At 32.3% G+C, this 72,089-nt stretch overlaps 5 protein-coding genes, 1 long non-coding RNA gene and 3 pseudogenes across 7 annotated transcripts; 4 read left to right on the plus strand and 5 right to left on the minus strand.

Annotated features, from left to right (window-relative positions):
- Window positions 1-4,163: 4,163 nt before the first annotated feature.
- On the minus strand, window positions 4,164-5,533 carry LOC110700496 (defensin D2-like). Its single transcript, XM_021878045.1, has 2 exons — window positions 5,390-5,533; window positions 4,164-4,682 (listed from the first exon to the last, which is right to left on the minus strand). Exons 1-2 carry the CDS (start codon window positions 5,451-5,453, stop codon window positions 4,495-4,497), a joined length of 252 nt encoding a protein of 83 aa, XP_021733737.1. The 5' UTR covers window positions 5,454-5,533; the 3' UTR covers window positions 4,164-4,494.
- A 5,716-nt stretch (window positions 5,534-11,249) lies between these two features.
- LOC110700497 lies at window positions 11,250-13,100 on the minus strand. Its single transcript, XR_002507222.1, has 2 exons — window positions 12,792-13,100; window positions 11,250-11,714 (listed from the first exon to the last, which is right to left on the minus strand). It is a non-coding gene; the product is annotated as an uncharacterized LOC110700497 (long non-coding RNA).
- Window positions 13,101-17,149: 4,049 nt separating this feature from the next.
- On the plus strand, window positions 17,150-21,750 carry LOC110700499 (annotated as a pseudogene).
- Window positions 21,751-22,241: 491 nt separating this feature from the next.
- On the minus strand, window positions 22,242-24,342 carry LOC110700793 (transcription factor MYB35-like). Its single transcript, XM_021878387.1, has 3 exons — window positions 24,002-24,342; window positions 23,707-23,842; window positions 22,242-23,232 (listed from the first exon to the last, which is right to left on the minus strand). The coding sequence occupies exons 1-3, from the start codon at window positions 24,135-24,137 to the stop codon at window positions 22,419-22,421; spliced, it is 1,086 nt and encodes a 361-aa protein (XP_021734079.1). The 5' UTR covers window positions 24,138-24,342; the 3' UTR covers window positions 22,242-22,418.
- Window positions 24,343-37,623: 13,281 nt separating this feature from the next.
- Window positions 37,624-42,538, plus strand: LOC110700500 (hydroxyproline O-galactosyltransferase GALT6-like). Its single transcript, XM_021878046.1, has 7 exons — window positions 37,624-39,008; window positions 39,519-39,751; window positions 39,830-40,120; window positions 40,219-40,347; window positions 40,430-40,603; window positions 41,646-41,753; window positions 41,879-42,538. The coding sequence occupies exons 1-7, from the start codon at window positions 38,144-38,146 to the stop codon at window positions 42,086-42,088; spliced, it is 2,010 nt and encodes a 669-aa protein (XP_021733738.1). The 5' UTR covers window positions 37,624-38,143; the 3' UTR covers window positions 42,089-42,538.
- A 4,328-nt stretch (window positions 42,539-46,866) lies between these two features.
- On the plus strand, window positions 46,867-54,072 carry LOC110700501. Of its 2 annotated transcripts, none has more exons than XM_021878047.1 (8): window positions 46,867-47,398; window positions 49,244-49,467; window positions 49,621-49,682; window positions 50,975-51,202; window positions 51,452-51,584; window positions 52,738-53,060; window positions 53,152-53,296; window positions 53,605-54,072. In XM_021878047.1, exons 1-8 carry the CDS (start codon window positions 47,314-47,316, stop codon window positions 53,842-53,844), a joined length of 1,440 nt encoding a protein of 479 aa, XP_021733739.1. In that variant the 5' UTR covers window positions 46,867-47,313; the 3' UTR covers window positions 53,845-54,072. The 2 variants fall into 2 exon arrangements, with proteins under 2 accessions (XP_021733739.1, XP_021733741.1); XM_021878049.1 differs by having other exon boundaries at window positions 46,870-47,398; window positions 51,455-51,584; window positions 53,605-54,071.
- A 287-nt stretch (window positions 54,073-54,359) lies between these two features.
- On the minus strand, window positions 54,360-55,850 carry LOC110700502 (histone H1.1-like). The gene is made up of 2 exons (XM_021878050.1): window positions 55,637-55,850; window positions 54,360-55,179 (listed from the first exon to the last, which is right to left on the minus strand). The coding sequence occupies exons 1-2, from the start codon at window positions 55,733-55,735 to the stop codon at window positions 54,643-54,645; spliced, it is 636 nt and encodes a 211-aa protein (XP_021733742.1). The 5' UTR covers window positions 55,736-55,850; the 3' UTR covers window positions 54,360-54,642.
- A 6,584-nt stretch (window positions 55,851-62,434) lies between these two features.
- Window positions 62,435-67,452, minus strand: LOC110700892 (annotated as a pseudogene).
- A 1,023-nt stretch (window positions 67,453-68,475) lies between these two features.
- Window positions 68,476-71,486, plus strand: LOC110700503 (annotated as a pseudogene).
- The last annotated feature ends 603 nt before the right edge of the window (window positions 71,487-72,089 follow it).

Genomic DNA, 72,089 nt, shown 5'->3' on the forward strand with positions numbered 1-72,089 from the left:
CCCGTCACTTAATCAGCCTATAAATAATCTGGGTTTACCTCATAAATAAGGTAGCATTTATTACACTCTCTCTCTCTCACTACTTTCTCTCTCTAAATAATCTCTTTCTTCTTTCTATAAACACTTGCTGACTTAATATTTGGAGTGGTTATCCCCGGATTCACCCCGAGGCTAGCTAATCTCTTCTCTGTGTGTAGGTTCTTGTTTGGCCGATAGAAGCTGAACGGGTTATATACTCGAGCTTCGGATCTTGGAGTTGGGTCATTGGAGTCCTACAGAAACAATTATGATGTCTGGTATGGTATTTGCATCACACCATGGCGAGGGCACCTACAAAAATGCAAGTGCTACCACCACGATGAGGTGCAAACAGTAACTAGACTTTGTAACTAGCAAAGGCACCTAGCGTTTATTGCACTCTAATTATCCAACCATGGTGGTGGCATATGCATTGGATGTCGCCTCTATGGCAAAGACGCGTATCTAAGCCACCATGATGATGGGCCATAAAAATTAGACTCATCGTAATGGAAAGTGGTGAATTTAATTTTGATGGGACGAAGAGAGTAAAGAATATAAAGAGCAATAGGCTTATAGATGTTCAATAATATATTTAAATTTTAAATGACATAACACTATGTAGAATAATACAAACAAACTAATGTATATGCATTAATATGTTCCATTTCACTTTTGAATGTTTGGATAGGAATTATCCACCAAACTTCCCAATCAATCATAGAAGAATTATTGTCATTGGAGCACCTAAATTTAGACAATTATTCTTCGTATTATACTAATTCGTGCTATAGCACATTATAATGGATATGGAGTGCACAAGTGTAAAAAGCTAACACCACTTACCCAATTAAGTAGGCCATATATTTTGATTGGTTCGGTCATTCACTCATTCTCTACGCCAAAACCGTCGGTGGTTTGCTTTAGTGTTTGCTTCAAAATTCAAATTACGATAATGACATAAATAGACAAGATAGACTTCGTATCTCTATTCTTATTTATTGGTAAAGAGTAGAATAGACCCGGTCTACAATAACTTATTGTAGACCCAACCTTCTATTATACCATACGAATGTGATTATATCATACGAAATGTGATTATATTACTACAAAAGTGATTATACCATTTTGAAACTGTTATGTAAATGTATCACTCAAAAAGTAAAATTATCATTATAAAAAGTATGAAATGGTAAATTACATCATTCAAAAGATGATTTTTAAATTTTATCATCCTAAAGATAATTATATAATCTCATTAAATGGTTTAATATGAGATTATATAATTCAAAATATGACTCACAAAAAGATAATTATATTGTCTAAAAAAAGTGATTATATCATCCAGAATATGATTATATTATTTGAAAGTGTCAAATTTTGGGTCTACAATAATTTATTGTAGACCGGGTCCATACAAGACCAATTGTATTTACTTTACCAAAAGTTTGATAAAAGATTTTCTTAAAAATTAATTGTATTTATTTATTTAAAGATATCAGAATTGTATGTATGAAATTGTCTCATAGTGCAGTTAATTAATAAGAGTAAAGCAATAAGACATACGTAGTATATAGATATCAATCAAGAATTCAATATTGTTACACCTTACACGGTACGTGTTAACGTGGCTATTTAAACAAGTTGACATCATCATTTTGAGTCTTAAGCCTTATGATTAATATTTTTTCCCTTAAATCTCAAGCAAGTCTTAAGACTTAAGATTATGACCCACGTCACTTTTATTTTTATTATCTTTTTTTTTTTTTACACTTTTCTACATATAATATGTCATATATTTGAGTCTTAAGACTAAAGTGATAAATTTGTGCAAGTCTTAATGATTCTTAACAAATAACAATAACTTAATTGACATCATTTTCAATGGGGACCACCAAAAATGATGTCACATCCAAGTCTTAAGACTTGGGGGCTAAACTTGCTCAAATTAGTAACCCAACTACCAAAGTAATAAATCCTCTAGGCCCCGTTCTTTAGAATTACTCTGCTCTACTGAGCCCTACTCTGCTCTGCTCTGCTCAAAAGAAATATACTCTGCTCTGCTTAATTTTCAAATAATAATTAATAATAACAATAATAATAATTAATATTCAATAATAATAATTAATATTTTATTGATGATAATAATTTATTATTTTGAATAATTATAATAATTATTAATATTAAAAATAATTTTGATAATAAATAATAATAATAATTTTAATAATTAATTAATAATAATAATATTAATAATAATAATTTTAATAATTAATAATAATAATAATTAATAATAATAATTATTATTAATTAATAATAATAATAATTAATAATAATAATAATAATTTTAATAATTATTAATGATAATAATAATTAATAATAATAATAATTTTAATAATTAATAATAATAATTATTATTATTAATTATAATAATTATTATTAATAATAATTAATAATAATGATAATAATAATAACAACATTAATAATAATAACATTAATAATAGTTTAAATAATAATGTTAAAATCTGCTCTGCTCGGCTATCCTGAAATCTGCTTTGCTGAAATTTAATCTGCTCTGCTCGGCTATCCTGAAATCTGCTTTGCTGAAATTTAATCTGCTCTGCTCTGCCCAGAATCTCAAAAAAAACTGGGTCTGAGTCCCTTATTTTTTTGTGCTATACTCATTATTTTTTTTCCCATTTTTTTTTAGATATATAGAATCACATATTTACTCTCGTCATTTTTTTCCAATCAAAAATTAATAAAGTGTCATTAGTCTTATGGAGCAAAAAATAAGGAATGAACGGAGTACAATATAAAAACTCTTTAGTCTATACCCATAACCAAAAGCACTACAATTAATTTTTGTAACTCTAAACAATTATTTGGCAAGCACGTACCAGTCATCATAAAAGGCTACTCGGTCAGTTTTATGGGTTACTTGGGGCCTGTTCTCTTCCGTTGAAATTCAGTTCAGTTCAGTTCAATTCAGCTCCTAATTTCCTTCTCTTATAAAATATTCAGTTCAGTTCAGTTCAATTCAGCTCAGCTCAGTTCAATTCGGTTCAGTTCAATTCAGTTCGGTTCAGTTCAATTCAGCTGAATTCAATCAATGAGAACAGGTCCTTAGTCAGTATTACATACGGGATCGATTATTACACGGTCAATATATATTACAAGGGATCTAGGTTGCACGAGAACAGATACGGATACAAAACGAATACATACAAAAAACGTCAATCTCAATATAGGAGACAATGATACAATATGTTAAAATTTATATAACATGCTTTGTTTTTTTTTTTTAATCAATATTATTTAAATATCATATTACTATCATATTTTAATGCCAATAAAAAATTATCAGTTTAATCGGTATATTTGCCAAGACGTAACTTTGATCATTTATATCTTTAATTGTTAATTAGTAAAAATTATAACAAAATTATATTATGAAACTAGACACTATGACAAATCTAACAATATAATATAATATCATTTATTTATTTTATAAAGGTGAAAAAATTAAGTCTACCATGATATGTGAATAGTGCAAAAATTAAAAAAAAAAAAAAAAAAAAAAAAAAAAAAAAAAAGAGAGAGAAGAAAGTCAATAGTTTGGATTATTTTTGTTAATTTTTCCTTTAATATAACAAGGAATTACGAAGGCATCCATACTATTAACTTTTACCTTATATATTTCTCTTACTTTCCTTAAATTTTCTAAAAACAAGTGTTAAAAAAATGAGATAGCGAGACAAAAGGCAAAAAGGTTGTATCATATATAGTAGGACACGGTGTCAAAATTTCTGAATATATACATAATAAACTTGGATACAGTTTTTAGGTGTACATGTTCGAGATGTGTTGTCACGTGTCAAATTAGTATCAATGTTACAATACAGACACGATGGTTACATAAAGTGTCCACGTATTTTAACTAGAGATTATTCAGTCAGTGTTATAATAATAACTTTATTCTTTTATAAGAGGCCAATTGCATACAAAATGTGCGGGAATAATGACCAAAGTTTTCATTGTGGAGCGAAGGTGACATGCTCGTAACAAGATAGCATGTAATATTTTTGGATTTTAACAATAACAGTCACGTTAATACGTTATGGATAAAAATTCATAAAAGACTGGGCTCAACTGCTCAAAGCTTGCATGCATGGCTCCATTCATGCAAACAATTTTATTATTCAACAATAACCTCCCTCTTTTTTCACGAGGACAACACTACTTATACATTACATATTAGTAGCTTTAATTTCACCACATTACCATTTCAACAACACAACGACAACACAACAACATAAAGCAACAACAATTGCAAGATGCTACTACATGGAGCTAGCAACATAATCGTACACGTACCCTAGCATCGTCTAGGCTTAATACTTAATAGTTCAAACAAGGAAACTATTAATTAATTCCAGACGAAGAGAGTATGTACATCATGGTAACGATGGAGCATTATTAAGCATGGGTGCAACAAATGCATCTTCGGCGAAGACCATGGCAATTTCCAGCGGGATATCCTTCATACCTGCAAACGGTGTCACAGTTGGAGTCCCTTGAGCAAGGTCCCCTGAATGTTTTACTTGGAGATTTGCATTTCTTCCTGCTAAATATTCCAGCTTCTGCCTTTCTTGGACCCGCGTCTTCTGCTCGCCACATAATCAACAACAAAATTGTTTAAATTTACTGCTTTGTATAGCTTTAATTTTTTCAATCTACTACTTGTAATTTCGTAAATATTATCCCAAACAACATTGCTTGCTCGAATAATGAAATCTTCGTAGTCATACTAAATCAACATGTAAATGTAACGTAACTAGGAAAATGAAGATATTATCAATTTCGTGTTATTTGTGGCCTTATTAAACATATCAAATTGTATTTTAATCATAAACAATATTATAATAACGATTAACCGATTATATTGTTTATCATTACAACATTATAATAGTTATATTTCAAACGACCACTGTAATATAGGCTCACTTTAATTTGTAAATCAAAGCTTAGCTTGATACTTTGCATGCATGCATGAGATTGAACTATTGAAGTAATGCTACGGATTACTGTATAATGACTCCCTTTCTATTCGATATGTCTAAAATCTAATAATATAGCATAAACTATTTCGGTTTTTTAAAAAAAAAAAAATTGGTAATTTTATCCATATATTACTATATGTACGTATGTACTTCTACACTAATTAAATTGAAATGAACCTACAATTGAACTTCAACACATTAACGTATAGTTTGATACTATCATATATAAATCATAGCTCGATAAATAATAAACCAAGTGTGGTGCTCAAAATAAAATTTGAAGGAAAATAAAGATAGGATGGATTAAGAACCTGTTGACAAGACAAGTAAGCACACAAGGAAAAGCACAGCAATTTGCCTCATTGACATCTTCATAATTATCTTTATAGAATTATAGAGTATGATATAAATGTATAAGATGATAACTAACACAAACTAACGATTATTTATAGTAGAAAAAAAATACACTATTGAAAAGGTTTAAAGGTATAATGCCGAAATAATATGGGACACTATTATTATGTCTTGGTGCTAAAAAGCTTCTGACGAGGCAAGTGTTAAGTCTGTTTAGGCCCAAAGCCCAATGTGCATCTACCGACATATTTTGTGTGTGGTATTTAGATGACCCGATTGATGAAATATCTAGACTAAACGCTTGGTCTACGTGGTTCGAGTATTTAGACCTATCAATAATGATAATTGACCATACTCGAGAGCATCTAAATTGACTAAAATTGAGATGAAAAATTCAGATCTTATGAAGTCATTTTGAAATTGAACTTTACACTTGTAAAACAAACATTATACGAAGTATAGATCAAGTATATGTGTCATGAATATGACCTCTTGACAAGTATCGTCTGATCTGATTTATAATTTTTTAGAACCAAAGAGCTCGTTCTAGCCTAGCATGGATTAAATTCAACTTTTACGAGTACTTACAGGTTACAACACATCAATCCCACAATGATTGATTAGTTTGAAAGGTTTACTTTCATATGTAGGTGATTTAATTAATAGGGTATTTATGTCATATTTGATGACAAATTGTTGTCGAGGTCATGCCAATACATACATGTATTTAAAATGTGACTACTTAGGGCCTGTTCTCATACGTTTATTTTTAGTTCTGTTCAGTTCAGTCCAGTTCGGTTCAGCTCAGTTCAGTTTGGTTCAGTTCAGTTCAGTTTTGTTCAGTTTAGTTCAGCTGAGTTCAGTCAATGAGAACAATCCCTGGCTTACTTCTACTTTGTTAGAGCTCGATGTCTCTTCCTAAAATTTGAATAAGAGTTATAAGACGGGTGATGAGAATCGATCTCATGATTCCTTAAAATCGAAAGAAAAGTTCTATCTAGCTGAATCCCTCACTTTTCCCTAACATTTGTGAGATTTATCAATAGCTCTTATAATTCTACCTTACCTCAAACCATATTAAATTTGAGCTGCATACTATTAATTGCATTCAACTGTAATTAACACTTATGAGAATAAATGAGAAAAACAATACGAAACATAACAAGTACGAGTATATGTTTTTTCCCGTGTACTCCGTATAAATTAAATATATAGCAACAAAAGATACGGAGTAGTCAAAGAAATGTGTATACTATAAATAGTGAAATAATACATAGTTACAATTAGAACGTTAAATCTCATATCAATATATCTTCTTCATTATCATCAATTGAACGTTTAAAGTGTGACCACATAAAGTTTTTTTTTTTTTTTTTTTTTTTTTTTTTTTTTTTTTTGGCAATTAAAGACGAGTGTTTGATGGTGCATTATTTACTGTTATGAGTACGTAAATTTTTGAAATGTGCATGTCGGCAATGAATATTTAGTGGTCCTCCGTCCTACTTCCCCAACTTTATATCTTGGATATTTTCTAATTTTCTTCTACCTTTTGTCTTCTATATCAATATGACAATATCAATGGATGCTTTCTCCTTTAAACACTAATAATCATACCCTACTTTAAATTTTCCTTTTTCTTTAATACTCGACTAATTACTAAATTAATTTTCCCCTCAAAAAAATTTTTAAAAGGTAGTGAATTATTTGATTATTATAATATTATTTCCAATAGCTTACAATATCGTCTAGATATTTCTTCTTACAACTCATTTAATGGTATGAATGATTGTCCTCCACCAACAGTTCACCCCAGATAATAAATTAAATTAATGGGACTATTACTATACGTAGTACAACACCTCGTTAAGTCGTTTTCAAAAGTTATTTACGTTCAAATTTTGTACGAGTACTTCGTATCAATGTTTTCACCAAAAAAAAATATACGTAGTACAAAGTACATACTACGTATTTCCGTATATATATATGTTTAACATAAATAAATAAATAAAATTTACATAGATGTCAAATTTTAACAATTTATAATCATTAATATATTCAGTGGTGTATGAGAAAAAATTGCGGTTATTATGATAATTTGCTAATTACTCCGTAATAAAATATGCAACAAGAGAAAATTTTCAAGATCTATGAATATATGCTTCAAACGTAAATTCAGCTCAAATCCAATTAGAAATAGAACAAGTATACAGTACAGATCCTTTGAACTATCCTTATTTATACGGAGTATCATCAAATAGACAAATACATGATGAATACATCATATTACTCATTAGTCATTACTACTACTTCCGTTAATTATTATGTGCCATAAAGAGATATTATTTTTGAAACATAAAATATTTCGTTGTTGCACATAATACTTAACGGAGGTTATAGTTGCAAATATTACAGATATTGACTACTTAGTATTATGGAATACTTGTTTAGTTAACTTATCAACCATGAGAATATTGTGGTATAGTATTATTTTTATAAACAACTAAACTATAAAAGCTTAAAAATATTGTAATGGTCAACTGAAATATGGATACCATAATGTATTAATGATTATTTAGATCATTATTGACTTAATTTAATTTTCTTCAAGTAATATACGAAGTATAAAGTACTGCGTATATATTTCTTTATTTTTGGTATAAAATATATAGTGATAGAGTATAAAAGGTATTCCTAGATTAAATTAAATTTTCAAAAATTATTTTACATTAAAGATGTTAAAATATTAATTGTGTTCCCCGTCAAATATATACTTCCCCCGTTCTTTTTTTATTGCACCATGCATGAGGGATTTCACGCTTGCCAATAAAATTTTTTTAACTATTAATGTCTTCAATTATACTTTTGTAAAAATTATAAAAATTTGATATTTAAAAAGAATATTTCGAGACGTATCTAACTAGATCCCACATGACTATATTTTTCCGAATGAGTAAATCACAAATGATGGTCAAAGAAGATTAAGTGAATAGTGTAAAAGTCCTAATGGTGCAATAAAATAAAAACGGAGGAAGTATATATATTAGTTGTACTGTGTTCAGATTATAATGTGAAAAAATAAACCAATTATATTATTTTATTATTAAAATACTATAATAATCATATTTCAAACGTCCGCTATAAAAAGAGGGATACCCAGTCAATTCCTCAAATAAATCAAATTTGTTTATATGGGAGTATAATTGTCTTTTCAAGTAGCAGTGGAAGGGTATATGCGTCTTTTCATAAACTAGTTGAGGGGCACATGTGTAATTTCCTCACCAAACGATAAAAGGAAAAAACAAACAGTAATTGGACAGCTCACCAAAAATACTACTACCTCCGTTACATATTATTTGCAACGATTTGACATAAAGTAGAGAGGAAAAATGCCTAATCGTTGCACATAATATGTAACGGAGGTAGTATATAAATGACCTTGCCTTTTCAATATATTTACAAAATATCATCAGATTAACAAAAATTCGTTTATCTAACAGATTAACTAGTGACAAGTTTGTTGCATGCTTTCCCTTCTTGTTACTTTCGCACGAGATACACAAAGTCGCAAAGTAGACATGGACATTCCCTCAAAAAAAAAAAAAGTAGACATCCATTGACTTTAAGCCGCGCAAGCTGCGCAACATGCCAACATACCTTATCTTAACGCCATCCACGCATAGCGGCATAGGTAGATCTAATAAGGGGCCTCTGAGTACGACTGTGTCCCACCATTTTGGCAAATTTTATACAATAAATTGATACTTGTTATAGATAGAGTATGTAGTCAATTCTAACTTCAATTCACAAGTATTCAAACTCCATCCTTTAAATTCTAATCTTTTTTATTTTATTTTTAAAAAAACATAAAAAAAAAGTGTGTTAAAAAATAATGACTCATGCCGGAAAGAGTGATACATTCTCTTTTATTTCATGCACTATATGATTTAACACGGGCATATTCTAGTTTATTTACAATAAGAAAACAAAAGATAACAAGAAACATGCATTGAATTTACAATTAGTTAATTTATACTCTGTAATTTAATAATTTAGATTCGCCTCTTACACGGACGAAAAAAAAAAGAATGTTAATAATGTAGACTTGCTAAGTTGCTATTGTTAATGTTTATGCAGATGCATACAAATATAAATTTTTGTATACATCAATAATGAACTCACAAATTACATCCATCACACATAATATCTAAGTTATGTTAATGTTTTCATATAATCATACATATTAATGTTATGATAAGATGATTTTAACTTAACCACCTCGGGGATTTTTAACTAGCTCCCAAAATCAAATTGTTTATGCTACAAAAATAAGTTCAAACCAATGTACCCCAAGTTTTGGGGCATTGCCCTACAACTCTAGAACTAGAGTTAGTTGCCCTTAACCCCGCACAAACGAGACCCTCGTGCCAAATCGTCCTCAAAAAACATATAGGTTCAAGATATGTTCTATCACTTAAGACCTTTTGAGTTATTGTAGTCCTTCCATAGTTCCATCGTTTTCATCTAATCACTTTCAATTGGTTCAATTTTAAACTTTTATATTTTCACTTTGAAAAACCTATTGTTCTTTGAAGTTGTACCAATTTGCATGTAATCTCCCCCTCTTGGGTAATTTCCTTTATAATTTTATACACTAATTTTATTTAACTTTCACCATATACACTCTCATTCTACAATATTTCCCTTTTAAAGTAAAAACAAGTACCATAATATAATTTAAATGCAACATGTAGGGATCCAAACCTTTTATCGTATAAATATGACAATCGATATAATAATCCATTATTTATAATACTCTGTATTATATAAAAGTTGATAAGTTGAAAGTATTTCGTATTATATATGTAATAAATATAATACTGCCGGACAGTTTTACAATGACTACAATAAAATTGTAGCCACTACAATAACAAAACCTACACCCTTGATTATCATTATGTAAATTAGAACCGTTGATTTAAGTTGACCATAAAAAATACCAAAAAAAAAGAAATTTAACTATTTTTTCCTTAATCCTCTACACAATAAACTACTCCATTCCCTCAAAAAAAAAATGAAACTACTCCATTGATAAATTTTACTTCGTATAAAGTACGAAAAACAAAATAATGCACTTGACTTGGTTTCAAAAAAAAAAAAAAAAAAAAAATGCTCTTAACTGCTTAATATGAAATCCATCAATTAGTACAAGAATTATGGAGAGCAATAATTCAATCATTATGAACTGTATAATTATTCTACGGAGTATATATGTATCAAATTAGCCATGTAACTGGAATAAAACTATCCAATGTATAAAAATCATATTCCTTTTTTCTAGGTTAGTTGGTAGTTTTCCATTGATTGTTTTTTGGTTATACTTTGATCCATCCATCCTCCATACCTATCTAATGGAGATTTATGTTGAAGGTGAATACTTTGAAGAGTTGAAACTGCATCAATGGCAGTGACAAAGAAGTTATTTTTTTTTTATTTTTTTCTTTTTTTTTTGTAAAAAATAAAGTAGTTTTTATAATTAATTATAATTTGGAAGTCAAATATATGAATGGACAAGATTAATCATTAATATTTAAACGGTTGAGATTGAAAATAGTTATAATGGCTACATTTTTAATGTAGCCGTTGAAAAGTCTTCCAATACTGCCTCTGTTTATAAAAAAAATATAGCAATCAAAGGGTGGAGAACGAAGTGTAATAAAATTCTCACCCTCAATGTCCCCCTAATTAAGATTTATCTCACAATGATCTCAGTTGTAAGATACAATCTTTATCAATAATAGATCAAGTATTATTTATATAAATACGTAAATAAAAGAGATGACATGATATTAAAAGTACAAATACAAAGATACAAAACCGTCCATATTATTACACACAATAAGCCGGCTAGTAGCCTTCAAGCAGTATATCTTTTACGAGTATCAAGCCTTAATTTTTTTTTTTTACATCAACGTACTTTTTCTTGTAAACATAAGGAGCAAGAAAAGAAAAGGAAACATTAATAGACTATCCTCACGAGGAAAACTCTTAATGCAACGACAACAACTGCAACGTACGTAGATGAATGGACGATAACATGACTTGTGAATTATTATTCACAAGGCCTGCTGCACATGCATCTTCTACGAAAGCCTTGACAACTTCCACTAGGAAATCTCTCAGAATTGCAATTTGATTCACAATTCCTGCTGCTAACGCATATTCCTTTGAATGTGTGACTAGGAGTAGTACATGTCCTTGCTTCTGCTATTTTTGGCGCAACCTCTATTTTTTCCCCCAATTATAAAGGAGAAATTGAACAAAAATAAGTCAGATTAGAGTAGTGATAGACAGAAATTAAATTCTTTTTTATTATAAATTAACTAATTAAAACAATTAAAAATTATACATATTCTCAATTAATGATTGTATCATACTATTATCATTATCATAGCTTTTATGTTATTACCACATAATTTTAACCATTAAATTGAATTTCTATGACATGGTTGTACCATTATAAAAAGTTGACATTCAAAACAAGACATCAAAACAAACCCTTTTTTTTCTTTTCTTTTTTTTCATTATTTGTGTTTGTGTTTGTGTGTGGTATGTGACTTTCTAGAGATGGATAGAGATAATGTTTTAGATAAGATAATAGAAGTTGCTTTTTGAGGTATGATAGTCTTTGAAAGTTTGAAGTAGACAACTATATTTAATATAGAGACTTAATATTCTAATACTCTTTATAATTCATTGGAGATGAATGAGAATATAAAGAAGGGGTTAGAATTAAACTACAAATCAAACTTTTTTTTGAAAATTTAATAGTTTTAACTAGTACTTGTATATTCTAAAGAACGGCTATAAAAAAAATTTATAGTTTACTCTAAAGAATAACTTCCTCTATTATAGTCACAATAAAGTTTAATAAGGGTTAAAAAAAAGTTTAATATGCAATGAATTAGTCCACGTTATCAAATACTCTTTGTAATTTTTTTGTCTTCGTTTTTATTTGTGAGTTTGTGACCTTTAATAACATAGTACGTCAGTATAGTGAGGTACATATACTATTGTTATGCAAACAAGGATAGTATAAAGCGCATGGTATTTTCAGAAAATATACCATGAGAGACTGAGAGTTACGTTTATACTAATAACAATAATAAAAATAAAATTGTTACGTAGTAGTATGAGAAATTAAAGCACTATTGTTTCCTCTTTGATTCAAAATATCATAGCCCTTAATTTTGTATTGCATAATAATTAAATCTATTTTTTCAAAGGAAAAATATATATTGTGGAGCTAGAATATACGAGTACTAGGTAAAACTATTAAATTTTCAAGGGAGGAGAAAGAACCTGCTGCCAAAACAAGCAAGAGCACCAGAAAAATTGCCTGCTTCATATTGATGATATATATTTTGTAAAAGAGCTATAACCTTTAAGATTAGGATAGTGTATGTTTGGTGATGCTAATCAACACAAACCAAAACCTATTTATAGAAGAAAAAAGTTGAAAATAAAATAAAAATAAAAATCTATGCCAAATAATATTTGTACATTTAATAATACTCATTTGTCTTGACGTGCAGTGGCGGATTTTGGCCGAATACATAATTAGAAAGACTGAAATTTAATATTTAATCTCTTGCTCAGATCTAATCACTATGTTCCAATATTTTATAAATAAATATAAGTTATTTTATTTCATTTATTAATTAATTAAAATAATTTATGGAGGGCCAGGCCCCGAATGACTCTGGTGGAAGGTCCTTTGTTGACGTGGAACATCATTATTATCTCAACCAAAATGCAATGTTACCGACACATGAGTTATCCTAGGATCCTAGCAAATGATAAGAAGGTGACTTATGTTGTTGTGACAAATGTAAGATCGAAATATTAGCGGAAAAAACAATTTAAAACACATGTAGAATTATTTTTTTTTCGTCTTACGACTTTTAGCTACCACAATTTTTTAAAATGGATGGTTGAGATTATTATTTTTGATTTATTTTAATTAGTAATTTTAATTAAAAATATTAAAGAATAATTTTTGGAAGATAAAAATATATTTAAACAATTAAAAAATATTTTTAATTAAAATTACAAATTAAAAAAAAAAATAAATAAATAAATAATCTCAACCTTCCATTTTAAAAAATTGTGGTAGTCAAAAGTCATAAGACTACCTTAGAATCATCAGTGTTTGAAAATTCTAATGTAAGTAGGTAAAATGACAGTTTTTAACATTAATCTCGGATCCTAGAATTTAAGAAATATTGATTATAGGGTTTGTTGGGATGAATTATAGTTAGTACATAAGATTTTACACTCTCAAGTTGAATCACTCATGAATGTCATGATGAAATATCGATTCAAATCATATTTTGACATAGACTCTTCTTTTCACCTTGGTCTAATCTAACTTCCTCTATCAGTTTTGAAACATCGGTTACAGTTGACCTAACAATGACCATTAATATCTCTAATCAAGGGTGGAGCCAAGGGAGGTCTGTTTGCCCCATTCTCAAAGCTTGTATTTTGAGATAAAAACTACTAGTAAATGTAATGGTAATAGATATACTTGAGTTGATTTTATAACTCTATAATGAAGACATTCTCACTCGTGGTTGGCGGGCCTTGAGTTCAATTCCCCTAACTTGAAGGTATTTAAAATTCGTTTTTGGGCCATTTATACCTCTCTCTTTCTTATTTATCTAAATGGCTTGATAATTATGACCCAGTCCATGAAATGAAAAAAAAAAAAAACAATAAAGTTACAATAATTATAATATAGCCTATGAGCCTGTTTTCTTACGTTGAAATTCAGTTCAGTTCAGTTCAGTTCAATTCATTTCAGTTCAGTTCAGTTCAATTCAGCCGAGTTCAGTCAATGAGAACAGGTGCTAAATCTCATACACACATGCTTTTAAAGATCAGAGTGCGTCTACAACTTTAAAGAATTACATAAAAATCTGTAAAGATGGAGTTGTCCATTGAACTTATATGGTACAAATTCTCTAATTCTCCTTAGCTTTAAAACCGAGTAGTTCACTTTTAGCTTATTTAATATGCTACATATATAATTTTTTTATTGATTTCAAGTTGATTGTTATTAATAATGAAAATCGAGTTTCAAAAGGTGTAAAATGAGTTCATGTAAGTTTACGCCCCAAAGGATCACTCATTATATCTTAAAAAATTAGTTCTTTTCTCTCTTAAAATTCTCCCAGAACACCCGGCCCTTAAGATTAACAAACCTTTTTTTTTTTTTTAAAGGTTAGATATCCTTAGAATCGAGAAATACTTTAATAACTCCATTATATGTACAAGATATAGGACTTTATTTTCCACTTTTAGCAAAGTGACTAGCAAATTAAACGACTTTATAATTTCCACTGTTAGCAAAGGGACAACAAAAAGATTATCCTCCACTTTGATTATTAGTGAATGTGGTCATTTATTGAATAAAAAATAATCATAACAACAACTAATAGTAATAATTTTCAGAAAAGATCTAGTTCCATTAGAATTGAAGCACTGATACATAAGCCTTTATTAAACTTGCGCATGTCGTTAATCAATACTATGCTCCTCAGTCCTCATACAGTAGTACTTAATTACCGACTAATGAAGCTATAATGATTAACTTCGATAATTAGTGCACACTAATTCATCTTGTTTATCTAGATGCAAAGGAGGATCTTTCACTGGGGCCATTCGGGCCCGGTCCAGTAAATTATTGTAATTGATTAGTAAATGTACTTAAATAACCTGTATTATCTTATAAATTATTGAGGCATATTGATTATTTTTTATCGAGAGGTAAAAGATTCAAATTCCGGAGCCTCTAATATTTTCGACCAAGATCTGCCATTGTCTAGATGAATCTTTCTTTAGATGCCGACAATGAGGCCTTGTCATCTTTTGGGAAAATTGTGTTATTCCTTTTCATATTTAAGGTTTTTTTTTTTTTTTTTTTTTTCATGTTGAACATGGTTTTTTATGCTCTAGCTGTGTACTTTGCACGTAAAGTGCTCGACGAAATGCCGCAGAGAAAAACTGATGAATTGGAATTGTATGATTTCTGGGTTTGGCAGGAATAACATGATAATATTGATTTCTCGGTTTGTTTAATGAATTGTATGCCTGCTAAGAATATTGAGGTAAAAGATTCAAATTTCGGGGCTAAGAATGTTAAGTGAGTATATTAAATTAGGGTTATGTTTCAGAATTCAGATGTGATGTGTTGGATACAAATCAACCCTAAATTGAATCGAATGACTCATCACCTCGAATAATGAGCAGTCCCAATCTGAACAAGCCATTTGCCATCTTGAGTAATGCATTATACACATCTTATACATAGGGTGTTGTTTAATGATAGTCCTTACAATTATAAAATTTTGGTCCACTATCTATCTTAGTGGCATGCTTGACTCTGTTTGTATATAGGCCTCATTGAGTCAATATTTGTGTTGATAACATGGCTCCAATTTTAGGGTGGCTCAACAATGAACGAGTCGATGATGGAGTATATAAACCGATCTTAGGCTTCTAAGACCAAAAATTTTTAGTAAAGGCATTTGGAATAATGTTCATATTTCATTGAGAACTTTGCATTTTAGGAATGCGAGTATGACAGATGGAAATTTTGTACAGACCGCATTACATATCAAAGTAGTGATAGGGAGCATGATAAAATACCATAAAAGGCTCATATCTTCGGGTCTGCAGGTGCTCATCTAGAGTTATGTCACCTAGCTGAGGTGATTAAGCACATAGCAGAACGATAAATTTCTGCTAGAAGTTCAACAAAAAGGTGAATTACCCTATTTAAGTAACTGATTTGATGCATTGACAAGTTTTAGTCTCTCAGAAGTAATGTTCTATGTATACTGATGATCAATGTTTTACCTTGAATTTTGTAGTGACGATCATGATATGGTGATTCCGTATACAGGCCAGGGAGTGATTAAGGGAAGCATAGGCAATATCACTAAATAGAAATCATCGACGAACACAGGCCAGGTTGATGGGTAAAGATGGTAATGCTTAAATCCATTGAATACGGTGCATCCGATTATTGACATTGATTTCAGACTTGCAGTTTTCAGATTTACATAATGTTATTCCTAGAACTTCCGGCCTTTTTTTACTGATAAGGCCAACTCTGATCTTATACTCTGTGTTACCTTAAGAGTATGGTTCATCTTCATAGTCTCTTTTACCTCACATGCACCAAATTTGATCAGTTGACAGACTTGCAGTATTCAGATTTACATAAAGTTATGCCTAGAAGGCTAGAACTTCCGACTTTATTTTTACTGATAAGGCCAACTCTGATCTTATACTACCTTAAGAGTATGGATAATCCTCATACTCTTTCACCTGTCATATGTACCAAGCTAGATCAGCTGACACAATATCAAGCAAATGATTATGCACCGTCGTTGCACACAGATCATTCTGCAAGCCCTGTTATGCAGGGTGCTGGGCATATTGCATATGGTGCCAAAAGACAGTAAGACAAGGTTAGAGCTGAGATGTACATGTTTAGCTGTATGTAATATCAGTATGTCACAAAAATAGACGAGTCTGGGGCAATAGCTCAAAAGCATGAAACTATATGTTTATTGTGTGACTAACAATATCGAGTTATCAACTGTCAAGATATATTACTATAAATTGCAACTTTACAATGTAAAACAACAAATTGATCATGCAGTTTATTCTGTTAATTAGGTGGCGTGCAATTCAGTGTAAACAATAGAGGGAGGGAAAACAGAAACAGCTCATTTGATGGGGCTTGACAAGGTTTTATATATTTCTTTATATAGGAAAATGATTTTAATTAAAGAAAATAATTTGTCTATAATCATAATTATTGAGTTAAGTCATGCAAGATTATATCAATAAAATTTCAGATTTTTGGAAATTGAAGATCTTATCAGATAATGTCATTGTCCATTATTTTATCTTTGTATACTTGATGATTTTCTGGGTAGATACAGATTGCAGTTGAATATGCAGTGTTTATTTCATACAAGTTACACCCTTATTCCAATCATTTAGCATACTGTTTTGTATGAAGATTATAAGTTCATGAAATAAGAGAAACCATAATAAGGTCAATGTTATAGACCTTATAGTAGTAATTGCATTGTTTTATCAAGAAAACCAATTCAAAATGCCTAGCAATTGTCATGTTGTTACAGTAGCAACACTAATTATTTATGTCATACTTTGTTTTACTCTGATTAAAGCTGCACCTCAAAGTTCACTTGTTACACATTTGCCAGGTTTTAGTGGCAGCTTCCCTTCTAAGCACTACTCTGGGTAAGCGTTACATTATTCTTTTTTATCTTTCTGAATTTGTTTAGTTTGTACAATGGATAGATCAATTGTAGAGCTGATCAAATCAACCCGGCCTGCCAGCCAATTTTTGGCTTGATTAATTAAAGCTTAAAGGCTGATTTCGGGGTCTGAATCGAATATTTTTGGGGTGATCTATTATGCGGGCATGGAATATCTTCTTATAATGTGTAGCCTAGCCAAATACGTCCTATGATCAACTCTTACCCAACATGATTTTTGACTTTGTATATTTTCATTATTGTTGAGTGAAAATGGATGTGATTTTTTGTTTTAAATTTCTTATTTATTATTGTTGTTACATGTTGGTGATGTTCAAGGTATGTGCCAATTGATGAACATAACGCGAAACACATGTTCTACTATTTTGTGGAATCAGAAAGAAATCCTGCAAAAGATCCTGTTGTTTTGTGGCTTAATGGTGGACCTGGATGTTCAAGCTTAGGGGGCTTAGTTTATGAGCATGGTAACTCTTTTTACCCCTACTTTTTCGATATAGTACTTTATTGTCCGAATGTTAAAAATCTTAACTTTATGGCTCTGGCGGATATACAATGTGTTATGAGGTGTCGGTTTACACCTAGTATTTCTAAAGAACAACAATGGTCATTTGTTTTCCAATTCACAATAAAAATAATAATTTATGACGGGAAATTTAATTGTAACTTGTCGCTTGTCACCTACTTTCACTGTTTAATGATCAAATTTATGTGTCGTCAAACATGAAAGTCAAAAGGGTGCATGTATTGGCGTATTTGATGTGAGTACCTTGATTTTATGTTGGAATCGTTATTTAATTGCGGTTGAAAATGTACATAGGCCCATTCAAATTTGAAGCCTCTGGCCCAATTAGTTCTCAAGACTTGCCAAAACTGCATCCTAATCCATATAGCTGGTCTAAGGTCTAATCCTACAACTTTTCTACAAACTTCAGACTAACTTTGAACAATTATTGATGAGTTCATTTTTAAATTACTACTCCATTATAATCTCATAATTTATACTGTTTATGCTAATTAACTAGTCTGTTTTAGCAGGTGTCCAACATTATCTACTTGGATTCACCAGTAGGTACTGGCTTTTCTTTCTCAAGGAACACAAGTGATTACATAACTGGGGACTTAAAGACTGCAAAAAATACACTCATTTTTCTGCTTAAGGTACTTATTTGCTTGTCAATGTATAATTAAAAAAATGTTAAACTGTCCTATATAGTAGATACCTTTTCAATGTGCAAACTTCAGTTAAAACTTAAGTTAGGATGCTATATGGAAATTTCGCCCCTTGTTAGTTGCCTAACTGTTAGGTACGCAGTAATTAGTGTAACTTTATGAACTAATATTGCAGTAGATGTTTAAGCTCTACAGAAACTAATTCCATTTTATTTTTATGAAATTTGATATGCTGCAAATATAGTGGTTTGAGATGTTTCCAGAGCGCCTTAACAACTCATTTTTCATTGCTGGAGAATCATATGCTTGAATTTTTATACCAACTCTTGCACTTGAAATAATGAAAGGTATCTAATAGATTTCATAGAGTACATTTTATCCTTAGAAAGGAGAGGGTGATGTATTATTTGTTTCCAGTCTCATGGTTGATTTTTTGTAGGACTTGACTTAGGTTCGAGGCCTATCATTAACTTAAAGGTATGCACCTTAATATTATCTTCCGGACATTCTATAATAGTATATGTAACTACAGAGTTAGATTTTGGAACGGATGGATTAATAGATTACAGTAACAATATTTCCTCTATACACAGGGCTATATGATAGGAAATGGAGTTACTGATAAGTACTTTGATGGGAACGCTGCTGTTCCTTTTGCTCATGGAATGGGCTTGATCTCAGATGATCTATATCAGGTAATCTTGACATACAATTGTTCACAAAGTAGTAATCTAACTGATTAAGCCCGAGTTTTTAGCTCAAATATCTGCATTCCTGCAGGAAATTGTCGATGTATGTCATGGCAGCTATTTAACACCATCAAGCGAAACATGTCAAAGCAAACTCGACAAGTTTGATGATGTAATTGATTTCAGCTCTTTTAAAATGAAAGTTTATGTTCTTTTACAGAAAGATTGCTGACTTTCTTTGCCTTCTGATAAACAATAGGTCACTGAAAATGTGAATCTTTATAACATCTTGGAACAATGCTATGATTTTTATTATGATGAAGGGTATCAATGCTATACCTGCATTGATGACGAAGATCTTGATAATGCTAATATGAAATCGTCAAGAAGCTTTGGCAAATTTGGACACAATGAGAGGCGTCTTCCTGTCCAGAGAAAGTTTACAGATCATAAAATTAGTTCAATTTGGTCACAAGTTATTAGCAACGTTAGTACTTTATGTCATGTAAGTAAAAGTTAGTATAAATTTTTTACTAATTCCCTTGTTCCGGTTCAAATTGTCATTACTCGTCGTCTATCACGACTATCAGTCCTGCATTAATGAATGCATAAAGAGTTTATAATGATCCTTTAAATTTTAGATCAATGCTTTACTTGTTATCTTTTACAGCTCGAAATTTTAGCTATAAACAGGAAAGAAGTTCCAAAAATCAGAAAAAGTAGCTTCAAATTAAGTATGTAGTCAGTTCTAAAGATCAACATGACTAACTTTTGAGTATCCATAAACTAGAAACTGACAGTGAGATATACCGAACTGGCCCTTAAGATTCGATCAATTACTGGTATTGCAGTCCCAAATTTACTGTCACAGTAGAGTTCTCAACTCTGTTTATGTTAAGGACTCACTTCCACTTCATAACTTTATCAGAGTGATATGGCTCCCATCCTGTGGCTTAACAATAAGGCGGTCAGGAAAGCAATGCATGCTGCAGAGGTAGGATAAGCACCTTTGATCTGTTCTTGGTAAAGCCACATAGAAAACAAGCAAATTCATTGACAGTTTGATTATTCCCTGGTAATTTTGCATCAGGAAAGTGAGACTGGAAGATGGGATTCTTGTACAGACCGCCTCACATATCATCGTGATGTTGGGAGCATGATTATCTATCATAAGAGGCTTATTTCTATGGGCCTGCGGGTGCTCATTTACAGGTATGTTAGCATTTAGTAGTTACATATATCTAAGTCTATAGTTTAGCTTTGTGCAAGTCCATAAATTCTGTTTTAAACTGAATTTTGTAGCGGAGACCATGATATGGTGGTGCCATATACTGGAAGTGAAGCATGGACAAGATCACTTGGTTACAAAATCATCGACGAGTGGAGACCATGGTTTACAAATGGACAAGTTGCTGGGTACATTCATTCTACTAAAATCTTAAGAATGGTAAAGCTAAATATCAGAGAATTATGGTGCATTTAATAATCATCCTACTGATTGCAACTTTCAGGTTTACACAAGGTTATGACAGGAACCTCACCTTTCTTACTATTAAGGTCAGCAGCCCATAAGAACCTTGCTGTATAACCCATAATAGTTATTTATTAATTGTACTCGTATGAGTCATTTCTATTATCCTAATACGCATATAACAGAAAGTTCTTCAAACATGACAAATATGTCCTCATAATTGGCTACTGATTACTGACCATCATTCTGCATTCTCTTTCAAAACAGGGCGCGGGGCATATGGTGCCAGAAGACAAGCCTAGAGAAGCATTAAAATTTTATAGCCAGTGGTTGGCAGGAAAGAAAATTTGAGAAAACTGGACTTGGAAGAAACAAGTCCAAGACATTGGTAAAGTATTCTTTAAGCTTTGTTATCTATAATCACCTAACAAAGAATTAAGGTGAAAATATATTTTGTACAAAATTTGCTCACCTAAATGGTGGTCAGAGAAGCCAAGGTCAATTGTTCAATACAATGGAACATTGTTTGATTGAAAAAATTGGTATGTAGATAACAGTTGAAACATAATTCAGATTATTGAGTTCTACACTAGTAATACAATATAAGTTACTCCAATATACAGCAGCAAGCAAGCTAATATCTTTTTTTTTTTACCTTATGAAACTCTCCATCATGCCAATCTTGATCCATATTATGTATATATGTAGAGATGAAATAACAAATCTTCAGGGATTTGAACAGAAAGACATGTGATGCGTGCTTGAAATGGGTTTGAGATGAGAATTTAAAACACAATTTGCAAATAAGTAAAATTAAATGTATCTGAAACATAAAGAGACCTGCAGAAGCCTTTTAGAATGATATGTTTCATGTTGTGTTCACATGGAGGAAGTACATCAACGTCCGATTCTGGAGATCAGGTCTCCTTGTCAATTATTTTGAGACTCAGCATATCTGACACTTGGAAATATACACATATTCGAAACTTCTAACCATGATTGTGTAATATAAAAATCAGTAAAGTGAACAAAGTTGATCATACAGGATACAGAACTAAACATAGCATTGGCATATAATAAATCGTGAACAAAATTAAAGTTATACTTTTGCAATGTTTAACAAGTAAATGGTCAGAGTTGATGACCTTACTAATCGGATTTGAAGGCCTGTATAATATTCTCCATCTAAGACATCAATGAATCATAAAGGAAAAGGTCATTAGCAATCAGTATTTCCTGGATTCTTATTTAAGGAATAAGTATTATGATCAATTTTTTAGTATGATGGCTCTTCCATAAGCCCTGGAAAGCTCAAGAACATGTCGTTTTCTTGATCCAGCATCGCCTCCAAAAATGATGAAGCATCCGAGGAAGCTATTAATGGTGAAGAACCAGCTTGGATTTCCTTACAATCAACCCCTCTATTGTCATTAATCAACAAAAACTCTGCCAAATTATTCTCTTCTTGCTCTTGTACCTGACTTTGAGCTGGTTTGAACGCCTCCTCTAGGAGAAAATCATGCCAACTAAAACACTCAGGGGACTTGGCCATTTCCCCTGCATTGTTATATCCTGAAGAACAAGCTGATGTTGATGAATTCGACGATGATTTAGGTGAAGGTAAGGTTAAGAAATCATAGCTGCTGTTATTGGTTGGTACATTAGTATCGGAATTTGGTCCTTCAGTGACAAAGCTTATGGCTTGCAGTTGAGACAGAAGGTCTAGGGAGTGACTGTTACTGCTATTTGTAGCATAGTTGTTTTGCATAGGTAAGATATTATTATGAGATACTTGTGAATTTGAGAGGAAAGTGTATGAAGGTGTAGTAAAAGAATCTGGTTTAGGAAGGCTAGATGTGTTACTGCTAGCTTTCTTCAGATCCTTTCTGAAAGTTCCGATATACTTTGGGGTGTCAGAAGACCTAGAAACACCGCCAATGTTCCCATAATCAGCTAGGATTTGGGAAAATGGTTTATGAGTTATGGGATCAATCCCCATCTCAGTTAGCTTCTTCCTTAACTTGGTATTCCAATGGTTCTTTATGTCATTTTCTGTTCTTCCTGGTAGCTGATGCGCTATTAAACCCCACCTAAATGCAACATACATTATATGAGACTTAAATCTTACATGAAGGTTGAGTCCATTCCTAGAGATGGGTCAATCATTTCTCGTGTTTAACCAAACAATGTAGCTATGTAAATTTATTAGCCAATCAGGAAATTGGAGATCAAGAAGGAGGATGCCCCGGTTTCTCATGGTGAGAAACAAATTTTGTTTCTCACATGGCATTTTCGTAAATAAACCAACAACTTTATTCAACTGTGGAACCCACAATAATGAAAAAGTTGTTGATTTATTCACGAAAATGCCCCATGAGAAACAAATTTTGTTTCTCACCATGAGAAACAGGGAATTTCCCATCAAGAACTAGTTATGCATCAAAGCAGATCAAAGAATAGATCACTTACCAAAAGCAGAAAATCTGAAGTACTGAGTAACAAGATCATACTAAAACAGATTTAAAATGCATTATTCTTTCTAAGGGGGAGACGAAGTATGTAACCTGCTACCAACAGCAGCATGAAGCTTGATGATAAGCTCCTCTTCCTGTTGAGTGAAACCCTCATCATGTAGATCAGACCTCGTATAATTATTATTATTCCACCTTATTCTACAATTCTTCCCACATCTTTTTGTCCCTAAAAAAGAGAATTTTGCATACAATCATCAACCAAAACTTAATATAAATCAACTTTTCATACACTAATAGATATAAATTGTAACATGAATACATACATGATCATGCATGTAACACAAAACTACAACAATTTATGTGATAATAGCATAGCATCAATTACCTGTTTTTCTTGGAACAGAATTCCAATTCGTCGTCCCCTGCTTCGATACATACGCGAATGTAGTACCATCCTTAGCTTCACCCCAAGCTCCCTTCCTCGCATTTAGTTTATCACAACATGGAGGAGGTCTTACCATCTTAAGTATATCTTCTTAGCATATAAATTATTATGTTAACTTATATTTGCAAATTAAAAGATCATAATAGATAAAATGTAAGAAAATAATGAAGGTATAAAGTTTATACTATATATGATGTATTTATTTATTTTTTCTTAAGAGAAAAAATTGGTTAGGAATGAGTGTAAGAGGAACATAAAATGAAAAAAGCATGAGACTTTTACGATGCATCTCGTCTAAACTAAACTTTCATGATATATGCATTGTAATGAAGATGATCAAGTAAAATGGATGAAATAAATGTTTATAATTTCTTTAATTTTCTCTTTCTAAAATTTGAATTGCATGGCTCTAATGAAATACAGGTTCAATTTGGGTGACTAATTTGGTTAGAGTTGTAGAAGTATACTAATTTAAAATATGTATTTGTTTAATTAGATTTGTTGGTTATTGTGAAAGAGAATGACTTTGTTTTGGATTCTAATTAAACAATCATAAACTTATCGAACATTATAATAAATTTTTAGAAACTTGCTTTAATTCATTAATAAAAACAAGTTCGGGATGAAGAATTTATTGATCCTTCCACCCTACTTGTACACTTTCTCTGATCTCTTCTTGCATAACTGTGAATCTATCATAAATTGAACAATTATTTGTGAAAATGAGGGAGTAATACTTACAAGCAAGTATTTTGTATTAGGAGATTCGATGCAATTATTTAATTTTATCCAAAATTGTTCTAATATCTTCGTGAAAAAACTTTATTTTATCACATACTCAACTCAATTAATCCGAGAGTATTTTTTTTAGTTTTTTAAATAAAGTTATCGGTCGCATATGGTCAAATAAAGTCAGTTAGGGCATGTTCTCTTACATTGAAATTCAGTTCAGTTCAATTCAGTTCAGCTCCTAATTTCCTTCTGTTATAAAATATTCAGTTCAGCTCAGTTCAGTCCAGCTCTGCTCAGTACAATACAGTTCAGTTCAGTTCAGCTGAGTTCAGTTAGTGAGAACAGGCCCTTAGTATGTTGAAATACTCCATACAAAAATTAATATTAAAATCTTATGATATACACTTAACAACTAATAGTATTAGCCCTACCGTTCAAACAATATATTTTGAAATTTTAAAATTACATAGTAAATCTTACTCTTAAAAATCAAAATTTGAGGTCAAACTACAATCTTGACCCTTTTTTTTTTTTTTTGTGATTTACATCGTTTGATGCGTATGGTATGATATGAACTTACTTATTTAGGATTATAATTTTATTGATTTATAATTAAATAATCAATCCCTGAAAATTCGATGAAAATGAGTTGGTCATTATAACTACTAAGTACTAACTACATGCATGTATAGATTGTATACTGTATACATGGGCAGCAGTCTGAACCCATATGCATGGGAAAATATGGCGTGGTGTATAATTAAATTAAATTAAATATGTTGGCAACTCTGAAAAATTAATAAGTCCCTTAAAAGCCAAATCATGGTATACGTATACCACATTATTTGGCCAATATAATGCCACATTACACTTACAAAAGTGAATCAATATTTTAACTTTTGTTTTGCGTCTTTGCCTGCCTATATAGCCTTTGTCATGGAAATTAAGGAAACCATGGAAGGATTCCTTGATAATCAAGATGTTCAGTGGCAGGTTGGGTTACATGGGATTGATGAGAAGACTTAAGAAGAAATGAGAAAATTTTGTGCGTTGGCCTCCCAATGGATCAGCCTTACATAGCAGTTATGTGCCCTCTACTCCATGTGATGGAGATGCAAATGGAATCAATGCTTCCACCAATTTCGAACCCCCCGGAATTGGTGATCACGGCAAGAATTCCCAATGAATTTCAGCGTTTGCTGAACTTGCTCAGGCTAGCTTATGTATCAAGCCTTCCATCTATTCCAGTTGAGTTTATGAATAGCATCCCTAATTTGAACCCGGACACAATACCCATCTCTTGTATGGTGTGGAACGTTCAAGGAGCAGGAAGCAAAAATTTTATCTCTGTTCTCAAAGATCTAGTGAAGATTCACCAACCAAATGTGTTAACTTTAGTGGAAACACATATGGGAGGCGAACAAGCAATAAAGATAGCAGGATGGCTAGGATATGATGGTCACTCAAGAGTTGATGCTATGGGATTTAGTGGAGGTATATGGGTGTATTGGAGAACGGCTCTTGTGACTGTCCATCCAATCATGAAGCACAAACAACACATTACCATGGAGATTTCTAGGGTAGGTGCTATACCTTGGTATTTCTCGGCAATCTATGCAAGCCCGGACCCTTCGAAAAGGAAGGAATTATGGGAGGAGTTAAAGAATTTTGCAGAAACGCATGACAAGCCATGGCTCTTGGCGGGAGATTTTAATGATACAAGATTCCCATCGGAAAGAAATAAATCGTGCCACGAAACTACTAAAAGATCAAGATTGTTTAATAATTGGGTGGAAGAGATGGATCTTTTAGAAGTTGAATTTTCTGGTGCTTCGCACACTTGGGCAAGGGGCAAATCTTTCGAGACTCGGCAAAGTGCAAGATTAGACCGTGCATTGTGCAATTCACAATGGGCGATTCGTTTTGATCAAGCCTCGATGAAGCATTTAACGGCAATTCAGTCAGACCATAGCCCAATTTTTATCTCTCCTAATGGGTTTACACCTTTGCAAGCAATTCATAGACCGTTTCGTTTTCAAGCAACATGGCTAACTCATGAAAATTTCAAGGCATTTGTTGAAGAGAAGTGGGATGGTGAGAGCAATTTAATGCAAGCATTGGCGAAACTATCCACTGACTTACAATCTTGGAATAGAGATGTGTTTGGGAATATTTTCAAGCAAAAAAGATCTCTTCTTGCAAGAATAGCTGGAGTCCAGGAAAAATTAGCTATCAAGGCCGATCGAGGTCTGATAAAGTTGGAGACAAAGCTTCGAAGGTGGCTAGATGAGGTACTTGAGAGAGAAGAAGTCTTGTGGTACCAAAAATCTCGAATTGAATGGATAAAAAATGTTTTCACCTAAGCACTATTGTAAGGAGGTGGAAAAATAAAGTGGTTGCCTTGAAGGGAGAAGATGGTCAATGGATTCATGATAAAGTGGAAATTCGAGATCAGATTGTCAAATATTTCTCAAAGCTTTTTGAGGAGGAAGGAGAACCAGAGAGCTTCGATATTCCTCAAGATGTGTTCCCAGAATTACCTATGGCAGAATGGTGTTCCCTGACACGGCCGTATTCCAAATTTGAGATAGAGGCTGTTATTAAGGAGATGAGTGCGCTCAAGGCGCCAGGACCTGATGGATTCCAAGCCCTTTTTTACCAAAAGAATTGGGATACGATTGCAAATACAGTGATTAGCACGATTATGCCGGCTCTCGAGGGGAAGGGATTACCTGAAAATATGAATGAAACTTTTATTTCCCTTATCCCGAAAATTGACAAGCCTGAATTTGCCTCACAATTTCGCCCAATAGGGTTGTGTAATGTTGCTTATAAGATCATTACGAAGGTAATTGTGAATAGATTAAAGTCGGTCCTCCCCGGGCTTATTTCCAACACTCAGGCTAGTTTTGTTCCGGGACGCCAAATAACAGATAACATAGTCATTGTGCAAGAGGTTATCCATACAATGAGAAGGAAACAAGGAGAAAAGGGCTTCATGGCCATCAAAATCGATTTTGAAAAAGCTTATGATCGATTACGATGGTCCTTCATTAGGGATACTATGGTGCAAATGAATCTACCTATCTTCATGATTGAATTAATTATGGCATGTATTACGACGGCCTCTCTTCAAGTCTTATGGAACGGGGAACCTTCTCCTAAATTTAGACCCTCAAGGGGTAATTAGACAAGGAGACCCCTTGTCTCCTTATCTTTTCGTGATGTGCATGGAGAGGTTATACCAAACAATTGAAGAAGCAATAATTCAAAAGAAGTGGAAGCCAATTCGAGCGAGTCGCGATGGTCCTTTTCTTTCCAACCTATTTTTCGCGGATGATATTATATTATTTGCGGAAGCTAGTATTGACCAAGCCAAAACAATCCATAATTGCTTAAGGAGATTTTGTGATGCATCAGGTCAGAAGGTAAGCCTTAGCAAATCACGAGTTTATTTTTCAAAAAATATGAGCATTGAATCAAAGGAAAATATCAGTGTGGCTCTTGGTATGGAGGCAACTGAGGACCTAGGTACGTACCTTGGCATGCCCACCTTAACGAGTCGAGTGACGAAGGATACCTTTCATCACTTGTGTGAGAAAATTGACAGAAGACTTGTGGGATGGAAATCTAAGTACCTTTCTCTAGCAGGATGGATAACTCTTGCTAATTTGACTCTCTCGACGATGGCAATGTACTCTATGCAAACTGCCAAAATTCCAAGAACGACTTGTGAAGAAATTGATAAAAAAGCTCGGCAATTTATTTGGGGAGGAAGTGATGAACAAAGAAGATGCATTTACTCTCCTGGGAACTGCTTCAAAAGCCGAAAGAACAAGGAGGAATTAGCATATATTCTGCTAAGCAAGCCAATGCTGCGTTTCTCACCAAGCTTGGATGGAGGGTCCTAGAAGATCCTAATGCTCTTTGGGCACGTGTGTTGAGAGCCAAATATTGCAAAGGTAGATGCGATCTTGAGATGTTCGAGCCAAAAGTTGGAATGTCAAATGTATCGAGTGGAATCACAGAAAATGCAAAAGTGATTGGGGAAGGTGTTAAGATTGCGTCTGGGAATGGAAAAAACACATCTTTCTGGAATCAAAAATGGTGTACGGATCAGCCATTAAGAGACTTAGCAACCCATCCAATTCCTGAAGAATTAGCAGCTGCCACTGTCCATGACATGTGGGAAGAAGGAATGGGATGGAGATGGAATATCTTTGGCCCGTTCCTTGAGTCTACTTCGCTGAAGATCATCCAAAATCATGAGTTGAGAATCGATAGCAGTTTGGGGGATTTGGTGTATTGGAAAGATGGAAATAAAGGCAAATTCTCCATTCGATCTGCCACAAGAATTATGAGGCACGAAACTGATTTTCTTGATGATAAGTGTTGGAATGCGGTCTGGAGTGCTCCCTTTCAGCAAAGAATCAGAGCTTTTTTATGGCTTGCTTGCCATGATAGGATCCTTGGGAATTTGAATCGATTTAAAAGAAAGTTAACTGATGATCCTAAATGTCATATCTGTGGTGCGAATGAGGAGAGCACCATTCATATCCTTCGAGATTGTCCTGCAGCTCGTATGGTGTGGAGAAAAACGCTTGATCCTTCAGTAGCTCAGAAGTTTTATCATGGCAATGCAAAGGAATGGATCACTATGAATATAATCGATCCAGATCAGGATGATGAACCAAATTGGGTGACCTATTTTGGAGTGGCAACTTGGTGGATTTGGCGTTGGCAAAACTGCTATGTCTATAATAGACAAAAAGAGCTGCCAATTGACTTTGGTGCCTTTCTCCAAGTCAGATACGAGGAAGCAAGAAGGGCACTTAAAAACATCATAGGAAATGCAGGGGAAAACAGAGAACAGACAAAGAGAAGTGAGACTTTTATCACTTGGAGGGCTCCGGATTATGGTTGGTACTCACTTAATTGTGATGGTGCTGTGAAAGGGTGTCCAGGGCCTGCAGGAGGAGGAGCATTAATAAGAGATTATAATGGCACTATCATCTCATCCTTCCACGCAAACTTTGGCTACTGCACAGCTTATAGGGCAGAGATTATGGCTCTTGCTCGAGGCCTGGAAATGGCTCAAAATCTGCAAATTGAGAATTTGGAGGTTCAGCTTGACAATCTTGCTTGTGTTCAAGCTCTAAACATGCAGAAAATTCCCCGAGGTGAAAATGTTCATGAACTTGCTTACTGTCAAAAGCGATTGAATGATGAGAGATGGAATGTGAAAGTTGCTCATGTATACCGTCAAGGCAATCGAGCGGCGGATTGGTCCAACCGCGGAGTTACTCAAGACTCTCCCTTAGAATTTATTAATAATGTTCCACTAGATTTAAGTCGTATTTTGGAGGAGGACTGTAGAGGCGTGGCTTTACCACGACTCATCCCTCCGTAGGTAGTTTCTTTGTTTGTTTTTTTTTTTTCTTTTTTCTTGCTCTTTTTTGGAATTTCTTTCCTCCTTTGAATCAAAAAAAAAATATAGCCTTTGCCGTTAAGGAATCCAATCCTAGAGACTTGAGGCCAAATAAAAATTGTTATTTAAAATGCATCACTAAATTGGCTCCTCCTAGTCTATATTCAATTTAAATCTAAACTATTTTTCAAATTAAATGTATTCTTTCTTACCTACATTTGAGCTATATCTAAAACTAGATTGATTTATTTTTTTATTTGAGTATCTTTAGTGGTAAAGTTAATAATCCTCCTTATTTATGTGTAACTTATTCTAAAGGTTATAATTACTTAATATTAATATGTGTGAATTGTCAAAATAAAATACATTAACTTTGTTTCAAAAAAAAAATAAACTTTTTATCATATCTAATGATGCATACGATCGTTTTGAATTCGTCTTAATGTTAATTTTCGTAATTTTTACTTATACACAATAGAAAATATTAATTTCTAAAGATGCGCATTGAAATTTAAGCGAAAGTTTAATTACATAGTATGTTGAATTTTTATATTAGGGGAGTATAGAGTCGAATCGAACCCATCACTCTACAAACTACAGCTCTTTACCACTTCTAAAATTGAATAGGAAAGAATCTAAGCTTTAAATTCATTCCTACATCTCCTTTAAAATATATATATATATATATATATATATATATATATATATATATATATATATATATATATATTAAAATCATTACTACGTTGTATACTTGCACCACTTATGTGTGATTGTACCCCAAATCATCACAGAAAATACATATCAAACTGTTAATTTTTTGTTTTTTTTTTTAAACCATGTATCATACATACATAGTTAAACTAAAAAGAAATATACAATCCTAACTTGAATATTGTGAATTTGTGATGATGTGAAGAGTATATTCCATGCACAAATGCACAATCCATAAAAGGATTTGTTATAATAAATGAAATATTTAAAAGACATACTACATAGGTTAAATTATGATATTCATTGTATTCTATAATTAGAATGGATGTTGCAACCCACTTGGACCGATTTTTAGACAAGTCAAATAATTGTATTCAGCCGAATGCCAACCAACAATTACATGTTTATACTATATATATATGCTAAAGTTATTAATCCAAATTTTAAGCATATTATTCTGCGCTAATTATTGATGCCTATGTAATCATTTTTAGTGTATATATTCAGATTATATGTTTGTTGTATATTTCATTTTTGTTTTTATTAATAATTTTAGGTAAGTTGTATACAAGTCCCAGACATGTGGGTAACAACTAAGATGACAAGTTTTCGTATTTTTGGACGAAAATATGACATTTATGCTAAGATTACATTCTCTTGAAATCATCTTATAATGATGATGAGTTCCATACATAACTATAATATTTATTTTTGGTTTTCAAATGTTAAGGGTTTTTTTAATAATGTTTTCTGCATATAATAATAATCAGGAAAGACTATACTTTTACATGTACATTTTAATTGGTTTACTTTAATTGCAATTTAAGGAAATATTAATAAATTGTTTGAGATTGTTAATTAAGTCTAAATTGGCTGTATTGTGAAAAGATTAGGATGTGGGCTGTGTGGCTAAAAAAATGAGTTGGATTGATGGGACCATACCCATTATTTTTATTACTTTTGGGTTTGGATATTAGCAAATATGTATGGCCTATTGAATAGCTTGTAGAAATTATTGATAATTGAACTAGTGCACATACTTACTGAGTACATAGATTTGAATTTGAGAGTGTGGTAAAGTACATCAGCTGTCCTGATTTTTAATGCAGGCACCATCCTGGTTTTAGACTTTTGTTCACCAGCGTTTTGAGGGTGTTAGATAATAACTTAAAATATACTACGTTAATAATAATACTAAAATTGATATGTATGAGTATGTTAAAATCACACGTCAGTTGAAACAATTAATGTTTAGTTTTATTCAATATTTCTATTTTTATCTCTCTTATCTAATAATTTCGAAGCGTTTTTAGAAAAGAAGTATTCCCTGCAAAAATATGAAGTGAAATAAACCAAACAATTCAATGAAAAAAATTAAATCAAATAATAACATTGAAGAACTATACAATCATTAAAATGGCTACTGGCATAGTAAACTAATCAACATATTGATAAGGAATATTGTAATTGTCATCTAATTTAGCTAGTTAATCTTTGGGGTGCCTAGTATATCTAAGATCAAATCGTGTTTACATAATTTTATTTGCCCATTATTATGGGTCTTTATTTATATTACATTGAAAATACAAGGAATAGTCAATCTTCATATTGATAAATTGCTTTCATAGGGGGGAAAAAAGTTGTTTTTATTAAGGTAAAATGAACGTCACTATTGAAACCAGCACCTTTCAGAGGTTAAGGGCCTGCTCTGTTTAGCTTAATTTTAGTTCAATACAGTTCGGTTGCAATCAGTTTAGTTCAGCTTCTAATTTCATCCTCTCATAAAAGTTCATTTCAACTCTATTCAGTTCAGTTAGGGATGGCAATGGGTCGGATCTGGACGGATCCGGATGGACCCGGATCTAGATCCGTTTTTGTATATAGGATCCAGATCCGACCCGGATCCGTCGGGTCTAGAAAATGAAGACCCGGACCCGGATCCATCGGGTCCAACAGATCCGGGTCCGGATCCGGGTCCAAAACAGGTCCAATATATTTTGCCTAATTTTTTGCAATAAATGTAATGTTCGGGTCAAAAAAATTATTTCAAACTTACGTTGTTGGTTATTAATTAAGTTCAACCCCAAATTAACCAACTTATACACTCATATTTTGAATTAAAATTATAAACATTAAAAAAAAAATACGATGTTACATATGAGCTAGTGAAAAAACAACGATGTTGTATATAATATGAGCATCAAAAATTCATCTCTTGAAAGGGTTAATCTTTATCATTACTAACATTATCAACATTTTTAATAAAGAAACAAACAATTTTAGTTTTTTTTAATAGGAAAAATTAAAAAACGGGTCCACGGATCTGGATCCGGGTCTAGGGCCCAGACCCAGATCCAGATCCGTTTTTGTCAGCAAGACCCGAATCCGACCCGGATCCGTCGGGTCCAAAATTTGAAGACCCAGATCCGTGAAAAACGGATCTGGATCCACGGATCCGGGTCGGGTCCAGATCCATTGCCATCCCTAAGTTCAGTTCAGTTCACTTAAGTTCGATTGTTTTCAGAAAAACAAAACAGGCCCTAAGTCAGCACAACTTTACAAGTCAACGCTTGAAAATAGATGGGGTGAAGAAGGGAGAAAAAAGTTGTACGTAGTATATGAGAGATAATATCTTAAACAAAATTTTGATATGAGATCATAATAAATTAAAATTGCAATATACATTAAGTTACCCACCCGAAGCATAACACATTACTATGAAGTATAGGGTACGGAGTATCGTATTTAAGTAGGGTTATTTTATGTTGTATCTATGTCGCATTTGTCGCATTTTAATTGTAAAGATTCATTACATGTAAATTGCACAACAAATCACAATAAAATAAGTGAAATTTAGCTTAGACATTCAACACAACTTTCGTGTAATTATTGGGTTGATCCATGGACCTGCCCTAGCTAGCATACAAGCTTGGAATGAATCACAATACAAATTTGATAAAAACTTTGACTTCATTAAATAATTTTGACTATAAAATCAAGAAACCCAAAATGAACATGTTTTGTTCTTTAATTTCATTTTGAGTCCGTAATCTTATATACGAAGTACATCCAATTATCTAATGTCATCAATGACATAAGAACCAAACATATAGTAGCTGGAGAAAACAGTTACATAACTGAAGAGCATTTAAGTCATTAGTTTCAACTTAACAAAAATGAGGTAAATTTCACTTTAATATACACCAACCAAAAATGAATCTTCTTTTGATATGACATAATAATAATTTGCCGTTAATTAGCTCTTAATATTCACATCTCCAACGGTCAATTTTGGACCCACTATTAAATTGCCATCTTCAAATTTGTATTGGCCTTTTACCCTTTACTAATGCCATGGTCAATTTGGTCATGGTATTACGGACATAATGACCCATTCGTTTATTAATTATCTTTACGTGTTATGAAATTTTCAAATATTTCATTAATGTTGTGTTGGCTTGCCAAATTTGACCTGATTAATATCATGGGAGTCTTCGTTAATCATGCATGTCTATAATCATATTTACATATAGACAGTTGTTTAATGTTATGCCATCCCCTTACAAGTCAAGATTACGTTATTTCATGTGCTAATTAGCTTTACTTTCATGAAATCAATGATTATGATAGAGTATAAAACATATTTCTAGGCCTCAACTATCAGTTTAAGCTTTTGGTTGAGTTGGTCCTCTAGCAAATTATGACCCTATTCTAGTATTTCATACTACAAAATATTTGATCACTTAAGTGTATGGATTTATAACGATTAAATGATCCGACAACATTTTTGTTTAATGGTTAAGACTGATTTATAACGATTAAATTATCCGAGTATTTTTGTTTTATGGTTATGATTGAAATTCAACTGATCAATATATATTTCCCTTGTGAATTATTTAGAAAAAAAATCGATATAACTAATTAATCATTGTTAAAAAATCTAACACAAATAGACTTGTCATTTTAAAAATTGATTTGAATAAGTAAAAAAAAAAACAAAACAAAACAAAAAAAAACAAAACCAACTTTCATGGATTTTTACTCCGCATCCCACAAAAAGTTAAATTATTAGGTTGTGTATTGGTGGAAAAATTTTATAATACATATTACTTCTTCCGTATCTTAATAGTATCGTCGAGACATTATTCATTTTATAATAGTAAAAAAGAAAAATACTCCGTAATAATAAGTCAAAGAAAATATGTGAATAGTGCATAAATAAAAAAATTAAAAAAAAAAAGGGAGTATATTAAATATCAACAACTTTAGTACTCGTAATAACTAATGTGTGACGAATTAAGGAGATATAAGATAAGATTTCTGCATTGCAAATTTGACTATTCTTGTTTTTCTTGCACTTAGAAAATCAAAAGAATGTTTTGCTAATTGTTTTTAGAAGTGTGGAGGACGTCGCTGACGTCAGTGATCAAGATTCAAGAGGATGTTGTGAAGGCATTATGGTGGATTGGTGATGGTGTAACAACTATCGATAATTACAAGCCAATGCAAAGAAAAAACAATAGCGTCTTTGGATTATTATTCCATGAAAATGAAAATTACAGTAAGAAATTATTGTAATTTACTGTAAATGAATTTTGAAGAGGCATTTTGGGCCCATTGGATGATTCTCCAATGGGTTAAAGGGAATAGTACGATTATTAGCTTTAAATTTGTATGTACGTTGTAGATTTATGAAAGTTAGATTTCCTTCACATATTAAGCTTCCTACAAATATTTAGTTTCTGTTACAATATATTTTACCTCCGGTCCAAATTACTCGCAATTTTGGAATATTTTGTGAGATATAAAATATTCCAATGTTGTGAGTATTTTGGACCGGATGTAGTAGTAACATGTAAAAGTAAAAAAGATAGAAAGAGTATATATATTTTTTTTTACATACTCGTATCGTTTAACAGAGCTTTAAATTACATTATGGCGTAGACTTAAATCGATATATCAAACAAAATAATATGGAATACCCCTTTTATTGTACAAAATAATATGGAATACCCCTTTTATTGTAGAGTTTCAATTTATTACAATACCTATTTATAAAGCCTAAGTACAACAATGTTCTAATCCCTTTAAATCTCATTGATTTTACTTGTTGGTTACATTATAATGTATGGTTGTTGCTTCCGGGTGCACCATGCGCATGGTGCACCCGGAAAGAACATTAGGTATATTTAAAAGAACATGGGGCGAAAAAAAGAACATTATAGATATTTATAAAGAACGTGAGCATAATATGTTCATTAAATTTGATTATTATGTTCTTTGAGTTTGAACTATATGTTCTTTATATCATACAATATGTTCTTTAATATATGTAAATAAAAAAATAAATAAAAAAATATCAATCACCCGAGTAACTAGAAAAAAGGACATGTTCTTTACTGTACTATCATGTTCTTTTTGTAAAGACTTTATGTTCTTTGGCTAGAGGTGATCAAAGTTAGACCGACCCGGCTTGATTTTGGACGGGTTTTGGGCAGAATTTTTTAGCCCCCAAAACGAGTCGGACCTGGCCCGTAAATTTAAATTTTTGGGCAGGTTTGGGATTGCGTTTTTATGCATTTTAGTTAATTTTTTTTACTCAACCCGAAAAGCCCGTACGGCCGGACCATTTTGGGCAGGTTTGGGCACAAAAACTTCAGCCCAAAACTTGGCCCAACTCGAGAAGTGAGCTGATTTTTTAACCTTGGCCCGGTCCACCCAATGATCACCTATATCTTTGTCAAACTTGGACATGTTCTTTTTTATCAAATATAATGTTCTTTTTCAAACACGTTCAACTACCCAAGTAACCATGAAAAATAACATGTTCTTTTTGTAAAGACTTTATGTTCTTTGTAATGTCATGTTCTTGTCAAACACAAACATTTTCTTTTGTCAAACATAGGCATGTTCTTTTTCAAACACTAGCATGTTCTTTTTTTTTTTTTTTACCCATATTCTTTAAAATATATCTAATGTTATTTGCGGATGCACCCGGGTACACTATACTATTTTCAGTTACATTATAAAATATAAAGAATTACTCACAAATTTATCGAGATATTACTTATCAGAACTCATCAAAACTTATCGGATTTAACACCAAATTAGATTCTATACCGAATAATTTGGGAAATTCCCCCATAACCCAATAAAGTTGATCAATAAACAATTCTGTTACTCAAAGGAGCCTTAAAAAAGCAACACAAACACTTGTAACTAAAGCTGCCTATTACATGCAATTGTTACTTTCCCAAATGCAAAAATAAAGCTTACTATTCCACTAACCCATTACTTCATCTACATATACTCCACTGTATTATGAACATGACTACCATCCACTCTCATTAATTTACTCCCACAATCTTTAATTCTTTCATTTTCTCACTTAAAATAACATTTACTACCCTTAATTAATTACTAACCTTCATAACGGCAATAATTAATTTAACTAATCTCCCATTCTCATGTCTTTTACAATATTTAAGTAAAAATACAATCTTTAATTCTTTCAATTTCTCACTTAATTACATTCACTACCCTTAATTAATTACTAACCCCCATTCTTTTGTCTTTTAACATAACTTAAGCAAAAATTTAATCATTTAATAATTAATTTTCAAATTTCTTTTTTTGATTTGAAATGTTCAAGTTTAAATTTATTTAAGTTGAAAAGTACACCCACCAATATCAGATTCTCTCCTGAAAGTTAGAGAGAGAAAGTGCAGAGAAGTTTAGAGAGAGAAAAATAGCTGTTGAGGAAGTCGGTCGGTTCATCTTCTTCACTCTCTTTCTCTTCTCCATTTCTTCCTCTTTCTCTCTCTAAATTCTCTTGCATTTATTCGTCGTTTTCTCTCTCTAACCCCCCTTTTGAAACGCGCTTCTTTCTTTTTCTGTGTTCTTGTTGATGACCTAACTCAACTCTCTTTCTCTCTATCTAGAGCTTTCTCTCTCTAGAAAAAAGCAGTTACTTCTCCCTTAATTCTCAATAACCCCCACTTAATTTCTCACCTCGAGGATTAAAGGGGTTTCAGATTTCATCCCCAATTTCAAAACCCATATCTTAATTTCTCCAGAAAATCCCCAATTTTTCTGGGGTTTTTTATTTGTAATTTTGATTTTTTAGGGTTAGGGTTTTTTTTTTTTTTTTTTTTTTTGTTCTTAATTTATAGTTGAAAAGTTCAATTTTGGGGGAAATTAGTTTAGTTATGAAGAGGGGAGGAGGGAAACTAGAGACATACATGGGAGTAACACGAACTCGATCGGTTCAAATTCTGGCATTACTGGGTTTACTGTACATGATCTTCATGACATTTGAGGTACCCTTTGTTTTCAAAAGCGTTTCACAGGATACTTCTGGCGTTTCATTCCAAAACGACGCGTTTGTGAGACCTCAGCAGCTTGATAGTGAGGAAGAAATGCAGGAGAAAGAAGCTCCGATCCGACCGTTGAAAGAGCCGTTAAGGGCTTCATCAGTTTCTCCGAAACCTCAGCGTCAAATGAGGGAGTATAAGACACTTTCTGGGTTGGTTTTTGATTGGAGAGCATTAGATAGCACTGAAAAGGATGGATTTTCTGGGTTGCACAAATCTGCAATAACTGCATTTCAGGTGGGAGAGAAGCTTTGGGAAGATCTTAAGTCAGGGAAGATAAGAATCGATGTCGAAAAGGCGGCCGAGAATCGGACCGAGACGTCGTGCCCGAACTCGGTATCGCTATCCTGTGATGAATTTACAAAGAAAGGGAAAGTAATGGTACTGCCTTGTGGGTTGACATTGGGGTCTCACATTACTCTGGTGGGTAAACCAAGGATAGCTCATGCTGAACATGATCCAAAGATATCTTTGTTGAAAGATGGTGATCAAAGTTTGATGGTTTCACAATTTATGTTGGAATTAATTGGGTTAAAAACTGTTGATGGTGAAGACCCACCAAGGGTTTTGCATTATAATCCTAGGTTGAAAGGGGATTGGAGTGGAAAACCTGTGATTGAGCAGAATACTTGTTATAGACAGCAATGGGGAACTTCTGTTCGTTGTGAAGGGTGGAAATCTAGGCCTGATGAGGAGACTGGTGAGTTTTCAAAGATCTAATCTTTGTTAATATGATTTTGATTATTTGTTTATTGGATTATACTTGCTCGGATTGGTTGAAGCTAGCAGAAGGGATTGTCTTTTTTTAGTTGCTGGATTGAATTTTGAATTATTCTTTTGGTTTAGATAAAATGGGTGGAATTAGTTGTATTTTTGGTGAATTAAGGCTGGTGTTGACTTTAAAAAAAGGGTGGATTTTTGTGATGTTTGTCCTAGATGTATGTTGGCTGTTGGATGGATGAGAATGAATGATATATTCTAGGATTAGCTCCCTGTTGGATTAGAGTGTTGGGTTTAGCTCTCATTGTTGCATGTTGTAACAACAAAGTAAAAATGTGGTGGTTGAGGCTCGAGGGACATGGGTGTGAAGGCTTGGGCTATGTCAAAAGTTCAGTTTTATATCTGTGTGTGATCTCGGTGTTATCAAGCTTTGATTACTGAGATTTTGATTATAGTACTGACCTAATTATGTGCTTCTTGGTCTTTATAGTTGATGGGCTGATTAAGTGTGAGAAATGGATCCGTGATGATGATAGTAATACTGAAGAATCCAGGGCAACATGGTGGTTTAGTCGGCTGTTGAGCAGGCCAAAGAAGGTGACAGTAGATTGGCCATTTCCTTTTGCTGAGGATAAGCTGTTTGTTATGACTGTTAGTGCTGGTTTGGAAGGTTATCATGTCAATGTGGATGGGAGGCATGTCACGTCCTTTCCTTACCGAACGGTGAGTAAATTTCTTGAATCTGTGTACAGATATTCTGCTGGTGTGCTTCTTCTGATATTGATTCCCCAATGTTTCTAGGGCTTTTCACTTGAAGATGCAACTGGGTTGACATTGAAAGGAGACATTGATACTCATTCTGTGTTTGCTGCTTCTTTGCCATCATCACATCCTAGTTATGCTCCACAGAGACACCTTGAGTTCTCGGATAGATGGCAAGCTCCACCTCTCCCTAGCGGTCCTGTGGAGCTTTTCATAGGCATTCTTTCTGCAGGCAACCATTTCGCAGAAAGGATGGCTGTGAGAAAATCTTGGATGCAACATAGGTTAATTAAGAATTCCAAAGTGGTAGCCCGCTTTTTTGTAGCATTGGTAAGTGGAGACTATATGTATAAATGGCTCTTTGTATAACAGTCGTTGACGATTGCTTTAGCCTTTGTGCTAACTTGACTCCGGTTTTTTTATTTCAGCATGGCAGGAAGGAAGTGAACGTTGAGTTGAAGAAAGAGGCGGAGTTTTTTGGTGACATTGTTATTGTACCTTACATGGATAGCTATGACCTTGTTGTTGTGAAAACTGTAGCTATATGTGAATATGGGGTGAGCGTTCCTACTTTTGGTTTAGCTTCTCTCCTTCCTAGGTGCAATGCAACTTTAAATGACAACCTCCTTTTGTTAACAGGTACGCACTGTCGCTGCAAAGCACATTATGAAGTGCGATGATGATACCTTTGTTCGGGTTGATGCGGTTATTAAGGAAGCAAATAAGATTCCCGAGGGTAGCAGCTTGTATGTGGGTAACATCAATTACTATCACAAGCCTTTGCGCAGTGGTAAATGGTCTGTCACATATGAGGTATGACTTGGGACCATGCTGCCTCCAACATGTTAATTAGGTCTTGTGCTTACTATGTCTTTTCTAAGTTTGTGTGAATCTTGCTGCTGGTTATGCTACTACTAGTCTACTACTGAAGTATTAGTTTGTGTTCTTTTTTTTTTTTGGTTATTAAATACGGAGTCTCTTGCTACAGAACCTCTATTTTGGCCAATTCTTCTGCAAAAATATAATGTATTTCTATAGATTTTGCTGGGTTGTTATGCTTGAACAATATGTTTGCTATCAGAAACTGAGATGCTTTCTTCTATACTTTTGCTGGTAGAGCATATCCATTCCTTTTGTTTGTTCTCTAGTTTAGTCATTATCAGGCATTTTGAACATATTCAGTTGAAGTATGTGCGATGATTTGATAATGTGACTATGTTAGAGACTTTTAACTGAATTCTACATCAATAATTGCATTAGTAATACATGCCATTAACTATATTGTATATAGTGTCATGTCCTGTGTGTTGACGAATGTTATCTTTGTGTTTCTAATCATCGTTCATGATGTAGTCGAAAAGTTTTTATTCTCTGCGATAGGCTTCATGTTTAAACTTTGTGCTTCAATAACTGCATGCTTTTGGAGATGCTCATCTTTTGCTCATTATTGTTTACAAATTTGATTGAACATGAATTGTTTCCATGAATAACTATGGGGACCCAGAAAGAAAATAGAGCATATAATGAAAATTGTGCTGGGGCTGCAAAGTTCTAGAGTGTCATCATGGCAATATCTAGTGCATGCCCACCTTCCATAGTGTGTGTGTGTGGGGATGGGGGTTGTGACTTGTGAAGACTAAAGAGCGGTCCCTGTTACATGTCATCTTGCCAATAAGGTTGATGAAATTGAACAAGGAAAGAGAAGCTTTATGTCTGGCACTTATTGATAGAGAATGATATCGTAATGTCTCGTGTTCTAATATGAGTGCTTCTTATGAATTGTCAATTTGTTTATCCCGGTAATTAGCAGAGTTGATGGAAAGTATCTCACTTTTTGTTCCCATTTTGTCTTCAGGAGTGGCCAGAGGAAGATTATCCACCTTATGCCAATGGACCAGGTTACATTTTGTCATCAGATGTCGCAAACTTCATTGTTTCCGAGTTTGAGAAACATAAATTAAGGGTAAGATAAGATGCTCATCTAAATTAGAAAGACGAAGAGGAAAAAAAAAGAGAAATTTTGTTATATTACGATTAAAAATGAGATCTTTGTTTTTAAATCTGAATGTTATTATTCATCTCTTGCAGTTGTTTAAGATGGAAGATGTGAGTGTTGGAATGTGGGTGGAAAATTTCAACAGCACAAAACCAGTGGAGTACGTTCACAGCCTCAAGTTCTGTCAGTTTGGATGTATAGAAGATTATTACACTGCTCATTACCAATCTCCGAAACAGATGATCTGTCTATGGAACAAGTTGCAACAGCTAGGCCGCCCAGTTTGCTGTAACATGAGATGATAGTTGGTGATTAACAGGGAAGCCAGTTGCCCTGTTCGCTAATCGTCGAATAGATAGCAAATTTTTGAAGCCAAATATCAGTTTCCCCTTTTTTGTAAATTCTGCAAAAGGTCCTTTTTTAGGTTGTTCTCTAGGACCATATAGGTGTCTAGTTCAAGATTCATTCATTATTTTCCTCCCTCCCACTTTCCTCCTTTCCTTTCTCTTACCATTATTCTAGTTTTTGTACCTCGGTCGAGTCTAGCCGTGATGATGATGATGATGAGAAATATGCACCCCTGGTGAACAGCCTTATCCAGTTGGAAGGTTTTGTAATCTAATGTAGAGAAAAAAAAACAGTACATGGAAATGAATCCTCAACTTTCCAGATAATGATCAGGTGTATATCTATAAATTATTGATTGGATATGGAACCATTCTATGGTTATTAAATTAGAAGCTACTCTTTCACATTATCTTTTAATTTTCTACTTAATTTGGCTAAGTGGGAAAGCCCATGTGAGGAAGTTGGTTTATATTGCAAAATTGGTAACCACCAAATTATTCTTTTAATCATTTTTATTCGTGCATCCGTTCTCTTTTATTTGCCTCTACTTTATTTTGTGGTTTGTTCCTTTGAGTTTATCTCATAATTTGTCTTCAGATTATAGATAATTATAGACAATTGCAAACTATTGTACTCTGCATTTATCATATTTCTTCCGTCTCAATGCACTAGTTTGATCTTAGATGTGTAAAAATAAATACTCTGCAATACCTAACCAACTAAACATCCTGCATCATAAAATATGATTTTAATACAAGGTATAATATAAATTATTTTGAGACGAAGAGAGTATCCTTTAAATAACTCTACTTATCCACCGGCCAACAAAAGAGAGCATAATTTCTTGATATTAACAATTTTATAGTCATTGGTGTTTAAAGTAAAAGAAAAATAAAAGATCGAACGACAAAGGTGGTGTGTAACTTAAACTTCCGACTTGTTGTCCATGAAAAGATCGTAAATTGCACATGAGTATGTTCCCTTAATAATGAATAATGCTACGTATGTGCTCTACTTTGGGAACATGGAGACGTATTAACATTTTTGGAACTTTAAAGCAGTTTGTTCCCGAATGGTATATTGGTTCTAACTTGTGGCTATCACTATGAAGTGTTTCAAGACAATTATGCAAGCGATTATTGTTACTTGACACATTAATGGTGAGCGATTATTTGGCTAATTCTAACACAGTAAAATAAAGAGGAGAAAGGTAAATCTTACTTCGTAGTATTTTTGGCCTTTTTACTTCAATAAACAAGTATAATGTACTTAGGGTCTGTTCTTTTCAATTCTTAATTTCCTTCTCTCATAAAATATTCAATTCAGTCAATTAGAACAAGTTACACCCTTTTTTCTAAAATGCCAAAAGTAGTAGAGGTATGACTGATAGACTGATAGACTGATAGTAATTTTGAGAGTGAGTGTATAGAATGATAATAGGATATGGATGGGTATTTGAATACAAGTAAGATTTTATTTATTTTATGGTATACAAAAGTATTGTATTTTCTTTATTTCATCCTTATCCCTCTTTAATCTCAATCACCCTGAGCGAACATTAGATTTTCTTTACTCTTGCCGTGTATAAAGTTATCTTTATCATCCCTTCTTATCCCCTAACAAATATCCACATAACAAGTCAAAGGAATATTATTACTATTTTAGGACAGGGCGAGTAAATAATGTTGTATAAGTTGCAAGACTATAGCAACACCATTGATGAGAAATGACTAGTCTAAACAAAGAAAGAAATCTTAGAAATTTATATGTAAATTGTAAGAGTTGACACCATTCACGCTTCACGCTTTCATTTCTTGTCATCATACTAGCGTCTTTTACGTATAAGTTGAAATTAGCCTCACACTTTTTTTGTAATCTTTTCATTGTTTTTGATTCGTGAATTATGGGTTTGTTGTGGCCTTATTTTCGTCTCTACCTTTTGTGTGTGGTTTTTGGGTTGTTTTTGTACTCATTTTGGGTGTTTTTGTTGATCTAAGGTTTGTTTTTGTTTTGATTTAATTAAAAACTAATCTCAATGAAATATATGGTGATTTTTTCTTAACATAGGTGGGTAAGTGGCTAATTGGCTATGTGTTGGAGTTCCACCAAATAATCGAGGTGAATCGGTTGGTGAGACCATCTATCTCCGATTAACTGCAAACAAGTTTCGACTTTTATTGGCTCATTGCCCCTTTTTCTTAATGTTTAAAGTATGAAATAATGAAATATTATATTACTTTAAAAAAATGTCAACATTAAAAATGTGTTCGGGTTGAAGAGATTATATTTATAAAAAAATAAAATAAATAAAATAAAATAAAAAAGGATTATAATTTCAATAAATGATGTAAGAAAATCACCCATATAATCGCAATGTCCATGTTTAGATATGTAATAAACTACTCTTGTATTAATCTTTTTAATAGCAGCAATTATGATGAGTATACCCATCAAGCTTCTTGGCATCAATGAAGATGCTAGCTATTGGTTTTTTTTTTTTTTTTTTTTTCAAATCACCACACTCTATGAGCCATAATGAGTCACAAAGAGTAATGACATAGAGGTTATAAGCTTATAACAATATTAACGGGTTCAAACTACCACATTTCAAGACTTAAACAATTAAGCTAGTTCACGCGCACTTTTGCATTATACTTTGTACTAATTATGTTATGAAAGTGTTGGATTAAGTCAAACTACCACATTTCAAGACTTAAACAATTAAACAATCTTAGGATCGATTCTCATCACCCGCCCTTGTAGCTCTCTAAACACTAAAAATTACACGTCTTTGTTGTTTAGGAATGAGCTTACTTTTCTTGTATGTAGTATTGTAGCCCATTAATGTAACCTTGAAAATTGAGTGTATGAGAATGGGCTTAGAATAAGACCCAACGACACAAAAAGGGCCCATCTAAAAATAAAAAGGGAAATTAAGGCCCATATATATCATTCCATCAATCAAGACATTCAGACTAAATATATTTGCCCAAGTTCAAGATTTAACCCAAAACGAAGCCCAATTCAAAGCCCATCCCTCAACTACAAGCTGGTTTGAGATTTTCATCCTTAAAATAAAACTTCTCAAATAAACATTTTGTTCCAATATAAGTACTTCTTAAGATCTATCTTAGGATCTTTGAAGTTTGAAGATTTTATGGTGAGCTAAAAGTTGCACACACATACTTAACAAGTGAGTACACAATATTAGAGATGACAAACCAAGTGTGAGTTTCATGTCATATTCTATTGATATGTTATTCGGTTTATGTATTTTTGTTTAGTTTTGTTCAAATTCAAGTCTATTATCAATTAATTTAATTACTATGAACATTAATTATATTAATTAGTTGTATTAATTTTTCTTCATCTAGGTTAAAATTGAGTTATTTTATTTCAGATTGAGTTCGAGTCAAAGGTGGAGCAAACCAACACTTAGTCATGATTATCTAGATAATAATAGCTATGCATGACAAGCTTATTAGAGTGAATTCGGCTAATCAAAGTGGAGAAGTTCCATGGGATGAATGTTCATGAAATGAGTGGATTTTTGAGGAAAGTTAACAAATTTGAATCTTTTCTTTAGTAATCTCATCAACTAGAAACCATTCGAGATTGAAAGGAAGAGATAAAGTTATGGCAATTGTGAACGATGAAGAAAATAAAGAAGCAGAAATTTGTAACAAGGATAAGATTTTGTATCTTGTGAAAAGATGGCGGAAATCTAGTGTTTATATCAACGCAAAATAATGCATGCAAATTGCAAACAATAAATTGTGGATTTCAACTAAGGTAATCTATTCAAATCTAGCACTTATTTACTCCGTTTTTTTTTCTTCTAAGGTTTACTCACTATATATTACAATTTATGTGACCTAAAGACATAATCTATCTTCAATTCAGATTTAAAGTAAGTCTCATCTTCTACAAATAAAAGAATACCAATAGTAATGCTTTTATACAAGATCAAATAGTACAAGTCCAATTTTAGACTTTTAGTTAATCTGATTATTATTTTTGAAATCAATGTGATTAATCTTTTTCCATGTTATTGCCTAAACTCGTTATACTAATTATTTCAATTTTAGGTCGCTTCAAGGTAGAGTTGATTTCCTTGGACATATGCCAAGGAGTCAATGACGACTTATATTTTGTCCACACACATCCTCCTAAGTGTAAACATGATTAATGACCACTATTTTGGCCAAACATAAACAAACCAAGTATATTTTCACTCCAATAGAACCGTATTCAACTCGGATTATTCTCCTAATCCCCTTAATTAGACTTTTCTTAAGTCTTTTTCTATCCCTTACCATTTCTCCACCATATAGATTCCTTAATAATTTCAACATTCAACCTCCAACTCTCTAAGCTCCCACGCATAACATCACCAAACAACATACTACTTTCGTCCCCTTTCGTTTGCTCTATGAAGATAAAATCATTTTTTCAAGAGTACGATGTGAGAGAAAAGGGGCGACCAATTGGTGTACTGTAGAGTACAATTACAATTTCACAATTACTGAAAACAATTGAACTGAAATGAATTGAATTGATTGGAGTTGAACTGAAATGAATAAAACCGAAATGAATTGTTTATAGGATATTAAAAACTGAACTGATTAGAACTGAACTGAATTGAAATTAAGCTGAAAAGGGAATCCATGCAAACATTGAGAGAGAGACAAATGGACGGAAGGTAATTAAATTAAACAAACAAGAATGAAAAAGATAGTGCACAAAACCGTTGATATAGTAAATAAAGTACTCTGTATATTTTATGAATCCACAAAATTATGAGTTAGTGGCAGTCCACCACGTAATATGTTTTTATATATATACAATATCAATGTTGAGATTGTTAACCAATTGTTCCATTAAATATTATTTTTATTTTTTTGAAAAAAAAAAACACCATTACAACAACCAAACACTACTACCATAATATAAAATTATCATCTTAAACCATTGACTTTATTTTTTATTTTCTTTTATTTCATTAAATCTTCTTCAATTCGATCATCATCTTATTCTTTCTCTCTCATAAAGCTAATTAAGTTTACTGGTTATGAACATTTAAGCTTGTTTCTCTCTCTAAAATCTTAGTGACCTGTTTGATTGCTGATTAAATAGAAGAAGAAGAAAAAGGAAAAGGAGGTTAGTTTGGTAATTTTACATGGATCAAAAGCTAGTTCCACAGTTGCATAAAGCTGAGTCAAGTAGCAGACATGGAAGGCTTGAGAGATTCTCCCATTATGTTGGTAATTATTCAATCAATCTTTTTGTTCTTCTTAGCTTTTTTTGTGTTTTTGGTTCCTTTTTTAATTTGTTGATTAATTATTTATTATGATTATTGATTATGGTGGAAATGTGTACATTTTCTTTTGAATTTAACTTTAATTTCTTCTTATGTCAAATTGTTTATAAAATAATGTATAGTAAAGATGAAATTAAGCTATACATATATGTTGCCATTAATAAAAGGCAAATTTTTAGAAAGAAAATGCACTTTTATCTTTTACTTTTGGAAAAATATATATATTGGTAGAATTAAGGCGTGGTTTACCTATAAATAAATCAACTAAGTAATGAATCATATTTCTCGCGAAGTAAAGTTAAGATAGATAATTATACTATAGATCAACGAGCGATTTTGTCATGCATATTTATATATACTTCATATTCCTTGAACAACATTTGTTAGGATTTTATAAAATGGTTAAATTTGGATGCAAAGAAGATTAGTATGTGAAGCGTAGTTTCATATAAAATGATCCTGTAATAGTTTAATGAACATGGATGATTTTTTTCTACTCGTATTATGTATGCTATATAGTAGTATAAAGATAAATTTATAAAAATAAAAAAAATCTTTTTTTTTTTTGAGTTATTGTTAATTGCTTTTAAAGTTACATTGCCATTGTGAGATTGACTCGAGCAAAAATTACTTTAAAAATGAAAAATGAAAGGTATGTTAATGCCTAATCAAGTTGCAAAACCAGACAATAAAGTAATATCCAGTCAGATTGAATAAAAGGAATTGTATGGTAAAACACACTGGCACTGAAAACTTTAGCAAAAGTATCTTTATTCTAATCGTACTAGTATAGGAAAGGTTGCTATCAATCAACAAAAAAAAATTTAGGAAATAATGAAGTACAAAAAAAATAAATAAAATCTGTAATTAGAAACACTGTAGTAAATTATGGAGATTTGAGGCAGAAAAAAGGACCTACATTGAAATAAGTTGAGGATAAACCATAATAAAGTCAATTTTGGCATTACTATACAATCATAGGACTGTATAATTTTGTAAATGGACCATATTGAATTATTGATATATGATCCTCATTTATTACGTACAAAATATATGGATTCAAGAAGATAATTTTTTTTAAAAAAAAAAAAAAGTAATATGCTGTAGTTCGTTATAATTGTGCACCAATTTTAAACAACTAAATTAACATACGAAGTATCATGTTATTCCTTTAACTTCATATGTTTTTGTCAATGGTTCAACATTTAGTAAATTTTCTGTCTTAGTAGGAGTAACTTTTATAGCAACTCTAACTTAGTATAGTGAAGAAATTTACCTTTCTTCTCTTTCCAAATGTCATACGCTAAATATTACACCGTAACAAAATCAAACTTTTTTTAATCTTAACGGCAAACATTCCAACAAACCTGCCATGTCTTACTATCATTTTCTTACAAATTATTTGCTATAATAATTTCATAGGCAAGTATATAGAGTACATAAATATATCATGCTCTTTTGATTATAAAATACTTTATACTCGTATATAATAAGAATCCATATAATAAAATAAATTGACGTCATATAAGTACATATCTAATTATAGATGATGATTACACCCCCAACAACAATAACAACTTTTTATTAGTTTAGTTTTCAAGTTTTAAAAGATATAATTTATTAATCCTTACTTTTGGAAATCCAATGTTTCTTCATTTTGTTAATGTAGGTATTTTCTTTTTCAAACTTGGCACAAAGGAGTTAGTTTTTCTGCTGTTCATTTTTAGTTCTTATAGAATACTACATATAGCATTATTCTTATATTTATCGTACATTGACATATTTGTAGCAAGACAAATTGGGTTTGATGATCCAAACGAGTGCCCTCAGTTGTGCAAGTTGGCAAACGACTATTTGAAGAAAACAGAAGGAAGTGAAAGTTTTATCTATGAATTTTTCTCCAATGAACCAGATGCCGAATCTCTTTATGTCAAATTAATTGAAGAATTTGATAAATGCATTCTTAGTTATTTTTCTTTTCATTGGAGCCGAACACCTTCCATGATCAGTCAGGTACATACATTTTCTTTATTTAATCATCAACCATAAGTTGCTTTGACGGATATTGATTTACAATAATAAATCCCTCACCCCTAATTTGCTTTCGAAAAATTTCTAAATTTTTATGTTTGGTTTGCTATATTAATTATTTTTTGTAAAATGAAGGTCTTGGGAAATAATGATCATGAGAAGAAAAGGTTCAAAGACCTTGTGATGGCAGCTACAAGGTTAGTCATAATTCTTATAAACAAAGTATAATCCTTAGGTTTAATAAAAACAAGTTACATGTGATTTATGATATCAAATCTTGTTAATTTTGACTATTAAATTATATTATTAGATCTTTGTATAACTGTATATAATAATACTTCGTACAGTATTTTTTACCACTTAATCAATTGTGAATATTTTATAAAAATATGTGGTTGTCATAATATATAATCGAAGATGATAAAACAAAAAAGGGGGAGAATATTGGCTGAGCAATTATATCATGCATGACTACATACCTACTGACTACAGTTCTATCATCCGCACGAATCATGTGTTCAGAAACTAATAATGCCACAATTATTGATTAGTATTATACTTCAAATTACTAATTTCACTAGACCAAGTGGTGGCTATTATTATTATTATTATTATTATTATTATTATTATTACAAACTACGAAGTATTTGTTAAAGATTGTAAGACTTGTGCATTATTAGGACAAATAAATGTTTTATTTAAAATAATATTTATTCAATGGGTAAGGGTAACGGTTCTTCTAATTTATATCACGTATTTGTTGGTTGTTATACCAGCTTATTTTGATAGCAAGTTGGTGTGGACTTGTGGTGCATATTTTAGTTCTCTGTCACGTCTCACATGAAACTATCTAAAAAAGAGATAAAAACTTCTCTAGAATACAACCTACGAACAAATTATTTATTAAATCAACTTAGGAGGCTTACTCCAATCCCTGGAAAATTTATTATGGTTGCTTCATTAGCTTCTAATTAGTAGTTAATTAGTTTCTCACAAGTCATAATATTCTATGATTACGTAAGTAGTTAGTGCCTTAGTGGTAGACCGCTCAATTAGTTCACATCAATTACGCGGAAATTTGTCAATAATTTAGTGCTCTACTTGTTAGCAACTTAGCACTAACAATCTAATGTAGACTTTGTATGCAAAGTTTACTTTTAAAGTTACCTTGAAAACTTTTGTGTAAATTATACTTTTTGAATTGACTTAATTAATGACACGATATCTTTGAGGATTGACTCACATAAAACATGACTTTGAGAAAATTTTAAATTATTATCCTAGTTTGTACTCATTAATCCTGATCCAAAATACAAGCTAAGTAGTCTTAATTAAAGTTTGATAAATAATTTTTGTATAGTTAAATTTGTGATGTTATAAGTTTATTTTTCAAACTAATTAAAAATAAAAGTGTTAGATTATTGTACCAAATATATTTTTTTTTTTACATGTTAAACTAAACTAGCTAGGTACATTGTTACACATACAGAAAACAAAGATTCGATAGGGTGATACATAGTTTGAAGGTGACACGAGTGTTCGCAACGTTAGTTGAGGAGATGAAGGCGATAGGTGGGATATCTAACGGCAGCAATGGAGAATCGTGCACGGAGGTGATGGTGCCGGTGGCTCACAACAAGAGAAGTCCGGTACTCCTACTCATGGGTGGTGGAATGGGTGCCGGCAAGAGCACTGTCCTCAAAGACATCCTTAAAGAGTAATTTCAACCTCTTATTTTCTTTATTTTCTTCTCTAACTAGCTTATTTTGTTACATGTTAGTTACTTGTACATTAAAATACTTACACGTTGAGCACTTAATTTAACTGATTGTATATAGTAAAATTTATTTTAAGTTAACAATAATTGATTTACTAAATAGGTCACCTTTTTTAATTTAAGGGTAATAATTTGTTTAAATAATTATCATAAATGCATGCTAAGAAAGATATGAATTTGTTGTTGTAGCAGGCCGTTTTGGTCAGGAGTTGGGTCAAATGCGGTAGTAGTGGAAGCAGATGCTTTCAAAGAGACGGATGTCATTTATAGAGCACTAAGTTCTAGTGGTCATCATGGTGATATGCTTCAAACTGCTGAATTGGTAATCACTCGTATTATTCTCACTTTAAATATTCTCTCCGTCTCTTTAAGATTGAGTCGCTCTTCTCTTCAATGCGCATTTATTCTTTTAAAGTCGTCTTATATTACAAAGTACGGAGTATATCTTCAATTCACGAGTAAATCAATATATTTTCGTTTTTAGTATTAAGTTGGGAATTTATCTTCAATTCACGAGTAAATCAATATAATAAATATATATATTACTCCCTCCGTGTTTTTTTAAGTGTTCCAGTTTGACTGGCACATAATTTTAGGCAATTTAATTGACTTAAATAAAATAAGAGATAAGTGGGGTATTAAAAAATTGTAAAAGAAAAATAGTGGAGTTAATAGTTTATTGAAAAGTAATGAATGTGAGAGGAAAGATATAATAAAAAGTAGTGGGTTTGAGTGAGGATCATGAGAGGAGAGATATATAATATTTTAATGTAGTTTTTTGCCAAAAAGGAAGTGTAACATTTAAAAAAACACGGCCAAAAATAAAAAGTATATCACTTAAAAAACACGGAGACAGTATAAGGCTCAAATGTCGGTGACCAACTTTTAAAAGTTACATAGTATTGACAGCTGGAAAACAACATTTGTTGGCCAATCAAATCAAGTAATTCTGTAAATGGATTTGACTACTAATTTACCTAAAATATTTGATGCTTAGACCATGATTTCATTTTTTTAAAACGGAGATTTGGCCATGATCTTACTATGGAATAATTAGTGGATCTAGATTTTGTTAATGAATTTATTTATTTGTTGTTACATGAAAACCATTTATAGTATAACATGTCATCGTGCAATCAAATAAACTTTCACAAGAATTATGCATTAAAAAAAAAATACTTAATAACAAAAATTCTAGTCTTAAGAATATTCTTCTTTCTCTAGTGCCATGTACGTGTTTGGGCAATCGAGGAGTGCGTCAGCCTAGTTTGGATCGAATAAAACTGAAACTAAATCGAGATTAAGGACTTTAATTTAAGTTTATTGCATATACGGATAAGATTATATTTAGAATAAATTTATCTGACTTGAAAATTAACACGTTACTTGTCAATTCAATTTGGTCCAATCTTTTTAATATCTAAGATTTTAAATGTGGATTTGAGATAGAGAGACTAATGTTGATTTAAAAATAGGTACATCAATCATCAACAGATGCAGCACAATCGTTGCTAGTAACAGCCTTAAATGAAGGGAGGGATGTCATAATGGACGGGACATTAGCATGGATGCCCTTTGTGGAGCAAACAATAGAAATGGCTCGCAACGTACACAAGTGTAGGTATCGAATGGGACTTGGTTACAAGGAAGCAGAAGATGGCACGACTATAGAGAATTATTGGGAGCAAGTGGAAGACGATGATGCACATTCAAAACAAGTAAAGGGCCGGAAGCCCTATAGAATTGAGCTTGTTGGTGTTGTTTGTGATGCTTATCTTGCGGTTGTAAGAGGCATCAGGTATATGTTCCATACTCCCTCCGTTTTTTTTTTTTTTTTGTTAGTCTTTTTATTTGGTTGGTGCTCGTAAACTTAAGAATGGATGAAACAGGAGAGCAATAATGGTTGGAAGGGCAGTGAGGGTACAATCACAGCTAAAGTCTCACAAGAGATTTGCAAGTGCTTTTCCAAAATATTGTGAGCTTGTTGACAATGCTAGGCTTTATTGTACCAACGCCGTATGTGGTCCACCCAGGGTAATTTCTTCTCCCTTGTCTATTTAGTATTTACCCCCCTTAAGACTCATGCATAGTCCTATACAATTGCATCATCATAAACTTACAAAACGGGCATGTGAATAAAATCAACACGTTTACATCATCTTAAATTTACAAGACGGGGATGTCAATACAAAACTAACGTTGTCTTAAATATCACATCTTAATATTACACGTCTTAACGGGCATGTGATAAAGGTTTTGAATTCATAGGGTTACATCATTACTTAACGATAAGAACCAAGTACAATATTCAACTGGTGGTAATTGAATTTTATGATGTGCAGTTGATAGGGTGGAAGGATGGACACAGCAGACTATTAGTAGATGTGGAAGAAATTAATTGTCTAAACATATTGGGTAGCCTCAATGACGAAGCTGAGTCCATTTATGAACTTCACACGGATAAAAGCCCACTTTCTCATCAGGGCTCAGCCTGGAAAGAAATGATCTTATCACCTTTGAGGCCCAATATTCAGAAGGATCTCAAGACTGCCATTCTTAACTGTGAACTTGCTGTATCCTAAATTGCATTGGCCCACCTAATTTTTTCTGGATTCTACTTTTGTTATCCTTCCCCCATTTCAAACTTTATTGGGTAACCTGGATTACAAAATTTGAAATTATGATCAACCAAGGATTATTGATATTTGACGCAAATTCAAATTGAATCTGCGTTTTTAGCCAGAGTTTTGCCCTTGAAATTTAAATTAAGAATTTTGGAAATGGAGTATCATTAATTTTAACAGAAATTTGTTAATACCATAATGCAATTACAAAAATTCAAAATTTCACTGACATGAATATTTGTAGATTGTCAAAAATTCAATATATTTAACCTTCAACAAAATTGAGAATAAAACAAAAAAGTTAATAAATCTCGAATATATGGATAAGATCATTTGTGATTATCCTTCGACAGACCTTCAAATTGTAAGTGAATAAAAAACAACCCATGAATTCCACAATTAATGACAGTATCAAAGACAATCAATGAAATAAAATCAAAGCAAAGGATGATATATATTAAAGCAATAGATAATATAGTGAAATCCAGATTTCTAATTTGTATTAAAGCTGAAGGACTTAAAAACAGGCAATTAAGCTAAACTGAGATAAAATGATTAGCCATCTAATCATAAATGATAAAACCTAATTTGAATAACAAACCAAACTACTAGTAAAAGTCTGAGTTTTCTACAAACCCTAGAATTTTTTAAACTACCTAAGTAGTTATGATAATCAACATTCAACCTTCTCTAAACACAAACTTAAACCTATCGACAAATTTACAAACTCAAATCATCACAAATAACAACTCTAATTCACTTCTTGTTAGTCTTCTTCATCGCAACGATTTTCTTCACGGCAGTAGCTTTCTTCGCCGGCGACTTAATACTCTTCGGCTTCTTCGCCTTCACCGGCGCAACCTTCTTCGCCGGCGACTTTGCCGGAGACTTCATCGACACCTTCTGCTTCTTTGCCGCCGTTGTCGACGCTTTAGCCTTTGCTGTGGTGGTCTTGGCTTTGGCACCGGCTGCTTTTGGCTTAGCGGCGGCAGATTTTTTGGCTGGCTTAGCGGCGGCTTCCTTTGATTTTGGCTTGGCGGCGGCTTTTGGCTTCTCGGCGGCGGCTGGTGCGGCGGTCGGAGACTTCTTCGAGGTGCCTGGTGGAAGTTTGAAGGATTTCTTCACCATGACGAGCTTTCCAGAAGCAACGCTTTTCTTCAATTGGTTGAAGAGAAGCTTTCTGAAGTTTGGAGGAAGGTCGCGAACCTTCTGTTGCTCTTCGATGTGTTTCGCGATTGCGTAATGGCTTGATCCTGTTCTCTCCTTGAGAGAAACCAATGCTTCTGTTATCATCTGCGAGAAATTTCCAGAAATTCATCATCAAAAATTCACAAAATCCTTCAACGATGATTGAAATAATGCTCAAAATCAAGCGAAACATTCACCAAAACCTCAAAAATGTCCAGAAATAAATCATTTTCATCATTACAAAACCGCATAAAAATACTCCGAAACTACGATGATTGAAACAAAGCTCAAATCATGCTAAGCATTCACCAAAACCTCAAAATGTCCAGAAATTCATCATTTTTATCACTAAACATTCACAAAATCGCATAAAAATACTCTGAAACTCAACGATGATTGAAACAAAGCTCAAATCAAGCAAAATATTAACCAAAACTTCATGAAATCGAGCAAAAACATATCAGAAACTCAGAAAATTCCTTCAATCTACCAAAGTCGAATCAGAATAAAAAAAAAAAAAAGCTATAAAAATCATTCAAAAAAATCAGAGGAGAACAAATACCTCGATATAAGGAGGATGAGAAGGAGCAGATTTCGCAGCAGCAGCTTTCTTCGGAGCAGAAGTTTTCTTCACAGTCTTAGTAGCAGTACTAGCAACCATGATTTCAGACTTTGAGAAAATTCTCACAAAAAGGAGAGAGAAAATGAGAGAGAATATCAGAAAGAGTACAAAGGAAGAATCAATAGATTGATGGAAGATAGTGGTAAAGGGGGAATGAATATTTGGGGAGATATATAATGAGTCACTAAGAGTGATCTGATTGGTGGAAAGGAAAGCACACGGATTATGACTTCTTTGAAATGAGTGCGATTGTGATCCGTTAGATGGAATGTAAATCAATGGCTGGTATTGTGTTTAAGATGGTGACACGGATCGTGGGATGATGGATTAGGATAGTGTGTTTTTTAGGTCATTTTGAGTGTCTGATATTTTGAAGGATGTCAGTTTTTGTGAAAGGAATGATATTACGTAACGGATTTTTTTAGGGTGGCCCACTTTACCTTAAGTGTAACCGCCTTGTTGGTTAGAAATGTAGATTTTTTTTTAATTAAAAACTTTAATGATGTTTTTGGATGTGTATACGGAGTACGAATTATGTTTTGTAATACGAAGTACATAACGGTATAAATGTACGTAGTATAAAACATTTGTACAAGTCTTAAAGATTGTGCTCGGTTTTTTTTTTTTTTTTTACATGAGCTTAACTAACGGAATAAAAGGATAAAAACTATAGAATACATTCGCCAAGCTACTCATAGAAGCTTTACAAATTTGCAACCGCGTTATAATAAATTGTCGGCTTGAAAACTCAAGTATTGGCCTTTGAACATGTTGTAAGAGATACTCCGTACCAAATTTTACTTTTGTCGGCTCTAGATCCCCATTCTCGTTGAGTTTGGGGAATCTAATATATAATTGTAGATTTAATTTTGCAGTACTTAAGGTCTGTTCTCATACGTTGAAATTCAGTTCAGCTCCTAATTTCCTTCTCTTATAAAATATTCAGTTCAGTTCAGTTCATTCAGCTCAGCTCAGTTCAGTTCAGCTCCTAATTTCCTTCTCTTATAAAATATTCATTTCAGTTCATTTCATTCAACTCAGCTCAGTTCAGTTCAGTTCAGTTTCTAATTTCCTTCTCTTATAAAATATTCATTTCAGTTCATTCAGCTCAGTTCAGTTCAGTTCAGTTCAGCTGAGTTCAGTCAATGAGAACAGGCCCTTAACCACATCACTCCAAAACCCCAATCCTACAATTTGGTGCATTTTTTATTTATTTATTTTTTATTTTTTGAAAAATAACTACCTTTTTTTCTTTTTTTTTTCTTTTTGTCAATAACTTCCACTTCTCTAAATTTAAGATAAAATAAATAAATAGATATCATGTTAAAAAATTAGTGTTGAAAAAAGTATTTATTTAATCATTATACATAACACGAAATCATAATTTACCCAATTGAAGATAAAATAAATAAATAGATATATACAATATATATCTCCATATATAATTGCACATCATTTTTTAACAACATTCAACTACAAGCATATTTATTAATGTTTTTTCATCTTATAAAAAAGTTAATATATACAGTAACCACTTTACTTTTAAATTTTTGAGGAAACTACCCACTTTACTTATATTACAAATGTACACACTAAATTTTTATAACACAATATTGGAAGGAATTTATATTATAATTGCACGTTTAATTTTTTAATTTTGTATTATCCCAACTCTTGAAAACTTCAATCTTAAAATTATAGCCATTCTATTTATTTTTGAAAATGATATAGCCCCCCAATAAGTTCACTAACTTTTAGCTGGCCTCTTTATGAAATTACTCGTTTACTGTTATAATGGTTACTCCGTTACGAATATATAGCTTACTTAGTAAATAATACAGGGGTTATGTTGTTTTCAGGGTTACGCAAAAAGTATAATAGGGTTTATCATTTCAATATAATACAGGTTACTCCATTTTTCTACCAGTAACCCCACGGTGTTGCTATGCACAGAAAACTAACACGCTGGCATAAGATCCATAATTTTCCTTTAAAAAAAACTTAGTACATTGTATTTGTTTTAATATCTTATATCCCGTGAAATTCACGAGTACACTCTAGTTAAGGAACAAATTAAATGAGCAAATATGTAACATGCATCCTATTGTGATATATTTGGCCCTTCATTATCAATGTTACATATTTGCAAACTAGTGCTACATTTGCATTATATTTTGTAGTTGATCAAATATTGTAGGGTTATAGTAAATACAATAAAAGATTTGCATTAATTTTGGGGTTGATATAGTTAATATAACACTAGTGTGATTTACGGAGTATCAGTGTATGTTGTTGCAAATTTTACATTTTTCATGCTCATTCATATCAATGTGATTTATAGTCTTCTTCGATGGAGGCCGGGGACAAGGTCTACCGATCTATATGTAACCGTCAAGAAACTTTCATTTGATTGTAATCGATCAAAAAATCAACCTTTGTTTTAACCCCGCACAAGTCATTACTTAGTTATGAAACAATTTCACAGCATACCATCATGCAAAAAAACAAATTCCCCCTTAAAAGAAATAAGAAGAACTCCGTCTTTCAAATGAGAAAATCTTCTCATAAAAGGAAAAGTTATCATAAACCTAAAACAAACAAAGGTAGATAGAAAAAGGCACACAAAATATAAAGTTTAGGGTTTTTTCGCTGGTATACAATCGGCGATGGAAGCTGTTAAAGTAAAAGTCTATGATCGATTTATATACTCTTTCTAAAGCCCATTGAAAATTAACAATGGTGGCTAGGGTTTTAGAGAGAGGGTAGGGTTTTTCTTAATTTGTGATTTCAATTCATCTTCATCATAATAAACATCTAATAGGTATGATAATTTTTATACTCCGTATGAGAGTATTCATTTATTTAATTTTACTCATGTATCTCAATACTTTTGCGTTTAGATGTAATCGGAGGAGTAAAAAAAGTTTCTAGCTGGGCTTGAAAAAACTAATTGCAAAAAAGGAATAAGAGAACGTGCTCGGCGCTAGCGTTTGAGTAGCTTTTAGGTAGCTTTTAGTGGTTTGACTAAATCAAACCACTACTTAACAAAAAGTGTGAGTGTTTGGCATAGTAGCGGTCAGGGTAGCTTTTAGTGGTGGAGGTAGCTTTTATGAAAAGTTAGAAATGTTAGCTTTTGAAAGTAGAGGTAGCTTTTTGAGGTAGCTGTTGAAATTTAATCTATAGTTTTAAATGTAAAATATTGATTTTTATATGTAACAGTCAGTACGTCAACCGCTACTTTACCGAACATTCATACCTCAATTATCTATTTTCAAAGCTACAGCTTGTTGGCAACTAAAAGCTACCTTCACAGCTAACAACTACATTTTGCCGAACACGCCCAAAGAAAAGACACTACTAGAATCGGGCAAATAACAACAGATTTTCCACGACAGCTATCAAAACAGTCGTAATTTTTAAATTTTACGACAGTTTTAGTAGCCGTCGTAATGTTACGACGGTTTTTTAAACTGTCGTTGATTTGCGACGGTTTTTGGCCAATAAAACTGTCGCAATAGACAGTAAAAATAATTATAAAAAAATTAATATTTACGACAGTTATTAACTGTTGCCAATTATGACAGTTTTGAAAACCGTCGTAATTTGCGACAGTTTATGGCTGTCGTAGAATTGATTTTTTTAAATGGGTATTTAAATACCCAACAAGCTAAGCCCACACCAAACCCTAATACTTTCCGCCATTTTCATTTCTCCTTTCTCTTTGTCAATTAGATCATCTTCTCTCTCCTCTTCCAAATTATCTTTTTCTCTGATATTTTCCCCTCTTCTCCTCCTCTCTTTTCTTATCTTCTCTCTGTTCTCATCCTCCTTTCCTCTTTTTCTCATCCTCCTTTCCGCTCTTTCTTGCGTTAAAAACAATGGAGAAGGTGGTGAAGGGAAATTCGTGTGTTTGAGGTTATATTTCGTGACATTGAGGTTTTGTTATGTCAAATTCGACCATAAAAATTCCAGATCTGGAGTTTTTATGGTCGTATTTGACAATCAACACCCAAAGAAAAGGAAATTTTCGAAGGTATGTTATATTTTTTTTTTTTTTTTTTTTGTGAAAATAGTATAGTGCACCCAGGTGCACCATGCACTCGGAAAGAACATTAGACATATTTTAAAGAACATGGGCAAAAAAAAAAATAACATGCTAGTCTTTGAAAAAGAACATACCTGTGTTTGACAAAAGAACATGTTTGTGTTTGACAAGAACATGACATTACAAAGAACATAAAGTCTTTACAAAAAGAACATGTTATTTTTCATGGTTATTTGGATGGTTAAACGTGTTTGAAAAAGAACATTATATTTGACAAAAAAGAACATGTTCGTGTTTGACAAAGATATAGGTGATCATTGGGCGGACTGAGCCAAGGTTAAAAAAACAGCTCACTTTTCGAGTCGGGCCAAGTTTTGGGCTGAAATTTTTGTGCCCAAACCTGCCCAAAATGGTCCGGTCGTGCGGGCTTTTCGTGTTGAGTATAAAAAAACAACTAAAATGCATAATAACGCAATCCCAAACCCGCCCAAAAAATTAAATTTACGGGCCGGGTCCGACCGAATTAGGGGGTGAATTTTTTTTGCCCAAAACCCGTCCAAAATCAAGCCGGGTCGGTCTAACTTTGATCACCTCTAACCAAATAACATAAAGTCTTTACAAAAAGAACATGATAATACAGTAAAGAACATGTTCTTTTTTCTAGTTACTCGGGTGATTGATTTTTTTTTTTTTTTTTTAATGTACATACATTAAAGAACATATTGTATAATGTAAAGAACATATAGTTCAAACTCAAAGAACATATTAATCAAATTTAAAGAACATATTATGCTCACGTTCTTTATAAATATCTATAATGTTCTTTTTTTCGCCCATGTACTTTTAAATATACCGAATGTTCTTTCCGGGCGCATGGTGCACCCGGGTCCACCAACCATACATTATTGTTTTTGTTATTGTGGTTTTTGTTATATTTTAATATTTTTGGTCTAAATTCTTTATTTTGTGTTGTTTGTTCGTTTGTTCGTTTGTTTTTTTTCCATTTTTTTCCTGTTGTTTTCGTTTGATTTTGTTATGATTTGTTTATTTTCTTTTGATTTATATACTGTGGCCTTTTTGTTCAAATTTGTACTGTTAAGATATTTTTTTTTTCATTTTTTGTTCAATTTTTTTGTGAATTTCCGAAGGTATGTTAAATATTTTGTATTTTTTGTTTTTATTATTGTTGTTTTTGTTTATTTGCCATTTAATTTTTTAATTTTTTTGTTTTTCGTTTATTCGTTTGATTATTTTTTATTTGTTTGATCTTGTTAATTTGTGGTTTTTGGAGTTGTTGGATATTGGATTCTTTTGGTTTCCTTTCAGATCTAGGGTTGTTCGTGGGTTTTAATGTCTTTTATGGGTTAATTTGGTGGCTTTCGTTGGCGGTTGGTGGTGGTTACTGGTTAAACGAGGGATGGTGTGGCTGGGTTGAGGGTTTTTTTTTTAATTATTTTTTTTGTGACGGCTAGCCGTCGTTAGAGTGAGTTTTTGCGACAGTTTTCATGGCTATCGTAGTTTTGCGACGGTTTTAAGCTGTCGCAGATTAAGTACAACGCCAAAAAATTAAACTGTTGTTGAAATTAATAAAACTGTCGTAAAAAAAGTTTGCGACAGCCAAAGTGTCGTAAAAATGAATTTTTGCGACAATTGATATTACGACAAACTAATTACGACAGTTGATTGTCGCAACAATTTTTTGCAACGTTTTTGCTATTTTTGTGATAGATTTTAATACTCCGTATATTATCAAGATGTATATTATATTAGGAAAATGATCAAACCTAACCTTTTAAATATCACTTTTTATAATAAACGATCTTTTGAAAATTAGCAACATTAATAAAGAGCATTTCTAATGATAAGCTACAAGTAGTGGCGGAGCCACATTGAAATAAATTAAATAAAAGCAGTAATAAAGTATAAATTGATTGCAAATGTTAATAACAGCACATAATTGGTTGAGTGTGAATAATTAACGTGAAACCCGACCTCTCTATTTGTCCCAAGCGGGACTGGTTCGAGTCCCAACCCTTATATTGGAATTGTTCAAATACTGAAAGTACAATTCTATTTAAATAAAGAATTGTACATATTGGGTGAATAAAGTACAATATTATTGAAACACCATACATGTGTTATTATGTACATTTGCAATCAAATTTAAATTAAATTACTCGTACATGTAAAATCTTCACTTTAAGCAAGTGAAACCAAGTAATAACTTCGTATAATACAATAAAAAGAAAGATAGATATTTGATGATTAACAGAGATCTACTGCAATCCGGTCTTAAATCAGAGAAGAAAAAATTTAGAGAAAAGGACAAGAGAGAATAATTTGATTGCTTGATCAAAACCCTTAATTACACCATCACAGTCTTAATACATGCACTACGGATTGCTAAGCCTAGCTAGTTGGCACATAATCTTTACCTTCATTTAACAAAGAGAATAACAGAAAGCAAAACACAATGCCAGCACACAAATGATTAGGTCATTAGAATAGCTAATCATCAAAATTATTATTTTGTGTTTAAATAATACTTAGATAGCATAACATTGGCCACAATCTTGTACGGAGTAGGGAAATACCGATCGAGTAGAACTGAATTCACATCTTCCAATCCATGACAAATGCTCCAAAGTAGGTTTGAATAATGAATTAAAGAAATTATGATTATTCACAATTCATTAATTGTTCTCGTTAATATCTATTGTAAGATTAACTTGAGCCTTCTTCATACTCCAAGCACTTAATTTAGTAATACGAACATCTTCGGTTCCATAGTTGAACAAATACAACTTTGCTTTGTCATTAATTGCAAGTTTGGGATAAACCCTAGCAGTTATGCAATTCTTTCCCTTACTACCAAAGCTCTCTACTATAGAATGATCAATCTGTCAAAATAAATAAATAAATACTTTGTAAATTGTAGAGCATTTTACAATACTTTGTAACTAGGGGTGTTGAAGAGTAATTTCTACCTCATTTGATAATTAAATATGTTCGTTTTGATTTTTATTTAAACGAGCAAAAACCATCGAAAAAGTTATCCTTTAGTGCACACGCTTACAAGTTACAATTGCAAGATGAAGGTGCTATCTGTGCAAAGTGTTAACACTATTAGTTTTGAAAAAGATTGTTTGAACTTACCAAAGCTCTTAAAGATAGTTCTTCTTTAGCAGGATTCACATCCACAAAAGTTCCATAACTAGCTTTAGTAGTAGTTGGATTTTGAGATGACCTGTGCAACCAAAACAACAAAGGTATAATTGTAAAATATATACAAGATAGATGCCTAAAATATTAATACTCAAACACAATCTAAGAGTTAATTAGTAAGAGGTTCCATATGACATTTAAGGCTTGTTCTGATTGACTGAACTGAACTGAACTGAACTTATTATATTTGAACTGAACTGAACTTATTGGAGCTAAACTGAACAATATTGAACTAATAATCTGAAGAGAACAAACCCTTAAATTATTACTACTCCGTAAATTTTATCTTGTATATCGATAATAATTTATGTTCAACTTAAACTTTTTGACTAAAACTTCCAATTGCATTACCATTTCCAACATGAATACAATGATAGAGTCTAAATTTAAAGAATACGAAGAGTAGTAGTGTAACCTGCTTAAGTCATTGCCCATTAAGACGACATATTTGTTTGAGGCATTCGGGTCTTTGAAAACTCTAAAGAAGATTGCCGTGTATTCTTCTAAGCCAGTCGTAGCAAGTGTTAGAAGCTCAAACGGCCCAATGGTTCCGTTAACGGATACTCCCTTTTCTTCGCACAATGTCCTTGGATTGGTCCAAGTTGGGTCCATTATTTCAGTATCTTTTAATTCTGGTATTTCAAATGAAACTTCTACATCCGCCTTCAACAATATCAGCCAAGAAATTATTACGTATTAATGTATTATTAAGCAACTTATTCCATTATAATCCTAAAATGATCAAAAGACCAACCAATATTTTTTTAAAAAAAATATGTCAAATAAAAAACTAGAAGAAGTATTTGTGATACTCCGTAGTTAATTTAACCTGAGAGCCTGTGATTCCGGAGATTTCAACAACTGATCCTCCTTTAACTATTTGAGAAGGAAAATCTACTTGACCATATCGTAGCGTTTCAACTTCCGTGATTGGCCATTGCACTAGCTGTTTGCCAAATTCATCCAGCACCATTGTTCTTGGGATTCCCTTAAATACAAGATCAAAGTTATATTACAAAGATATAATCAATTTATATTAAAAAAAAGACTTTTTTTTTTTTGTTGAAAATTACCTATTAATTTGATATCTTGTGAGAAACTACCTAATGTAAAGAAATATATGAAATAATAAGAAATTACCTTTTAAAAAGTAAAATGTTGTAAAATACTATCTCTGGTAAGAATTCTACCATTGACATGATTTTCCGGCGTTAGCACCCCCAAAATCATCGTGAGGGCTAATTTTCAAGGCGTTAAGGGTATTTCCGGGGTGGTTGGGGGATATTTTAAGTTAGTGGGGGATAATTTCTGGCAACAAGATGATAGTTTCGGTCCTTTGGGAGTATGTGTTTTGAGGTGAGCCAATGTCAAAAAAAAAAAAAACAAAAAAAAAAAAGGATTAACAGTAATCCGACCGAGATAGTATTTTACAACATTTTACCTTTTATAAGTTAATTTTTTTGTAATAAAAAAGTAATTTTATATATATAAAAAAAGCTAAACATTAAATGCCTAACAAACCAAAAAAATAAATAAAAACATTATATTGTGATAATATACCTGTAGTCCAGCCCATCCCTTTAAGTTGTTAGCTTCTGCGGAAGAAGTTTCTCTAGACCACCCAAATAGTATTCTTCGGTTAGTCTTACTATCAAAGAATGACTTGGATGCAAAAATTCTACCATAATCACACATCAAACCCGAACCATTTTCAATAGATCCCTCATCCGGTACATAAATGTCCTTACCAATATCGTACCTTCCAATAGTATAGAGTTCTTTTTTACCATCGATTAAGCTTACCTTAAAGACATGTTTAACATCGTCACCAATAACAGATGTATCAGCACCTATCGACTTCCCAACATAGACCGGGAAAAAATCAGGACATTCCCACATCCCGGAATCTACAACTGAACGTAAAGGATGATCAACGACGGTCCATGTTACAAAGTCGTCACTTGTGTAAAGAGCTGCTAACCCGTTCTTCCTATGTTGTGTACCAATAACGATTCTCCACTTACCATCCGGTAGTAGCCAAGCAGTGGACGGATCTCTAAGGTTAAAGGGATCAAGGTCGTTGGTATTGGGTGAGCCAACTATTATTGGATTTTCGGGTGCCTTAACCCATTCCTTAAGGTAAGGGTCGGATAAGTCTTTGGGTAAGGCTAGGTTTTGAACTTGGTAACCTTGAGTGTCGATACCGGTGTATAGGATCGATCGATGGTTTATCTCCCGGGAGTATGGTGACGGATCCTGACCAACATCCTCTTATATCGTAAGGTAAATGTACCATCGGGATTGTGTTGGTAAAAGAAGTGATATATTCCCTTGTAAATCATGGGTCCTATAACATGTATGTAAAAACAAAAGAGAATATAATTAGTATCACTTTGTATCAATGTTAACACTATTTTCACTATTTTTTAATGTACGATCCTACAATCCAATCCTAGCTATTCCCCTAACCGGATGTGGCAATGTATGATCGATCCCGATTTTAACAACCTTGGCCACGTGGAAATAAATAAGTTTGGGTTCCCGGCTTTTTAAAGGGTCAAATTAAAGTCACAAGGTTCATTCATTTATATTTATTTATTTTAATATTTAAAAGCACAAACCACAAATCTATACTAAAGAGCAAGTTTAGCCCCAAGTCTTAAGATTTGGATGTGACATCATTTTTGGTGGTCCCATTGAATATGATGTCATCAAATTCTTGTTAAGACTCACTAAGACCTACAAAAATTTATCACTTTAGCCCTAAAACTTAAATATTTGACATATTATATGTAGAAAAGTGTAAGGAAAAAAAAAGGATAATAAAAATAAAAGTGAGGTGGGAGTAGTGGGTCCCAATCTCAAGTCTTAAGTTGAGTCTTGAAATTTCAAGACTTTTGAAGAAAAATGGAAAAATCTTAAGCATAAGTCTTAAGACCTAAAATGATGATGTCATCCCAAGTCTTAAGACTTTGGGCTAAACTTGCTCTAAGAGCAAGTTTAGCCCCAAGTCTTAAGACTTGGATATGACATCATTTTTGGTGGTCCCCATTGAAAATGATGTCATCAAATTCTTGTTAAGACTCATTAAGACTTACACAAATTTATCACTTTAGCCCTAAGACTTTAAACATTTGACATATTATATGTAGAAAAGTATATAAAAAAAAAGAGATAATAAAAATAAAATTGAGGTGGGTGAAGTGGGTCCCAATCTCAAGTCTTAAGTTGAGTCTTGAAATTTCAAGACTCAACTTGAGACTTGCTTGAGATTTTTGAAGAAAAATGGGAAAAGTCTTAAGCATAAGTCTTAAGACTCAAAATGATGATGTCACCCTAAGTCTTTAGACTTGGGGCTAAACTTGCTCTAAGCCACATGTCACCTCTCTTAATCCTTTCTTTTTAAATTTTCATTTTAATATAAAAACAAAATGTATAAATAATGTTTGAGTCTTTTAATCTTTATGCATTCTAAAATTACAAACTTAAGTAAGAAAATTAAGTGTTTCATATTCAATATAATAAATTAAAGTTCTATTAAAAAAAATATAATAAATTAAAGTTAAACTAATTTGTGTTCATTACATTAACAATAAATTAGTCTTTTCATCTCCTAAACTTAAATATAACTTAAATCAATGTGTCATTTCATGCCCTACAATATCTATGTATATATATCTAACAAAATTCCACAACAACACTAACACTTTTCAAGAAAAAATAACCTAAATAACAACCCGTGCATCGAACGGGTCAAAAGGCTAGTTCTTTATAATAAGTTGTATGTCACATAATTTTACAATATCATATTTTTACTTTCTTATTGATAATTAGATATAATTATTAGACTTGTGCATTAATTAACATACATAATATATAAAAGTATCGTCTCAAATAAAAAAAGTTTAAATTAGATATAAAATTAATAGTACTACCTCCGTTAATTTTTATGTGCAACTTTGGAATATTTTATATCTCACAAATAATACCTCAAAGTTACACATAAAAATTAACAGAGGTAGTATATTCCTTTCTGATCCATATTAGATAGTTTGAATTTCTTTTCTTATAAAAATAAAATAAATAAAATTGATGTGTGCATCATGCATGACATTGGGATTGTAAATAGGGCTGATAATCTTTGACCCGACCCAAAGTTACTGAGAGAAGTCCAATCCAAATTCAACCCGATTTGATCCAAATTCTATATTTTGTAATATAGTAAGTGTTACATTATTTTTGATAGTTTCTAAGCACAATCCAAAATTGACCCAAAATCTAACCCGAACCCGACCTGCTAACCCAAATTGCCACGCACCCCTACTTGTAAATGGACCTCCTTAGTTGAGTTAGCTCAAATGCTCAAATATTGTGTTGGCTGAAAGTGATAAGCAGTTCTATAAGGATCATCAACATTATAATCCGGTTGATCTTTCGCTAAGTTGATCAACATTTGGTTTTCATTGTTGCTAACAGGAATAGCCATTTTTAAGAAATAATGATTAAGAGAATTTGACTTTGATTAGAGGTAAATTAAGTGTTGCGTACTTGGGAGCTTTATGTATACTCTGTTTTTTTTTAAAAAAAAAATAAAAATAAAAATTAGAATCACAAGACTTTCATAGGAGCAGTCAAATTTCATAAACAAGGGGTCTATTTAATTGGAGGAAAGTGGAGAAGATGTAATAACAGCCCTAACAGGTTGCAAAATAATGTCAGTTGGTTTTAAATTAATACTTTTAATTGGTTATTAAAAAGTATGAATATTCACTCCGGATGAAGATACACCCTATGTTAATATTTGCTTATTTGATGATGAAATGATCAATAATCATCAAACCGAATAAGTATACTTTTTACTGTACATCATGTACTCGAATAAACATGTGTATATAAAAATGTATGCAGAAGATAATGGTATCACCATACATGGTACCAACATACTCGTACTTCTTTATTGCTAACGATTGTTATTCGATTCATTAACGACTCAAGTTATAAAAGGCAAGAACGTCTTCCTTTTGATACTCATCTTGCATACTCCGTGCCACATATGAAGAAAAATTATGGTCAGGAAAAGCTATGTAGTACTTTACCAATTCTTGAAGTCCATATAACAACTTAACAAGACAGTAGGTAGTGCTACTTTTGTGCTAATGTCTCCATCTATTCTCAAAATTTACAAGAGATAAGTTCAAATTTTTATAAAAATAGCATCATTGGCATGTGCATACTCCTTAGTTTTGGCATATAATGTACCTATTTTCCAAGCAAATTATAAAATCTTTTTACTTGTTGTACACAACTTGTGATATATTTCCTGAAATTTCAGAATTTTTCTTAGAAAAATTGGTCAAAAACAAATCTTACTTTCAGAAGTAGTAGTGTAGTACATATTGCTACTTGGCTCTTTGGCAGCTAGACTCACGCAGTCACGCCTATTAAATGATCAAATCAAATTTGTAGTTCACAATAATTTTACCTTATTTGTTCTTGGCCTTAACTATTCTTAATAAAAATAAGGTACGTATATTCCCATTTTATTTTCTATAAAACAATCATATTTTGTCATATGATTCTTGAATATTATTACCACATATCATGAAACTACAACACCCAAAATTATTCATACCACCACATTTTCTACCAAAAAACAACACCAACATGCTAGGAATATGGGCAAAACTAGCTTCTTCACTAGCAAGTTTCATGTTTGTATGGGCAATGTTAAGCCAATTTATCCCTTACGAGCTCCGTAGCTTCATCGAAAAGCGTCTCACGCAATTTTATTCCCAATTCCATCCCTACATCGAGGTGACAATCCCCGAGCATCCGGGGATCATCTTAAGTGTAGCGAGGCCTATACCGCGGTCCAATCCTATCTCTCGTCTATCTCTTCCAAGTCCGCTAAGCGGTTCATGGGGGAGATAGGCCGAGATGGAAAGAGCGTGGTTTTGAGCATGGACAAGCACGAACGTGTCGAGGATGAGTTTCGTGGTGTTAAAGTTTGGTGGATTTGTGGTAAAACCGCTAGTTCTAAGAGTGTTTTTTCACAACAAAACACTCCTGGGCCAGAACATAGGTTTTACAAAATCACATTTCACCAAAAAAATAGGGAATTAATTACTGAAGAATACTTGAAATATGTGGTCGAACAAGGGAAGGCAATCAGAGTCAATAATAGGCAGAGGAGACTTTACACTAATGTTGGAAGGTATGGCTTTTTTTTTTTTCCTTCTTTTTAAAATTCATGTTAATATTTTATTTCTTTTACTAATCACCTTTAAACCTTTTATTTTATTTTAATATATATATTACTACATGTGAATTATTGATATTATCATATTTTATGGATGATTTATATTTCTAGGTTAATCAAATGATCTTTCTCCTTTATTTATTTATTTATTTTTTATTTTTTTGCGTTGTAAGTAGATGTGGCCGGCTATTTAATATGAGTATGTTCTAGACTTGTAGTCGTATGGAGTACTAATTTTGGGATCAAGTTGAGTCAATTTTGGTTTGGATTAAAGTTATTAATCGATTCGTCTACTTATAGTCAATTTTGCTAATTCTAAAATTTGAGGTCATATTCTATGCAACAGTAAACCGTGTAAACAAATATAGAAAAAAAAATAAATTAAACAGCCTATAATATTCTTTTTTTAGAAAAACATGAGTCATTAGTATTATTGCAACTCAAGCTCCGTCAAATAAAGTCAAAATCCGGGGAAAAAGAAATTTAAATCCACAGCCTATAATTTCTTTTTTTTGGATAGGTACTCAATACATGGCAGCATGTGGAGTGGTATACCATTAGAGCACCCTGCAACATTTGAAACACTAGCAATGGAGTCAAACAAGAAAAAAGAAATAATAGATGATCTTACAAAATTCAGTAATAGTAAACACTTCTACAGAAGAATTGGTAAGGCATGGAAAAGAGGGTACTTATTATATGGTCCTCCAGGAACAGGGAAATCAACTATGATTGCTGCAATGGCTAATCATCTCAGGTACGATATCTTCGACTTGGAACTAACAGCAGTGAAGGACAATACAGAACTGAGACGACTTCTGATCGAAACCACGAGCAAGTCGATAATCGTGATCGAAGATATCGACTGCTCGCTTGAGTTAACTGGCCAGAGGAAGAAAAGCAAAATGGAGGAGGTTGATTATAAGGAGATGGCAGAGAATGATAAGGAGAAGGGAGGTGATAAAGCGGCGAGGGCGGGTTCGAGTAATGTTACATTGTCAGGGCTGCTGAATTGTGTTGATGGGATATGGTCGAGTTGTGGGAAAGAGAAGATTATCGTGTTTACTACGAATCATGTGGAGAAACTTGATCCTGCATTGATTCGAAGAGGGAGGATGGATAAACATATAGAGATGTCGTATTGTGGTTTCGAAGGGGTTAAGGTTCTTGCTAAGAATTATTTGCTTGTTGAAGAGAATGATAATAATGAGGATTATCAAGGGTTGTTTGATGAGATTGATAAGTTGTTGAGTGAGGTTAAGATAACACCGGCTGATGTCGCGGAGAATCTGATGCCAAAGTCTTGTGAAGAAACTGCTGGTATGTGTCTTCGGAAGTTGATTAGGGTGCTTGAGGAAGCAAAGGAAAAGACTGTCAAGAAGAAGAAAGCAGAGGAGGATGAGGAGGATACAGAGGAGGAAGTTGATTAAATGATTAATCCTGTCCAAAAAAAAAAAAAAAAAAGTATTAATTGTTATCATGTTATTTTGTTTGAATGATTGATTAAATGGGGCAGGGAAGATTGATATTTTAGCTAGTAGTATTATTGGTTTTAGAAAGTTTAATGCTAATTTTTTTATTTTTTTTTTCAAGCTAAGGTGATGTTGTGTACCTAGTTATGCTGAGAATTGACTTGTATTGGGTTGATTCTTTGGTGAAATCAACAAAGTTAGGTGAGGTTGTAGTACTTTGTGTATTGTTGTCACTCTTGATGGTTGGCATGTTGTAAACTTGTAGGCGTAGCCTTGTGGATAAAGGTGGCCATTGGGTTGGGTAACTGAGTTGTGAACTCATTCCAGCCAGGTTGGAAGGATTGAAATCGGCTCACTAATCACACTAGCTAGGAGGTGAAGCTCTTTGTTTTCTGTCTAAACCAAATACCTTGTGATATACATTACTGTAAGAAACAGGCCTTGAACAATTTTTTGGATCACATGTATCGCACCCTATTTAAGGTGAGTTTATTGCAAGTAACAAGCAGAGTCTTAACAAGAGTCTTATGAAAGACTTTAGCAATAATGTGATAAAAGACTATGGTGAGTCTTGTAAGGGGTTTGGTAAATTAAAACCCAATTCAAGACTATGCATGTGGGGCAATTAAGTTGACAAATTTTGCATGGCCCAATAATACCATGCCACCTCATCATCATCATGTATTTTTAAGTTTCATTTGCCTTTAAATTTCAAGTGCTTTAGAGTTATTGTTATTGTATTATATCCAAATTATCGTTATTTTATATTTTATGTATTTTGAAGTTCAACTCTCTGTAAAAAAAAAAAAAAAAAAAAAAAAAAAGAGTTCAGCTCGCCATAAAATTACCAATGTCCATTACAAATTTTATTCTAATTTAAATTTTTCCGAATTATTATAATTCACGAAGTATTTTTTTTCAAACTATAATATATACAAATAGACATTATATCATTAGTATTAAAAATAATTTTATAAAATAAATAGATTTATAAAATTAATGTTATTATTTAGGAAGGTAAGTTGAGTCTGGAGTGAGTTTTGGAATAATGTGTGAAAATGAAGAGAGTCTTGTGTAAGACTGAATAATAAAAAAGTAATTAAAAGTTAATGAAAAGCTGTTGTGGCAGAGTCTGGAGTCTTAGTCAGAGTCTATGGATAAACTTACCCTTATGCTCTCATGCACATTAGTGACATTACATATAGTCATACACTATAAGTAAATGAATAATGGCACGTGTCGGTGTTACACAAATTTGACCTATTCACAAGGAAGATTGAACCAAACTCAAGTGCTCAACTATACTCATTACTCAGGTTACGAGTCTACGGGGACCAATGTTAGGATTAGGAGCGGAAGCATAAAATGATATAGAGACACAAATAAATAAAA

This window comes from Chenopodium quinoa, unplaced genomic scaffold (assembly GCF_001683475.1).
Source record: "Chenopodium quinoa cultivar QQ74 unplaced genomic scaffold, ASM168347v1, whole genome shotgun sequence".
NCBI classification, from domain to species: domain Eukaryota; kingdom Viridiplantae; phylum Streptophyta; class Magnoliopsida; order Caryophyllales; family Amaranthaceae; genus Chenopodium; species Chenopodium quinoa.

What these genes read in the sequence shown, in the direction of transcription:
- LOC110700500 (XM_021878046.1), top strand. Translation starts at nt 38,144, where the DNA reads ATGAAGAGGGGAGGAGGGAAACTAGAGACATACATGGGAGTAACACGA. An exon ending in TAGGCCTGATGAGGAGACTG is followed by an intron (nt 39,009 to 39,518) that starts GTGAGTTTTCAA and finishes TGGTCTTTATAG; the next exon opens with TTGATGGGCTGATTAAGTGT. An exon ending in TTGAGAAACATAAATTAAGG is followed by an intron (nt 41,754 to 41,878) that starts GTAAGATAAGAT and finishes CATCTCTTGCAG; the next exon opens with TTGTTTAAGATGGAAGATGT.
- LOC110700496 (XM_021878045.1), bottom strand. Translation starts at nt 5,453, where the DNA reads ATGAAGATGTCAATGAGGCAAATTGCTGTGCTTTTCCTTGTGTGCTTA. An exon ending in CTTACTTGTCTTGTCAACAG is followed by an intron (nt 4,683 to 5,389) that starts GTTCTTAATCCA and finishes TGTGGCGAGCAG; the next exon opens with AAGACGCGGGTCCAAGAAAG.
- LOC110700501 (XM_021878047.1), top strand. Translation starts at nt 47,314, where the DNA reads ATGGATCAAAAGCTAGTTCCACAGTTGCATAAAGCTGAGTCAAGTAGC. An exon ending in CACCTTCCATGATCAGTCAG is followed by an intron (nt 49,468 to 49,620) that starts GTACATACATTT and finishes TGTAAAATGAAG; the next exon opens with GTCTTGGGAAATAATGATCA. An exon ending in CTCAAAGACATCCTTAAAGA is followed by an intron (nt 51,203 to 51,451) that starts GTAATTTCAACC and finishes TTGTTGTTGTAG; the next exon opens with CAGGCCGTTTTGGTCAGGAG.
- LOC110700502 (XM_021878050.1), bottom strand. Translation starts at nt 55,735, where the DNA reads ATGGTTGCTAGTACTGCTACTAAGACTGTGAAGAAAACTTCTGCTCCG. An exon ending in CTCATCCTCCTTATATCGAG is followed by an intron (nt 55,180 to 55,636) that starts GTATTTGTTCTC and finishes AATTTCTCGCAG; the next exon opens with ATGATAACAGAAGCATTGGT.
- LOC110700793 (XM_021878387.1), bottom strand. Translation starts at nt 24,137, where the DNA reads ATGGTAAGACCTCCTCCATGTTGTGATAAACTAAATGCGAGGAAGGGA. An exon ending in TTCTGTTCCAAGAAAAACAG is followed by an intron (nt 23,843 to 24,001) that starts GTAATTGATGCT and finishes TCTCTTTTTTAG; the next exon opens with GGACAAAAAGATGTGGGAAG. An exon ending in CATGCTGCTGTTGGTAGCAG is followed by an intron (nt 23,233 to 23,706) that starts GTTACATACTTC and finishes TGTTGCATTTAG; the next exon opens with GTGGGGTTTAATAGCGCATC.